We start from the raw sequence: 72,089 nt of genomic DNA, 5'->3' as shown, positions 1-72,089 counted from the left end.
TTCACATACTTTTTCAACCCTGCACTGTAAAATGTTTACACGTGTGTTCAATAAAGACATGAAAACGTATAATTGTTAGTGTGTTATTAGTTTAAGCAGACTGTGTTTGTCTATTGTTGTGACTTAGATGATGATCAGATCAAATTTGATGACCAATTTATGCAGAAATCCAGGTAATTCCAAAGGGTTCACATACTTTTTCTTGCCACTATAAATGTTTGTACACAAACACCAACAAGGAACCCCAGAATGATTTATCCCCCAAAAGACATTGGTTGCATCCCAAAAGAAACCCCACTCCCTACATAGTGCACTACTTTTGACCAGAGCCCATGTGAAGTACACCGAGGTAAAATGGATGCCATGCCACCAACCTGAAATGTAACAGCTCAACGTGAGACTTTCAACCAAGAGGCATTTGATCTTGAAAATGGGAAAGAATCCAGGCATGTGAAGGGTTCTGATGCTGTTCCATGTGTTCAATGTGTTCCATGTGTCAGGTCTATTGACTCTGCTGTCTGGCTGGCTACGTTAATGGCCATATGATTACCATCCAACATGTCAACACCCCACACAGGGGGGACCCGCTCTGATGCTGACACAGAGCACTCTCTGGCTCTTGACTGACAACCATGGTAATGATTGCTGGATCGTTCCTATTGAGAGGTGACTCTGTTTGCACACCAAGGTGGGGGGTCCTACTCCCACAACGCCATGTGATGAATCAGGGCTGACAGGAAATGTTGTGTAGACGTGAACCAACCTTGAGAATTATCCTTAGGTCTACTCCTACATAACCTGTGGTGGAAATGTAGTGTAGCTGTGAAGGAGTGAAATCATTTTGACATAGGTAAAATGGAGCTAAATTCAAGGATTTTACATAGGAGGGTTCCCAGAATTTATATTTTGTTCATTTCCACTCCTGTTAATAGCAAACTCTACTACTACTACTAACCCTAACCCCTCCTGTTAATAACAAACTCTACTATACTAACCTCTCATGTTAATAACAAACTCTACTACTACTACTAACCACTACTACTCCCCTCCTGTTAATAACAAACTCTACTATACTAACCCCTCCTGTTAATAACAAACTCTACTATACTAACCCCTCCTGTTAATAACAAACTCTACTATACTAACACCTCCTGTTAATAACAAACTCTACTATACTAACCCCTCCTGTTAATAACAAACTCTACTATACTAACCCCTCCTGTTAGTAACAAACTCTACTACTACTAACCCCTCCTGTTAATAACAAACTCTACTATACTAACCCCTCCTGTTAATAACAAACTCTACTACTACTAACCCCTCCTGTTAATAACAAACTCTACTATACTAACCCCTCCTGTTAGTAACAAACTCTACTACTACTAACCCCTCCTGTTAATAACAAACTCTACTATACTAACCCCTCCTGTTAATAACAAACTCTACTATACTAACCCCTCCTGTTAATAACAAACTCTACTACTACTACTAACCCCTCCTGTTAATAACAAACTCTACTATACTAACCCCTCCTGTTAATAACAAACTCTACTATACTAACCCCTCCTGTTAATAACAAACTCTACTACTACTAACCCCTCCTGTTAATAACAAACTCTACTACTACTACTAACCCCTCCTGTTAATAACAAACTCTACTACTACTAACCCCTCCTGTTAATAACAAACTCTACTACTACTAACCCCTCCTGTTAATAACAAACTCTACTACTACTAACCCCTCCTGTTAATAACAAACTCTATTTTTAATATTGAATATTTCATCATTCAAGACAAGATTTCAATATGTTCAATATATTTGATCTTAAGTAATACTATACTGCTGTCATGTCATTATATTTTACATCAGGACAAGTTTTCCATTTAAATGTGTTTTCAGGGAGATCCATTTTTCATAACATCTTATATACATGGATTATGTATGTGAGGATTAAAGCACAGGCTGAATGAATGGTGAAGTGCTGTTCTCTACGAGCAAACATCACATTCCTGATTGATGTTATGAACATGGGTTATGTCAAATATTCAGATGTTAAAGAATACTGTCACTGCTTTAAGTTGATGTTCACCACCATAGAATATAATACTGTCACTGCTTTAAATTGACGTTCACCACCATAGAATATAATACTGTCACTGCTTTAAATTGTCATTCACCACCATAGAATATAATACTGTCGCTGCTTTAAATTGACATTCACCACCATAGAATATAATACTGTCGCTGCTTTAAATTGACATTCACCACCATAGAATATAATACTGTCACTGCTTTAAATTGACATTCACCACCATAGAATATAATACTGTCGCTGCTTTAAATTGACATTCACCACCATAGAATATAATACAGTCACTGCTTTAAATTGCCATTCACCACCATAGAATAAGAGGAATTAGAATGTGTATGTTCACAGCAGTCGGTAAAACTGAGAGGTGCTGCTGGTCTAGACCTTCCACTGAACCGTGTTTGGTAACATGTTTGAAATCAGACGTTGGAGTTGCATCAGGCCAGATTTCACGGAGGAGTCAGTCGTCAGACAGACAGACCTAGATCTCCAGAGGAGACATTTCCATGTCAAAAGGAAGATCGCTGAGATTGAATGTAAAGCAGTTTTCCACCTCTTTTCAAATATGATTTATTTTGGTAGTACCACACAGGAATAGAGATGTCAAATTGCATTTCCCCACATAAGACATCCTGATATTTCACCCTCTCCTCATCTAAAGCTTTATAAAAGCCTGTTAACTGTCAATCCACACATCTCAAGACAACAGGTTAGGTTTCCCAAATGGCACCCTATTCCCTATATAGTGCACTACAATTGCACCCTATTCCCTGTATAGTGCATTACTATGGCACCCTATTCCCTATATAGCGCACTACTGTGGCACCCTATTCCCTATATAGTGCACTACTATGGCACCTTATTCCCTGTATATTGCACTACTGTGGCACTCTATTCCCTATATAACACACTACTGTGGCAGCCTATTCCCTATATAGTGCACTACTATGGCACCCTATTCCCTGTATTCCCTGTATTTCCTGTATGGCACCCTATTCCCTGTATAGTGCATTACTATGGCACCCTATTCCCTATATAACACACTACTGTGGCACCCTATTCCCTATATAGTGCACTACTATGGCACCCTATTCCCTGTATAGTGCATTACAATGGCACCCTATTCCCTATATTGTGCACTACTATGGCACCCTATTCCCTATATAGCGTACTACTTTTGACAAGGGCCCATTTTGCCAAAGCTAAGGTCATAGGAGCATCGTCAAATCTCAGAGTATATCATGTTCAATAAATTGATTGAGATCTATTTTGCTACTTGTAGGCTACTGTCTGTAATTTGTCTCAATATATTTCATGATTTGTAGCCTAGCATCTGCGCAATGATGTGACAAATCTGGGATTTAGTGCATTTGTGTTGGGTAAGCAAAACATTAGAATAAACCACCTCAACATTCACAGCCGTAGGGAGGCTCCCGAGTGGTGCAGTGGTCTAAGACACTGCATCTCAGTGCTAGAGGCATCACTACAGACCCTGGTTCCATTCCAGGCTGTATCACAGCAGTCTAAGGCACTGCATCTCAGTGCATTGAGGTGTCACTACAGACACCCTGGTTCAAATCCAGGCTGTATCACAACCGGCCATGATTAGGAGTCCATTTTACATTTACATTTTTAGTCATTTAGCAGACACTCTTATCCAGAGTGACTTACAGTAGTGAATGCATACATTTCATACATCTTTTTCTCCGTACTGGTCCCCCGTGGGAATCAAACCCACAACCCTGGTGTTGAAAACACCATGCTCTACCAACTGAGCCACACAGGACCATAGGGCAGAAGCGCACAATTGGCCCTGCGTCGTCCGGGTTTGGCCCGGGGTCGGCTGTCATTGTAAATAAGAATTTGTTCTTAACTGACTTGCCTAGTTAAATAAAGGATAAATGAAAAACAATGTATAATGTGGTAATGCTGTAACTACCTAGCAGCTGATCTGTTGTCATTATTGTGAAGTGATTCTAATGTTAAGGTAAGATTTGAGTTGAGAAAACTGTTCTGAGAACAGTACTACCTCTCTATCCTATCAGCATCAACACATGCTCCAACGACGTACTTAGCGACTGTTCCCTCTGCGTGGTGTTTAGGGAAACTCCATGTTACATCTTCAGGCCGTTATAGGAAAGACGAGTTGTTAAAACAATCATGAGCCTAATGTCCAGCGCTGTCGTGAAACAGGGCCCAGGGCCATGGTCAAAAGTAGTGTACTATATAGGGAATAGGGTGCTAATGGGGATGTATCCCAACAGGTATCAGTCATAAGAGCCCTCCTGATGCTCCATGAAATTGTCACACCCTGATGTGTTTCACCTGTCTTTGTGCTTGTCTCCACCCCCCTCCAGGTGTCAGCCATCTTCCCCATTATCCCCTGTGTATTTATACCTGTGTTCTCTGTTTGTCTGTTGCCAGTTTTTTTTTTTCGTGAAACCTACTTGCGTTTGTTCCCCTGCTTCTGCCTGTTGTTGCTCCTGTTTTCTAGTCCTTCCCAGTTTTGACCGTTCTGCCTGCCCTGACCCTGAGACTGCCTGCCGTTCTGGACTCTTTGCACCCTTTCTGGATTACTGACCTCTGCCTGCCTTTGACCTGTCATTTGCCTGCCCCTGTACTAGAAATACACTTTTGTTTCTTCATCTATGGTGTTATCTACCTCCCAGAACCTTTATATTAACCATGTTTATGTTATCTATGGTGTTATCTACCTCCCAGAACCTTTATATTAACCATGTTTATGTTATCTATGGTGTTATCTACCACCCAGAACCTTTATATTAACCATGTTTATGTTATCCATGGTGTTATCTACCTCCCAGAACCTTTATATTAACCATGTTTATGTTATGGTGTTATCTACCACCCAGAACCTTTATATTAACCATGTTTATGTTATCTATGGTGTTATCTACCACCCAGAACCTTTATATTAACCATGTTTATGTTATCTATGGTGTTATCTACCACCCAGAACCTTTATATTAACCATGTTTATGTTATCTATGGTGTTATCTACCTCCCAGAACCTTTATATTAACCATGTTTATGTTATGGTGTTATCTACCACCCAGAACCTTTATATTAACCATGTTTATGTTATCTATGGTGTTATCTACCACCCAGAACCTTTATATTAACCATGTTTATGTTATCTATGGTGTTATCTACCACCCAGAACCTTTATATTAACCATGTTTATGTTATCTATGGTGTTATCTACCACCCAGAACCTTTATATTAACCATGTTTATGTTATCTATGGTGTTATCTACCACCCAGAACCTTTATATTAACCATGTTTATGTTATCTATGGTGTTATCTACCACCCAGAACCTTTATATTAACCATGTTTATGTTATCTATGGTGTTATCTACCACCCAGAACCTTTATATTAACCATGTTTATGTTATCTATGGTGTTATCTACCACCCAGAACCTTTATATTAACCATGTTTATGTTATCTATGGTGTTATCTACCACCCAGAACCTTTATATTAACCATGTTTATGTTATGGTGTTATCTACCACCCAGAACCTTTATATTAACCATGTTTATGTTATCTATGGTGTTATCTACCACCCATAACCTTGGGAAAATACCAAAACACCTTGAAAGTCAAAAGGAAAGCTGAAGCCAGACTCAAGGTGTTTTAACATAAACATTGCCTACAAGGCTGTGGGGGGGGGTAACACTGCTTCCATTCCAGACTGTATCATAGCGGTCTGACTGAACATATTCAGTGATCCTGACTGAACATAAATCCTCTGAGGGTTTTTACTCTTTACTTGACTGTTTTCTAAAGCAGGAACCTTTCTCTGCCACGTCACCTCTCTCTGCCACCTCTTTTCTCTCTGCCACCTCTTTTCTCTCTGCCACCTCTTTTCTCTCTGCCACCTCACCTCTCTCTGCCACCCCACCTCTCTCTGCCACCCCACCTCTCTCTGCCACCCCACCTCTCTCTGCCACCTCACCTCTCTCTGCCACCCCACCTCTCTCTGCCACCCCACCTCTCTCTGCCACCCCACCTCTCTCTGCCACCTCACCTCTCTCTGCCACCCCACCTCTCTCTGCCACCCCACCTCTCTCTGCCACCTCTTTTCTCTCTGCCACCTCTTTTCTCTCTGCCACCCCACCTCTCTCTGCCACCTCACCTCTCTCTGCCACCCCACCTCTCTCTGCCACCCCACCTCTCTCTGCCACCTCTTTTCTCTCTGCCACCTCACCTCTCTCTGCCACCCCACCTCTCTCTGCCACCCCACCTCTCTCTGCCACCCCACCTCTCTCTGCCACCTCACCTCTCTCTGCCACCCCACCTCTCTCTGCCACCCCACCTCTCTCTGCCACCCCACCTCTCTCTGCCACCTCACCTCTCTCTGCCACCCCACCTCTCTCTGCCACCCCACCTCTCTCTGCCACCTCTTTTCTCTCTGCCACCTCTTTTCTCTCTGCCACCCCACCTCTCTCTGCCACCCCACCTCTCTCTGCCACCCCACCTCTCTCTGCCACCCCAACTCTCTCTGCCACTCCCAACTCTCTCTGCCACTCCCACCTCTCTCTGCCACCCCAACTCTCTCTGCCACTCCCACCTGTCTTTGCCTCCCTCCACTCTCTCTGCCACCCCCACCGTCACCTCTCTCTGCCACCCCCACCGTCACCTCTCTCTGCCTCCCCCACACCACCTCGATCTATAAAAAACCGCATTGGCTCCTGTGTGATGTATAGTGACCTTTCTATTCACTGTGTGAACACACATTGGACTCTGTCACACACACACACACACACATACACATACACATACACATACACACACACACACGCGTCTGTCTAGGGGACCTGACTCACAGACCCACAGTAACTCTCCTTGATGGCACTTGACTTCTCTCCATCTCAGCTTCCATAGCAATAAAAACGGAGCCAGACAGTATTTCAGATCACATAGGGCTGTTCAGGTTCACAGGTAAAGGTAGGGGTTGTCTCTACTTTTAACCAGGGCACATACAGCCCTTTGGAATAGGGGGAATATGGTGTCATATGAGACAGGCTAGCTAGGTCCTGCCTGTTTATTGGATCTGTCATTGAATAGAGAGTCTAGTTACTATAGCTGTAGAGACTGTAGGAGCTGGTCTCAGCAGTAAACCAACGGCTTGTAATGTGAATAGAGAGTCTAGTTACTATAGCTGTAGAGACTGTAGGAGCTGGTCTCAGCAGTAAACCAACAGCTTGTTATGTGAATAGAGAGTCTAGTTACAATAGCTGTAGAGACTGTAGGAGCTGGTCTCAGCAGTAAACCAACAGCTTGTTATGTGAATAGAGAGTCTAGTTACTATAGCTGTAGAGACTGTAGGAGCTGGTCTCAGCAGTAAACCTATAGCTTGTTATGTGAATAGAGTCTAGTTACTATAGCTGTAGAGACTGTAGGAGCTGGTCTCAGCAGTAAACCAACAGCTTGTTATGTGAATAGAGAGTCTAGTTACTATAGCTGTAGAGACTGTAGGAGCTGGTCTCAGCACTAAACCAACAGCTTGTTATGTGAATAGAGAGTCTAGTTACTATAGCTGTAGAGACTGTAGGAGCTGGTCTCAGCAGTAAACCAACAGCTTGTTATGTGAATAGAGAGTCTAGTTACTATAGCTGTAGAGACTGTAGGAGCTGGTCTCAGCAGTAAACCTATAGCTTGTTATGTGAATAGAGTCTAGTTACTATAGCTGTAGAGACTGTAGGAGCTGGTCTCAGCAGTAAACCAACAGCTTGTTATGTGAATAGAGAGTCTAGTTACTATAGCTGTAGAGACTGTAGGAGGTGGTCTCAGCACTAAACCAACAGCTTGTTATGTGAATAGAGAGTCTAGTTACTATAGCTGTAGAGACTGTAGGAGCTGGTCTCAGCACTAAACCAACAGCTTGTTATGTGAATAGAGAGTAGGAGCTGGTCTCAGCAGTAAACCAACAGCTTGTTATGTGAATAGAGAGTCTAGTTACTATAGCTGTAGAGACTGTAGGAGCTGGTCTCAGCAGTAAACCAACAGCTTGTTATGTGAATAGAGAGTAGGAGCTGGTCTCACTGTCAGCGTCAACCTGTTTGTCTTTGATTGTATAATAATGTATAGTCATACTCATGCCGTGCCCTTAAGCTGCAGCGGCATTGAGACACCTTCGGTTGTATTCTTATCATTCTGAGATAATGTATCCAGTCCTTTGGGATTCCATGTATAGCATCTGAGTCGAGACGTTGATCTCGGATCAGTTTTGCCTTTTAGATCATAATGAATGAGAGTATTATGGAAAAGGAGGGCCTGATCCTAGATCATCACTTCTACTACTCCTACTACTAGGAACTAGTAATCAAATCAAATCAAATCAAATTTATTTATATAGCCCTTCGTACATCAGCTGAAATCTCAAAGTGCTGTACAGAAACCCAGCCTAAAACCCCAAACAGCAAGCAATGCATGTGAAAGAAGCACGGTGGCTGGGAAAAACTCCCTAGGAAAAACTCCTGAGAAAGGCCAAAAACCTAGGAAGAAACCTAGAGAGGAACCAGGCTATGAGGGGTGGCCAGTCCTCTTCTGGCTGTGCCGGGTGGATATTATAACAGAACATAGTCAAGATGTTAAAATGTTCGTAAATGACCAGCATGGTCAAATAATAATAATCATAGTAATTGTCGAGGGTGCAACAAGCACGTCCGGTGAACAGGTCAGGGTTCCGTAGCCGCAGGCAGAACAGTTGAAACTGGAGCAGCAGCATGGCCAGGTGGACTGGGGACAGCAAGGAGTCATCATGCCAGGTAGTCCTAGGGCTCAGGTCCTCCGAGAGAAAGAAAGAAAGAAAGAAAGAGAGAATTAGAGAGAGCATATTTACATTCACACAGGACACCGGATAAGACAAGAGAATACTCCAGATGTAACAGACTGACCCTAGCCCCCCGACACATAAACTACTGCAGCATAAATACTGGAGGCTGAGACAGGAGGGATCAGAAGACACTGTGGCCCCATCCGATGATACCCCCGGACAGGGCCAAACAGGCAGGATATAACCCCACCCACTTTGCCAAAGCACAGCCCCCCACACCACTAGAGGGATATCTACAACCACCAACTTACCGTCCGAAGACAAGGCCGAGTATAGCCCACAAAGATGTCCGCCACGGCACAACCCAAGGGGGGGGCGCCAACCCAGACAGGAAGACCACGTCAGTGGCTCAACCTACTCAAGTGACGCACCCCTCCCATGGACGGCATGGAAGAACACCAGTAAGTCAGTGACTCAGCCCCTGTAAAAGGGTTAGAGGCAGAGAATCCCAGTGGGAAGAGGGGAACCGACAAGGCAGAGACAGCAAGGGCGGTTCGTTGCTCCAGCCTTTCCGTTCACCTTCACACTCCTGGGCCAGACTATACTTAATCATAGGACCTACTGAAGAGATAAGTCTTCAGTAAAGACTTAAAGGTTGAGACTGAGTCTGCGTCTCTCACATGGGTAGGCAGACCATTCCATAAAAATGGAGCTCTATAGGAGAAAGCCCTACCTCCAGCCGTTTGCTTAGAAATTCTAGGGACAATTAGGAGGCCTGCGTCTTGTGACCGTAGCGTACGTGTAGGTATGTACGGCAGGACCAAATCGGAAAGATAGGTAGGAGCAAGCCCATGTAATGCTTTGTAGGTTAGCAGTAAAACCTTGAAATCAGCCCTTGCCTTAACAGGAAGCCAGTGTAGGGAAGCTAGCACTGGAGTAATATGATCAAATTTTTTGGTTCTAGTCAGGATTCTAGCAGCCGTATTTAGCACTAACTGAAGTTTGTTTAGTGCTTTATCCGGGTAGCCGGAAAGTAGAGCATTGCAGTAGTCGAGCCTAGAAGTAACAAAAGCATGGATTAATTTTTCTGCGTCATTTTTGGACAGAAAGTTTCTGATTTTTGCAATGTTACGTAGATGGAAAAAAGCTGTCCTTGAAGCAGTCTTGATATGTTTCAAGGACAGCTTTTTTCCATCTAGTACTTCATACATACAGGCCCAGGACATCATGCATCTGAAGACGTGGATTTAAAGTTTCACTTTAGGTGTGTTACCTTGTATAATGTTCATTTTAAAGGAGGTGGTTAATTTGTATTATTTTTTAACAAATCTCTATTTTTGTTGTCATTCTGAACTTTATCCGCAATGTTATATTCCATTTTGTTGGACTCAAGCGATATATTTCTGTGTGCGAGCATGAATAAATACAAATACACTTCCTTGACAACAGCTCTGCAGAGGCCATATCACCATAAATGCTGTACGCCCAATGCAGACGTCGGATTGACCACTCAGCGCCTTTTAAGAAGAAAAAACGAGATTCCTGAAGAGACCACGGGAACCAAACGGAAGCAATCAGGATGAAACGGGGAGAGATCTACCTAAATGTGTCCAATAAAAACTCTTGTTTTTCGTAGCAAAACATTTTTACTTCCGTGTGCGCTAATGAATACACCCGATGTTGAGGCCACTGCTCCGTGTTGTGGTTGGGGAGCATTCACACCTCCATATATCTCTCCTGACATTCAATCTATAAAGATAAATCATTTTAAGAGCTGCTGCTTTCCCAGCCCAGGGGAACCTGTATTGTTTCAAACTCTGATCATGTATTATAGCCAAAGTAAGTCTGGTGGGTAGAAAACAAATTTCCAGGAAACTTTCTTATGTAGGTCTACAACAATGTCTGTTATAGATATGCCAGACCTTGTCTGCATCCCAAATCAAAGCCTATTCCCTATATTTTACATTTCAGTCATTTAGCAGACACTCTTATCCAGCGCAACTTACAGTAGTGAATACATACATTTCATACATGTTTTTCTTCCATACTGGTCCCCCGTGGGGATTGAACCCACCACCCTGGCATTGCAAACACCATGCTCTACCAACTGAGCCACACGGGACCCTAATGGCCCTGGTTAAAAGTAGTGCACTACATAGGGAATAGGCTGCCATTTGATACACATCCTTGTTAGATCCTGAAGTCTCAGAAAGTGCTGAGTAATACTTCATGTTGTCGGAGAAGAGGAACAGAATATAAATGGCAGTAGGTCCATCAGGGCTTCATTTGACCAAAACATGTCTAATATTGGAAGAATGAGCACTGAAGCTGTAGACTACTGTGTTCTTACAAAAAACACTCTAAATAACAGCAGGCTATGTTCTTAACTCTTCCGCTTTTCCAGAGTAGTTTGTTTTTCAAAATAACAAGACCTGCTTCCAATGGGTAACAGGAAGGTTACCCAAAGGCTGCCTCTTTTATATCCCTGCTAGTCATTATATGGCATGTCACTACACCTGACTGAACATACGTCCCAAATGGCACCCTATTTCCTTTATAGTGCACTACTTTAGACTAGGGTCCTATGGGTCCTATGGGTCCTATTGTCCTGTTGGTCATATGGGTCCTATTGTCCTATGGGTCCTATGGGTCCTTTTGTCCTATGGGTCCTATTTTCCTATGGGTCCTATGGGTCCTATTGTCCTATGGGTCCTATTGTCCTATGGGTCCTATTGTCCTATGGGTCCTATGGGTCTTATTTGTCCTATGGATCCTATTGGTCCTATTGTCCTATGGGTGCTATGGGTCCTATTGGTCCTATGGTCCTTTGGGTCCTATTGGTCCTATTGTCCTATGGGTCATATGGGTCCTATGGGTCCTATTGTCCTATGGGTCCTATTGTCCTATTGGTCCTATGGGTCCTATGGGTCCTATTGGTCCTTTTGTCCTATGGGTCCTATGGGTCCTATTGTCCTATGGGTCCTATTGTCCTATGGGTCCTATGGGTCCTATTGGTCCTATTGTCCTATGGGTCCTATTGGTCCTTTTGTCCTATGGTGTCACAACTTCCGCCGAAGTTGGTCCCTCTCCTTGTTCGGGTGACGCTCGGCGGTCGACGTCACCGGCCTTCTAGCCATCGCCAATCCACTTTTCATTTTCCATTTGTTTTGTCTTTGTTTTACACACCGGGTTTCAATTCCCCAATTACTTGTTCATTATTTAACCCTCTGTTCCTCCATGTTTGTTTGTGAGTAATTGTTTGTATGTAATACAGTCCGTTATGTGGGCGAGCTTTATTGTATAGTATTTGTCTATTTTGAGTAAATTAAGTTTATTTACTCATATCAGCTGTCCTGCGCCTGACTCTTCACAAGCTACACACAGACCACATGACATATGGGTCCTATGGGTCCTATGGGTCCTATGGGCTCTGGTCAAAAGTAGTGCCATTTAAAGGGAATAGGGTGCCATTTGGAACTTAACATGAGTGAGTGATAATTAAACAATACACCGGACAGCTGTAATGATCAGAGTGATAATTAAACTATACACCGGACAGCTGGAATGATCAGAGTGAGTGATAATTAAACTATACACCGGACAGCTGTAATGATCAGAGTGAGTGATAATTAAACTATACACCGGACAGCTGTAATGATCAGAGTGAGTGATAATTAAACTATACACCGGACAGCTGTAATGATCAGAGTGAGTGATAATTAAACTATACACCGGACAGCTGTAATGATCAGAGTGAGTGATAATTAAACTATACACCGGACAGCTGTAATGATCAGAGTGATAATTAAACTATACATCGGACAGCTGGAATGATCAGAGTGAGTGATAATTAAACTATACATCGGACAGCTGGAATGATCAGAGTGAGTGATAATTAAACTATACATCGGACAGCTGGAATGATCAGAGTGAGTGATAATTAAACTATACACCGGACAGCTGTAATGATCAGAGTGATAATTAAACTATACATCGGACAGCTGTAATGATCAGAGTGAGTGATAATTAAACTATACACCGGACAGCTGTAATGATCAGAGTGATAATTAAACTATACATCGGACAGCTGTAATGATCAGAGTGAGTGATAATTAAACTATACATCGGACAGCTGGAATGATCAGAGTGAGTGATAATTAAACTATACATCGGACAGCTGGAATGATCAGAGTGAGTGATAATTAAACTATACATCGGACAGCTGGAATGATCAGAGTAAGTGATAATTAAACTATACACCGGACAGCTGGAATGATCAGAGTGAGTGATATTACACTATACATCGGACAGCTGTAATGATCAGAGTGAGTGATAATTAAACTATACATCGGACAGCTGGAATGATCAGAGTGAGTGATAATTAAACTATACACCGGACAGCTGGAATGATCAGAGTGAGTGATAATTAAACTATACACCGGACAGCTGTATTGATGTGTGTGTGTGTGTGTGTGTGTGTGTGTGTGTGTGTGTGTGTGTGTGTGTGTGTGTGTGTGTGTGTGTGTGTGTGTGTGTGTGCATGTATTTATATGTCCAGTGAGGAAAACATCCCATTATTGCCATCATAATTATACGAAAAGGGTACTTTACTTTTGGCAAGCCTGGATCTTTTAGGAAGGTTTTTTATGCAGGAGTGTTGTGTTGTGTTTAAACATTGGGAATCCAGGTGATGTTGTGTTTAAACAGTGGGACTCCAGGTGATGTTGTGTTTAAACAGTGAGACTCCAGGTGATGTTGTGTTTAAACAGTGGGACTCCAGGTGATGTTGTGTTTAAACAGTGAGACTCCAGGTGATGTTGTGTTGTGTTTAAACAGTGAGACTCCAGGTGATGTTGTGTTTAAACAGTGGGACTCCAGGTGATGTTGTGTTTAAACAGTGAGACTCCAGGTGATGTTGTGTTTAAACAGTGGGACTCCAGGTGTTGTTGTGTTTAAACAGTGGGACTCCAGGTGATGTTGTGTTTAAACAGTGGGACTCCAGGTGATGTTGTGTTGTGTTTAAACAGTGAGACTCCAGGTGATGTTGTGTTTAAACAGTGAGACTCCAGGTGATGTTGTGTTTAAACAGTGGGACTCCAGGTGATGTTGTGTTTAAACAGTGGGACTCCAGGTGATGTTGTGTTTAAACAGTGAGACTCCAGGTAATGTTGTGTTTAAACAGTGGGACTCCAGGTAATGTTGTGTTTAAACAGTGGGACTCCAGGTAATGTTGTGTTTAAACAGTGGGACTCCAGGTGATGTTGTGTTTAAACAGTGGGACTCCAGGTGATGTTGTGTTTAAACAGTGGGACTCCAGGTGATGTTGTGTTGTGTTTAAACAGTGAGACTCCAGGTGATGTTGTGTTTAAACAGTGGGACTCCAGGTGATGTTGTGTTTAAACAGTGAGACTCCAGGTAATGTTGTGTTTAAACAGTGAGACTCCAGGTAATGTTGTGTTTAAACAGTGGGACTCCAGGTAATGTTGTGTTTAAACAGTGGGACTCCAGGTGATGTTGTGTTTAAACAGTGGGACTCCAGGTGATGTTGTGTTTAAACAGTGGGGCTCCAGGTGATGTTGTGTTGTGTTTAAACAGTGAGACTCCAGGTGATGTTGTGTTTAAACAGTGGGACTCCAGGTGATGTTGTGTTTAAACAGTGGGGCATACAATGCCTCCTGCATGTTCTTGGGTTAGCTCTCTTTGGATCGCCCATCGGCGCATAGCTTGCAGGAGGCGTGTTCTTGGATTAGCTCTCGTTGGGTCACCCATCGGCGCGTAGCTTGCTGGAGTCGTGTTCTTGGGTTAGCTCTCGTTGGATCACCCATCGGAGAAAGTGTCATGTGTTATGTTGTACTCTGTTAAGTATGTACACCGCCAGTTCTGCAGTCTGAATGAGTCTGACGTAAGTCCATTAGCAGTCACTATAGTGCCATTGTTAAGACAGTAACCATTTTGTTACAATATCATTTGGCAAATTTTTTCATATATTAGATTAATTTTAATTTAAACATATTTCTAACAAATACATTAAAATACATTTCACAAAACATTTCCAAATATATTGATAAATACATGTGTAAATATGTTGTAAAATACATTCTTTAAAGGATTTCCGAATTTATTTTGAATTACATGAAATACATTTTCTGATGCGTTTAACATGTGATATACACTCAGTGTACAAAACATTAGGAATACCTTCCTAATATTGAGTTGCACTTCCCCCCTTTTGCCCTCAGAACAGCCTCAATTCGTCGGGCATGGACTCTACAAGGTGTCGAAAGCGTTCCACGGCCCATGTTGACTCCGATGCTTCCCACTGTTGTTTCGAGTTGGCTGGATGTCCTGTGGGTGGTGGACCATTCTTGATAAACATGGGAAACTGTTGAGTGTGAAAAACCCAGCAGCCCCACAGTTCTCGATACACTCAAACCGGTGCGCCCGGCACCTAGTACTATACCCCGTTCATTTAAAATAACTTTATTTGGCCATTTTTATATCGTTCACAAATGCATCATTCATGCATTTTTTCCCCCATATAGGTTGGCATTAATGAAGAGAGAAGCTACAACAAAGCACATAGAGGATCACTCGGTCAGGCCCAGGAGGAGTTCTAAGGCTTTTAAGTCTAACAAGCAAATTGAAAAAAAATTATAAAAAATGCATTGAGAAAACAAGCTTCCACTAGCAAGAACTTAGTCACACAGCCAACCATAATTAAGTTTTCATTGTTCATTTGTCACAAGAAATGGTGCAAACAAACAAGCAACTACATCTTATGCTTTGAGGTTTAATATGAATAAATGTAACTGCATTCAGCTTTACTGGCGACTATGTGTTGTGTTTACCCATTCAGCAGAACACTGGCGAGGAGAGGACGCCACCTCTTCATAATGAGCAGAGAAAGAGCTGAGGATCCTCATCATTTCTGACTAAACACTGCACTCTGCTGGCTGGATCTAGGTGTCTACAGTCTGCTCCAAAACAAGATTGTAAATTGTCCAGTCAGTGGTATGAGTAGCTTTGTTATTGTTGTAGTATTGACAAAGATTATTTATTATATTGACAAGATAGCCGACTTCCTGTAACTGCCATAGTTGTGATTTATCTCACACAATTGCATGGAGTAAATCACTTGTATGCTTAGGTCAATTTTTTTTATGATGATGATTTACTTAAAGTTTCAACTAGTTTCACTAGATCTAGAACCAGTTTTACACAAGCACATCAGGAACATAGAGGTTTACAGGATAATACATCAATACATCTTTTAAAAAAATGGATTACTTTTCAGTCCCTGAGCAATAGTAATGGCGTCGTTTTGTAGACATTAACTCCACCATGGTTCGTTTGGTAAATCCTATGGGTAAATGGAGTTTTGTTGGGTTTTCGGATAAACACCCACAATAAGCAGTGTGGTAAACACAGGTTTAGGAGATCTCATACGTTCTGTTCTGTGAGATAATCCTCATCAGTTAACGTCACTTTTTGTGAATTTTTAAGCATTTGTGTAATTTAAAAAAATTCATAAATGTCATGTTAACTGACTGACATTATCTCATAGAATAATACATATAAAATATCCTAAGCCTGTGTTAACCTCAGACCTTGTTTTCGCTGTTTATTCTAAAAAACGATTCTTTCCCGGTGAATTGTCCCATAGGACTACACACTGGCGATTTCTATTCCCTGGTATAAAAATGGTTGTAAAACACCAGCCAATAGCCTAGGATTATGCTCTGTATATCTCTTAGATGTCGATGCCTATGACAATGTCTCTGACATATATTGTGTCGAATGTCTTTATCTAAGTATGAAACAAAAACAAAAAAAATGATGTTTTGCAAAAACATTGAATGGTCATTATGGGGGAAAAACACACAGATAACAGTCCACTTTCCCACGCCTGTATCTGTCAGCTCGCCAAGGCCCTGCGAAGCTGCGCATAAACGGTGCACTTCTGAGGCGGTCGAGGGACTGAAATAGACTTCTGAAGCGTCTAGATGACGTCACCGTGTCATGTCGACTGTCAATGTGCGCCATTTTGGATTGAAAAAAAAAATAAAAAATCACGGGCATTTCTGTAAGCCCATATTCACGAGTCTAAATAACTGTTTCCTTGTAATAACCTGTACTGAAATACAATCCTTACAACTCAAATCACTATCGGAAGAGCCCCTAAAGAAGCCAGTTCTGTTGCAGAAAGTGGCAATGGCAGGTAAGGTTGACAACTTTGTAGGCGGGGGCCCTACACTGTTCTCACGCATCAGCGCGGCCTAAAAGCATTGCAAGTTTCTTGGCTAGCAAGCGACCGATAAGCTCTGAGAATGTGTGCCAAATTACACTCCATAGTTAGCTAGTTGCTATGTTGAAGTACACATTTAAAGGTGGGAATCATTTCTCTCTGTTTCTATAACATCTGCTAATATTTTCTGGCTATTTATTCACCTTATTCAATTTGTGATGTTTTGTAGGTGTCGGAGGAGGGAACGATTTCCAATGGTGCTTCTCTCAAGTGAAGGGAGCCATAGACGAAGATGTGGCTGAAGGTAAACTCGTTTCCATTTCAACAGATAGATGAACATTTTGAATGTTATTCATTGACCTAATCACGGGTGTTTTGTGCAAGCTAACGTTAGCAAGCTAGCAACGTCGCTAATACAGATGGTTGCTAGTTAACTCTCAAGCTAGCCTAGTGCCTAAGTTGGCAGCATTCAAACCTTGTTAACTCGCTAGCTAGATAACTAGCAAGGCTAGCCAGTTATAGCTATGGCTATTTAGGGGAGCTGTCTAGTTAGCTGCAAGTGCTATTGTTTTGGCTAGCTAGGTGTAGGTGGTTGACCTATGTAGTTATTGCAAGCATATGGTTAGTTAAGTTGTTATCTCTTCACCAGGCAGAACAAGGTCAGATATTTGCTAACTACATCTGTCACTAAACATAGGCTTTAACTATATAGTTATAGACCTATAGCTGTGAAAACGCTGCAAGATCTTGTAACACTGTCAGTGTTGGTGTGAAAGAGAATCATGGATACATTGCCCTGCACACCCCTGTTATCTAAGACGGCATCGATTAGGATGTAGCTACACATTGATCTGGCCTGTAAGGCCTGCTATTGGCTGGCAGTGTGAAGGCTGACAGATTTGGTGATGCTGGTCCCTCTGGTTTAAAATAAGGGTGTCTCAGACATATAGAGGTGCCTTCCTAACTGTATAGTACGATCCACAGGTTCCCACACAGTACAGTGTGTAACTAGCTAATCACCTTGGTCTCTCAAAGTGGAAAGATGTATGTTTATATCTGTACAGGACTAACTTTGCTGCACTACTGTGATACTGATTCTGAAGCTATTCGGTTGTGTCGTTTGGGACTAGGACTACTTGTCGTACTGACATTATATTTTGCACCACAATTAATCATCTGTTTTTGAAGAAAGGGATTGGTCTGTGTATCTGTTGTGGACTGGCAGGTGGCACACTGTGCTGGGGCATCCCAGGAGAAAGGGCAGGAGGGATACTGCTGTGCTGCTGTCAGCTGGTCGTTTCCGGCTCCTCTCCTCCTCACTGCTGCTTTGTTATAAATAATCCAGTGGCCTAGCTGTGAGATGTGGCGCTAAAAGAGACACAGAGAGAGAGAGAGCCCCCAGCATCACAGGGAGAGAGGGCCCCCTAGCATCACGGGGAGAGAGGGCCCCCTAGCATCACGGGGAGAGAGGGCCTCCTAGCATCACGGGGAGAGAGGGCGCCCTAGCATCACGGGGAGAGAGGGCCCCCGGCATCACGGGGAGAGAGGGCCCCCGGCATCACGGGGAGAGAGGGCCCCCGGCATCACGGGGAGAGAGGGCCCCCGGCATCACGGGGAGAGAGGGCCCCCGGCATCACGGGGAGAGAGGGCCCCCGGCATCACGGGGAGAGAGGGCCCCCAGCATCACGGGGAGAGAGGGCCCCCTAGCATCACGGGGAGAGAGGGCCCCCTAGCATCACGGGGAGAGAGGGCCCCCTAGCATCACGGGGAGAGAGGGCCCCCTAGCATCACGGGAAGGAGAGAGAGACCCCCCCCCCCCAGCATGACGGGGAGAGAGAGACCCCCCCCCAGCATGACGGGGGAGAGAGAGAGAGAGCGCGCCCCCAGCATGACGGGGAGAGAGAGAGGGAGAGAGAGAGAGAGCGCCCCCAGCATGACGGGGGAGAGAGAGAGAGAGCGCGCCCCCAGCATGACGGGGAGAGAGAGAGAGGGAGAGAGAGAGCGCCCCCAGCATGACGGGGGAGAGAGAGCGCGCCCCCAGCATGACGGGGAGAGAGAGAGCGCGCCCCCAGCATGACGGGGGAGAGAGAGCGCACCCCCAGCATGACGGGGGAGAGAGAGCGCGCCCCCAGCATGACGGGGGGAGAGTGAGAGAGCGTGCCCCCAGCATGACGGGGGGAGAGTGAGAGAGCGTGCCCCCAGCATGACGGGGAGAGAGAGAGAGCGCGCCCCAGCATGACGGGGGGAGAGTGAGAGAGCGCGCCCCCAGCATGACGGGGGGAGAGTGAGAGAGCGCCCCCAGCATGCCGGGGGGAGAGTGAGAGAGCGCCCCCAGCATGACGGGGGGAGAGTGAGAGAGCGCCCCCAGCATGACGGGGGGAGAGTGAGAGAGCGCCCCCAGCATGACGGGGGGAGAGTGAGAGAGCGCCCCCAGCATGACGGGGGGAGAGTGAGAGAGCGCCCCCAGCATGACGGGGGGAGAGTGAGAGAGCGCGCCCCCAGCATGACGGGGGGAGAGTGAGAGAGCGCGCCCCCAGCATGACGGGGGGAGAGAGAGAGCGCGCCCCCAGCATGACGGGGGAGAGAGAGTGCGCCCCCAGCATGACAGGGGAGAGAGAGCGCGCCCCCAGCATGACAGGGGGGGAGAGAGAGCGCGCCCCCAGCATGACAGGGGAGAGAGAGCGCGCCCCCAGCATGACGGGGGGAGAGTGAGAGAGTGCGCCCCCAGCATGACGGGGGGGAGAGAGAGAGAGCGCCCCCAGCATGACGGGGAGAGAGAGAGAGAGCGCCCCCAGCATGACGGGGAGAAAGAGAGAGAGCGCCCCCAGCATGACGGGGGAGAGAGAGAGAGCGCGCCCACAGCATGACAGGGGGAGAGAGAGAGCGCGCCCCCAGCATGACGGAGAGAGAGAGAGAGCGCCCCCAGCATGACGGGGAGAGAGAGAGAGCGCGCCCCCAGCATGACGGGGGAGAGAGAGAGAGAGAGAGCGCGCCCCCAGCATGACAGAGAGAGAGAGAGAGAGAGAGAGAGCGCGCCCCCAGCATGACAGAGAGAGAGAGAGCGCGCCCCCAGCATGACAGAGAGAGAGAGAGAGCGCGCCCCCAGCATGACAGAGAGAGAGAGAGCGCGCCCCCAGCAGCACAGAGGGGCCATCTGAATCTTTCCTGCCCAGTCATCCATACTGCAGCCTCTCTCTATTCTTCATGAACAAGCCATACATGTGCATGAAGACTGAAACAGAGAGAGACTACCTCAACTTGTTCAATAAAGAAACCCTCATTTTCATTCTCGGCAAAAGCTTTCGCTACGTTATGTCCTAATGAATACGACCCTTGGCTCTGCATCTTCATACAGTCTCAACCGGCACAGAGAATAAATAGATTTCCCTTGCTGCAGTCTTGTTGTACAGGCCGTGCTTAGATCTTCCATGGCTGAGTGCACTTCCCTGACGTCAGCTGCATCCTTTAACCAAGGTATAGAGTCCTAGTACCTCTTTATAATATGCTACAGGGGCGCTGCACTGCGCCTGACCCATTGGCTTCCAGCCAAACGGGGTGGGGGGTGGTTGTGTGTCTAAGGTGGTTGGGTTGTGAGCATAGAGACATATTCATTATCTGTAAGTTAATTTACAACAAAGTGCATCTTATCAAAGACTCCAGTCACCCAAGTCATAGACTGTTCTCTCTGCTACCGCACGGCAAGTGGTACCGGAGCGCCAAGTCTAGGACCAAAAGGCTCCTTAACAGCTTCTACCCCCAATCCATAAGACTGCTGAACAATTAATCAAATGGCCACCCAGACTATTTACATTGGACCCCCTCCACCCCCATTTGTTTTGTACACTGCTGCTACTCGCTGTTTATTATCTTTGCATAGTCACATTACCCCGACCTAGATGTACAAATTACCTCAATTAACCTGTAACCCTACACATTTTCTCTGTACCGGTACCCCCTGTATATATTGTTACTTTTTATTTGTATTTTACTATTTTTACTTTAGTTTATTTGGTAAATATTTTCTTAACTCTTTCTTGAACTGCACTGTTAGTTAAGGGCTTGTAAGTAAGCATTTCACGGTAATGTCTACACCTGTTGTATTCGGTGCACGCAAACCCGTAAGACGTGATGTCATGCGAACCCGAAAGACGTGATGTCACGCGAACCCGTAAGCCGTGATGTCACGCGAAGCCGTGATGTCACGCGAAGCCGTAATGTCACGCGAAGCCGTGATGTCACGCGAAGCCGCAAGACGTGATGTCACGCGAAGCCGCAAGACGTGATGTCACGCGAAGCCGTAAGACGTGATGTGATCATAATGGCTATCTAGACAGACATGACTGGAATAGACACTACTGTGTTCACTCACAGGATTTTATCCAATCAAGTAGGTTTTCAAATCAAATGTTATTTGTCCTCATGCTTGGTAAGCAACCGGTGTACAGTCGTGGCCAAAAGTTTTGAGAATGACACAAATATTAATTTCCACAAAGTTTGCTGCTTTAGTGTCTTTTAGATATTTTTGTCAGATGTTACTATGGAATACTGAAGTATAATTACAAGCATTTCATAAGTGTCAAAGGCTTTTATTGACAATTACATGAAGTTGATGCAAAGAGTCAATATTTGCAGTGTTGACCCTTCTTTTTCAAGACCTCCGCAATCCGCCCTGGCATGTCAATTAACTTCTGGGCCACGTCCTGATTGATGGCAGCCCATTCTTGCATAATCAATGCTTGGAGTTTGTCAGAATTTGTGGCTTTTTGTTTGTCTACCCGCCTCTTGAGGATTGACTACAAGTTCTCAATGGGATTAAGGTCTGGGGAGTTTCCTGGCCATGGACCCAAAATATTGATGTTTTGTTCCCTGAGCCACTTAGTTATCACTTTTGCCTTATGGCAAGGTGCTCCATCATGCTGGAAAAGGCATTGTTCATCACCAAACTGTTCCTGGATGGTTGGGAGAAGTTGCTCTCAGAGGATGTGTTGGTACCACACACACACAACATTGTGAGTGAGCCCACTCCCTTTGCTTAGAAGCAACCCCACACATGAATGGTCTCAGGATGCTTTACTGTTGGCATGACACAGGACTGATGATAGCGCTCTCCTTGTCTTCTCCGGACAAGCTTTTTTCCGGATGCCCCAAACAATCAGAAAGGAGATTCATCAGAGAAAATGACTTTACCCCAGTCCTCAGCAGTCCAATCCCTGTACCTTTTTGCAGAATATTAGTCTGTCCCTGATGTTTTTCCTGGAGAGAAGTGGCTTCTTTGCTGCCCTTCTTGACACCAGGCCATCCTCCAAAAGTCTTCGCCTCACTGTGCATGCAGATGCACTCACACCTGCCTGCTGCCATTCCTGAGCAAGCTCTGTACTGGTGGTGCCCCGATCCCACAGCTGAATAAACTTTAGGAAACGGTCCTGGCGCTTGCTGGACTTTCTTGGGCGCCCTGAAGCCTTCTTCACAACAATTGAACCGCTCTCCTTTAGGTGCAATCTTACTGGCAGCAATATCCTTGCCTGTGAAGCCCTTTTTGTGCAGAGCAATGATGACGGCATGTGTTTCCTTGCAGGTAACCATGGTTAACAGAGGAAGAACAATGATTCCAAGCACCACCCTCCTTTTGAAGCTTCCAGTCTGTTATTCGAACTCAATCAGCATGACAGAGTGATCTCCAGCCTTGTCCTCATCAACACTCACACCTGTGTTAATGAGAGAATCACTGACATGATGTCAGCTGGTCCTTTTGTGGCAGGGCTGAAATGCAGTGGAAATATTTTTGGCGGATTCAGTTCATTTGCATGGCAAAGAGGGACTTTGCAATTAATTGCAATTCATCTGATCACTCTTCATAACATTCTGGAGTATATGCAAATTGGTATCATACAAACTGAGGCAGCAGACTGTGAAAATTAATATTTGTGTCATTCTCAAAACTTTTGGCCACGACTGTAGACTAACGGTGAAATGCTTATTGACAGACCCTTCCCAACAACACAAGGAGAAAGATAAACAAATAATAGAAGGATAAAAACATGAGAAATCAATACAAGCTGAGTAGTGATAATTTGGCTGTATACACAGAGTACCAGTACCAAGTCAATGTGCAGGGGTAGAGGTAATAACATGGCTGTATACACAGGGTACCAGTACCAAGTCAATGTGCAGGTGTAGAGGTAATAACATGGCTATATACACAGGGTACCAGTACCAAGTCAATGTGCAGGGGTAATAACATGGCTATAAACACAGGGTACCAGTACCAAGTCAATGTGCAGGGGTAGAGGTAATAACATGGCTGTATACACAGAGTACCAGTACCAAGTCAATGTGCAGGGGTAGAGGTAATAACATGGCTATAAACACAAGTCAATGTGCAGGGGTAGAGGTAATAACATGGCTGTATACACAGAGTACCAGTACCAAGTCAATGTGCAGGTGTAGAGGTAATAACATGGCTATATACACAGGGTACCAGTACCAAGTCAATGTGCAGGGGTAATAACATGGCTATAAACACAGGGTACCAGTACCAAGTCAATGTGCAGGGGTAGAGGTAATAACATGGCTATATACACAGGGTACCAGTACCAAGTCAATGTGCAGGGGTAATAACATGGCTATAAACACAGGGTACCAGTACCAAGTCAATGTGCAGGGGTAGAGGTAATAACATGGCTGTATACACAGGGTACCAGTACCAAGTCAATGTGCAGGGGTAATAACATGGCTATATACACAGAGTACCAGTACCAAGTCAATGTGCAGGGGTAGAGGTAATAACATGGCTATATACACAGGGTACCAGTACCAAGTCAATGTGCAGGGGTAGAGGTAATAACATGGCTATATACACAGGGTACCAGTACCAAGTCAATGTGCAGGGGTAATAACATGGCTATAAACACAGGGTACCAGTACCAAGTCAATGTGCAGGGGTAGAGGTAATAACATGGCTATAAACACAGGGTACCAGTACCAAGTCAATGTGCAGGGGTAATAACATGGCTATAAACACAGGGTACCAGTACCAAGTCAATGTGCAGGGGTAATAACATGGCTATATACACAGGGTACCAGTACCAAGTCAATGTGCAGGGGTAGAGGTAATAACATGGCTGTATACACAGGGTACCAGTACCAAGTCAATGTGCAGGGGTAATAACATGGCTATAAACACAGGGTACCAGTACCAAGTCAATGTGCAGGGGTAGAGGTAATAACATGGCTATATACACAGGGTACCAGTACCAAGTCAATGTGCAGGGGTAATAACATGGCTATAAACACAGGGTACCAGTACCAAGTCAATGTGCAGGGGTAGAGGTAATAACATGGCTATATACACAGGGTACCAGTACCAAGTCAATGTGCAGGGGTAATAACATGGCTATAAACACAGGGTACCAGTACCAAGTCAATGTGCAGGGGTAGAGGTAATAACATGGCTATATACACAGGGTACCAGTACCAAGTCAATGTGCAGGGGTAGAGGTAATAACATGGCTATATACACAGGGTACCAGTACCAAGTCAATGTGCAGGGGTAATAACATGGCTATAAACACAGGGTACCAGTACCAAGTCAATGTGCAGGGGTAATAACATGGCTATAAACACAGGGTACCAGTACCAAGTCAATGTGCAGGGGTAATAACATGGCTGTATACACAGGGTACCAGTACCAAGTCAATGTGCAGGGGTAGAGGTAATAACATGGCTGTATACACAGGGTACCAGTACCAAGTCAATGTGCAGGGGTAATAACATGGCTATAAACACAGGGTACCAGTACCAAGTCAATGTGCAGGGGTAATAACATGGCTATATACACAGGGTACCAGTACCAAGTCAATGTGCAGGGGTAGAGGTAATAACATGGCTGTATACACAGGGTACCAGTACCAAGTCAATGTGCAGGGGTACGAGGTAAGGGAGGTAGCTCTGTACATGTAGGTAGGGGTAAAGTGACTAGGCATCAGGATAGATAATAGACAGTAGCAGCACCGTATGTGATGAGTCAAAAGAGTTAGTGCAAAATGGGACCAATGCAGATAGTCCAGGTAGCTATTTGGTTAACTATTTAGCAGTCTTGTGGCTTGGGGATAGAAGATGTTCAGGGTCCTGTTGGTTCCAGACTTGGTGCATCGGTACCGCTTGCTATGCGAAAGCAGAGAGAATAGTCTGACTTGAATGGCTGGAGACTTTAACAATTTTTAGGGCCTTCCTCTCACACCGCCTGGTATAGAGTGCTTGAATAACAGAGAGCTCGGCCCTAGTGATGTACTGGGTTGTACTCACTACCCTCTGTGGTTCCTTGCGATCAAATGCCAAGCAGTTACCATACCAAGCGGTGATGCAGCCGGTCAAGATTCTCTCAATGGTGAAGCTGTATAACTTTTTGATGATCTGAGGGCCCATGCCAAATATTTTTCGCCTCCTGAGGGGAAAGAGGTGTTGTTGTGCCTTCTTCAAGTCTGTGTTGGTGTGTGTGGACCATAATAATTCCTTAGTGATGTGGACACCGAGGATCTCAGAGCTGTCGACCTGCTCCACTACAGCCATGTGGATGTGGATGGGGGCGTGCTCAGCTCTCTGTTTCCTGTAGTCCACGATCACCTCCTTTTTGTCATTTTAGGGTGCCGTCCAATAGTGAGAGTTAATACTGTGTTTCAAGACTTCTAGTTATTACTTATTGTTTCTAGGCCTGGGCAATACCACCGAATATGGTATAAACGCTATATTTTGAAATATAGAAGGTATGATTTTTCAATACTGTTTGAAAAATAAATAGATATATTTTAAGTTGAGTATAATTATAAGAAATATAGGATGTTAATTAAATTAAATTATCCAGCTCAGGGCTCCAGCTATGCATTTGGTTTGCTAAGTGGCTAGATGTGAAGATGAAACTTCTTGGTTACAGTAGAGACATTCAACCCCCTCTTGGTAATACCATATACTCCGGTATGGTACAGAAACGGTATGAAAATCTGCATTCCACCCAACCCTAATTGTGCCATTTTGGAACAGTTTGAGTGTTTGTTTTTATTGACTGTAGGTCAGGTGTTTTGCTGCGCCACCCAATAGTTGTAGTAGGTCATCTTGGTTGGAACATCTGGCTGTTGGTTGTTTAAAGGCTGTTGGTACCTCTGGCTGTTGGTTGTTTAAAGGCTGTAGTAAATCATCTTGGTTGTTTAAAGGCTGTAGTAAATCATCTTGGTTGGTACCTCTGGCTGTTGGTTGTTTAAAGGCTGTAGTAAATCATCTTGGTTGTTTAAAGGCTGTAGTAAATCATCTTGGTTGTTTAAAGGCTGTAGTAGGTAATATTGGTTGTTTAAAGGCTGTAGTAGGTAATATTGGTTGTTTAAAGGCTGTAGTAAATCATCTTGGTTGGAACCTCTGGCTGTTTGAGATGGGAGAACCTTCCAGAAGTACAACCATCTTTGCAGCAATCCACCAATCAGGCCTTTATGGTAGAGTGGCCAGACTGAAGCCACTCCTCAATAAAAGGCACATGACAGCTTGCTTGGAGTTTGCCAGAAGGCACCTAAAGACTCTCAGACCATGAGAAACAAGATGCTGTGTTCTGATGAAACCAAGATTGAACTCTCTGGCCTGAATGCCAAGCGTCACGTCTGGAGGAAACCTGGCACCATCCCTATGGTGAAGTATGGTGGTGGCAGCATTATGCTGTGGGGATGATTTTCAGCAGCAGGGACTGGGAGAGTAGTCAGGATCAAGGGAAAGATGAACGGAACAAAGTACAGAGAGATACTTGATGAAAACCTGCTCAGGACCTCAGACTGGGATGAAGGTTCACCTTCCAACAGCACAAAGACCCTAAGCACTCAGCCAAGACAATGCAAGTGTGCCTTTGGGACAGGTTTCTGAATGTTTTTAAGTTGCCCAGCCAGAGCCCAGACTTGAACCCGATCGAACATCTTTGGAGAGACCTAAAAATAGCTGTACAGCGACGCTCCCCATCAAACCAGACAGATTGATAGGATCTGCAGAGAAGAATGGGAGAAACTCCCCAAATACAGGTGTGCCAAGCTTGTAGCGTCACCCCCCTGAAGACTTAAGGCTGTACTCGTTGCCAAAAGTGCTGCAACAAAGTACTGAGTAAAGGGTCTGAATATTTATGTAAATGTGATTTTTCTTTTTTGCATAAATGTCTAAACCTGTTTTCGCTTTGTGATTATGGAGTATTCTGTGTAGATTGAAAATGTTTTATTTAATACATTTTAGAATAAGGCAGTAACGTAATGAAATGTGTAAAAAGTTAAGGGGACTGGATACTTTTCAAAGGCGCTGTATATTTTAAGATCATCTTTGAGAACTAACAATCACAACAACAAAAACTACAGACACTCTGACAGCATAAGCCATGGCAAAATGTGTAGAATTACAGGAAATTAGCTTTAAAAGAGAGAAATGTTGCTACTGTGGCCAAGAGGAGGGCATCTTTGGCAGTGGACTTCAGATCATAATTTATAGCCTAGCTAGCCTACTACTTGTATCGAGCATATTACGTATTTTTCAGGAGACTAGCATGGCTCATGGTTGTTTTGTCTTGCTGTGATGCCAAGTCCCCCACTGAGCTGCTAGTGTTGCAGTGTGTTCTCCAACCGTCACAGCCAGAAGAGGACTGGCCACCCCTCATAGCCTGGTTCCTCTCTAGGTTTCTTCCTAGATTCTGGCCTTTCTAGAGAGTTTCTCCTAGCCACCGTGTTTCTACACCTGCATTACTTGCTGTTTGGGGTTTTAGGCTGGGTTTTTGTACAGCACTTTGAGATATCAGCTGATGTAAGAAGGGCTTTATAAATACATTTGATTTGGCTGTTTTGTGTTGTCATTATTCTCCAGTCAGCTGCTAGTGTTGTTGCAGTGGGTTGTGTTGTCATTATTCTCCAGTGAGCTGCTAGCGTTGTTGCAGTGGGTTGTGTTGTCATTATTCTCCAGTGAGCTGCTAGCGTTGTTGCAGTGGGTTGTGTTGTCATTATTCTCCAGTGAGCTGCTAGTGTTGTTGCAGTGGGTTGTGTTGTCATTATTCTCCAGTGAGCTGCTAGTGTTGTTGCAGTGGGTTGTGTTGTCATTATTCTCCAGTGAGCTCAAATCAAATCAAATGTATTTATATAGCCCTTTGTATATCAGCTGAAATCTCAAAGTGCTGTACAGAAACCCAGCCTAAAACCCCAAACAGCAAGCAATTCTTGTGAAAGAGGCACGGTGGCTAGGAAAAACTCCCTAGGAAAAACTCCCTAGGAAGGCCAAAAACCTAGGAAGAAACCTAGAGAGGAACCAGGCTATGAGGGGTGGCCAGTCCTCTTCTGGCTGTGCCGGGTGGATATTATAACAGAACATGGTCAAGATGTTAAAATGTTCATAAATGACCAGCATGGTCAAATAATAATAATCATTGTAGTTGTCGAGGGTGCAACAAGCACGTCCGGTGAACAGGTCAGGGTTCCGTAGCCGCAGGCAGAACAGTTGAAACTGGAGCAGCAGCATGGCCAGGTGGACTGGGGACAGCAAGGAGTCATCATGCCAGGTAGTCCCGAGGCATGGTCCTAGGGCTCAGGTCCTCCGAGAGAAAGAAAGAAAGAGAGAAAGAAAGAGAGAATTAGAGAGAGCATATTTAAATTCACACAGGACACCGGATAAGACAAGAGAATACTCCAGATGAAACAGACTGACCCTAGCCCCCCGGCACATAAACTACTGCAGCATAAATACTGGAGGCTGAGACCCGAGGGATCAGAAGACACTGTGGCCCCATCCGATGATACCCCCGGACAGGGCCAAACAGGCAGGATATAACCCCACCCACTTTGCCAAAGCACAGCCCCCACACCACTGGGGGGCTGTGCCCCCACACCCCCACACCACAGCTGCTAGTGTTGTTGCAGTGGGTTGTGTTGTCATTATTCTCCAGTGAGCTGCTAGTGTTGTTGCAGTGGGTTGTGTTGTGTTGTCATTATTCTCCAGTGAGCTGCTAGTGTTGTTGTGTTGTCATTATTCTCCAGTGAGCTGCTAGTGTTGTTGCAGTGGGTTGTGTTGTCATTATTCTCCAGTGAGCTGCTAGTGTTGTTGCAGTGGGTTGTGTTGTGTTGTCATTATTCTCCAGTGAGCTGCTAGTGTTGTTGCAGTGGGTTGTGTTGTCATTATTCCCCCAGTGAGCTACTAGTGTTGTTGCAGTGGGTTGTGTTGTCATTATTCCCCCAGTGAGCTACTAGTGTTGTTGCAGTGGGTTGTGTTGTCATTATTCCCCCAGTGAGCTGCTAGTGTTGTTGCAGTGGGTTGTGTTGTCATTATTCCCCCAGTGAGCTACTAGTGTTGTTGCAGTGGGTTGTGTTGTCATTATTCCCCCAGTGAGCTGCTAATGTTGTTGCAGTGGGTTGTGTTGTCATTATTCTCCAGTGAGCTGCTAGTGTTGTTGCAGTGGGTTGTGTTGTCATTATTCCCCCAGTGAGCTACTAGTGTTGTTGCAGTGGGTTGTGTTGTCATTATTCCCCCAGTGAGCTGCTAGTGTTGTTGCAGTGGGTTGTGTTGTCATTATTCCCCCAGTGAGCTGCTAATGTTGTTGCAGTGGGTTGTGTTGTCATTATTCTCCAGTGAGCTGCTAGTGTTGTTGCAGTGGGTTGTGTTGTCATTATTCCCCCAGTGAGCTACTAGTGTTGTTGCAGTGGGTTGTGTTGTCATTATTCCCCCAGTGAGCTGCTAGTGTTGTTGCAGTGGGTTGTGTTGTCATTATTCCCCCAGTGAGCTACTAGTGTTGTTGCAGTGGGTTCTGTTGTCATTATTCCCCCAGTGAGCTGCTAGTGTTGTTGCAGTGGGTTGTGTTCTCATTATTCCCCCAGTGAGCTACTAGTGTTGTTGCAGTGGGTGCTACAGTACAGGATGCCGTGTGCCTGATCGGGTTCAGGCCTATACTGAGAGGGGAATGTTCATTAGGCCCCGCTCTTTATAATATGATTGAAAAACCCACTGCTATGTCAGACTGGATATTGATCATGTTTTTGTTTTGTGACGTAGACCTAACCCGTGTTATTGTGTGTCTTAAGTTCAGGTTTATTTATCATTATTTTTTACATATGTAACAAAACAAAAAAAATGCCTACATGAAATGTTACGCGCTCATGACGTTTTTTTGTTGTTGTCTCTCAGCCGACATAATCTCAACGGTTGAGTTTAACTATTCTGGAGAACTACTAGCAACAGGAGACAAAGGAGGTCGGGTTGTCATATTCCAACGGGAACAAGAGGTCAGTTAACTATCAAACAGCCATAGATCAATAGAAAAAACAACGTTTAAGACTAAAACGAACACCTTGAAAACATTAGTCGGATTCACCTTTTTAATATAGCATATGATGTACAAAATCGTATTTAATTTATTTTTTGAAGTGCATTGTGGTGGTTGTGAAATATAGTCGTACTAATAATGAGCTGGTTTATTTCTTCCAGAGTAAAAACCGTCCTCATTCCAGAGGAGAGTACAATGTGTACAGCACTTTCCAGAGCCATGAACCCGAGTTTGACTATTTGAAAAGCTTAGAAATCGAGGAGAAAATCAACAAAATAAGATGGTTACCTCAACAAAACGCTGCACACTCTCTGCTCTCAACAAACGGTAAGTCACGGAGCTCTTCGTTCATATTTCTGATTCCGTTAGGTCGAGGTGACGACGCTTCAGCACCACAGACGTTCCAAGGAAACGCACTGAATGTTGAACTGTAAAGGTAGCTTAACCCCTTCCTCTAAAGTCTTTTTACAGACGGAAGGCCAAGGTGACTGTAAATCTGTGCTAACACTGACATTGCCTTTTTCACAACCCAGACAAAACCATCAAGCTATGGAAAATCAGCCAAAGGGACAAAAGAGCAGAAGGCTACAACTTGAAAGACGAGGATGGAAGACTGAGAGATCCTTTTAGAATCACGTCGTTACGGGTGTGTCTCATCTTGTTCATCACCGTTTACCTGATTACAGTTTTGAATGATCCCGTTCAGGGAAATTAAAAAATAAAACCACAAAGTATTTGGAGTGAAAATGTGAGGGAGAAAATACACGGCACCGAGTGACGATCTGATATTAACCTGCCGTTCGTTCTCCGTTCGATTGGCGCAGTGTGTTTTAGGAACCGTTCGTTAGGCGCAGTGTGTTTTAGGAACCGTTCGTTAGGCGCAGTGTGTTTTAGGAACCGTTCGTTAGGCGCAGTGTGTTTTGGGAACCGTTCGTTAGGCGCAGTGTGTTTTAGGGACCGTTCGTTAGGGGCAGTGTGTTTTGGGAACCGTTCGTTAGGCGCAGTGTGTTTTGGGAACCGTTCGTTAGGCGCAGTGTGTTTTGGGAACCGTTCGTTAGGCGCAGTGTGTTTTGGGAACCGTTCGTTAGGCGCAGTGTGTTTTAGGAACCGTTCGTTAGGCGCAGTGTGTTTTAGGAACCGTTCGTTAGGCGCAGTGTGTTTTAGGAACCGTTCGTTAGGCGCAGTGTGTTTTAGGAACCGTTCGTTAGGCGCAGTGTGTTTTAGGAACCGTTCGTTAGGCGCAGTGTGTTTTAGGAACCGTTCGTTAGGCGCAGTGTGTTTTGGGAACCGTTCGTTAGGCGCAGTGTGTTTTAGGAACCGTTCGTTAGGCGCAGTGTGTTTTAGGAACTGTTCGTTAGGCGCAGTGTGTTTAGGAACCGTTCGTTAGGCGCAGTGTGTTTTAGGGACCGTTCGTTAGGCGCAGTGTGTTTTGGGAACCGTTCGTTAGGCGCAGTGTGTTTTGGGAACCGTTCGTTAGGCGCAGTGTGTTTTGGGAACCGTTCGTTAGGCGCAGTGTGTTTTGGGAACTGTTCGTTAGGCGCAGTGTGTTTTGGGAACCGTTCGTTAGGCGCAGTGTGTTTTGGGAACCGTTCGTTAGGCGCAGTGTGTTTTGGGAACTGTTCGTTAGGCGCAGTGTGTTTTGGGAACCGTTCGTTAGGCGCAGTGTGTTTTAGGAACTGTTCGTTAGGCGCAGTGTGTTTTGGGAACCGTTCGTTAGGCGCAGTGTGTTTTAGGAACTGTTCGTTAGGCGCAGTGTGTTTTAGGAACCGTTCGTTAGGCGCAGTGTGTTTTGGGAACCGTTCGTTAGGCGCAGTGTGTTTTGGGAACCGTTCGTTAGGCGCAGTGTGTTTTAGGAACTGTTCGTTAGGCGCAGTGTGTTTTAGGAACCGTTCGTTAGGCGCAGTGTGTTTTGGGAACCGTTCGTTAGGCGCAGTGTGTTTTGGGAACCGTTCGTTAGGCGCAGTGTGTTTTAGGAACCGTTCGTTAGGCGCAGTGTGTTTTAGGAACCGTTCGTTAGGCGCAGTGTGTTTTGGGAACCGTTCGTTAGGCGCAGTGTGTTTTAGGAACCGTTCGTTAGGCGCAGTGTGTTTTGGGAACTGTTCGTTAGGCGCAGTGTGTTTTAGGAACCGCCCGCCGTTAGCCGTTCTGACTGCTGACATTTTCACAAGTTTGGACAAGTAGAATCAGTTCGTAAATTACATCCGGCACTCTGTTCAGATGTGCCAAGTACTCTTGGCCGGCAAACGCTACCAGTGTGCCCGTGCCTTTTTAAACAGTGATTATGTCATCCCTTCTGATCCATCTCACATATGATTGATTACCTGATATATGATTGACACATTATTGATATTATTTGTTAGTAAAAAAAATTACATTTAAAAGTATATAATATACAGTTCCTTCAGAAAGCACTCACACCGCCGTGACTCCTCCCGTACCCCGCCGTGACTCCTCCAGTACCCCGCCGTGACTCCTCCCGTACCCCGCGTGACTCCTCCCGTACCCCGCCGTGACTCCTTCCGTACCCCGCCGTGACTCCTTCAGCACCCCGCCGTGACTCCTCCCGTACCCCGCCGTGACTCCTCCCGTACCCCGCCGTGACTCCTCCCGTACCCCGCCGTGACTCCTCCCGTACCCCGCCGTGACTCCTCCCGTACCCCGCTGTGACTCCTTCAGCACCCCGCCGTGACTCCTCCCGTACCCCGCCGTGGCTCCTCCAGCACCCCGCCGTGACTCCTCCCGTACCCCGCCGTGACTCCTTCCGTACCCCGCCGTGACTCCTTCCGTACCCCGCCGTGACTCCTTCCGTACCCCGCCGTGACTCCTTCCGTACCCCGCCGTGACTCCTACAGCACCCCGCCGTGACTCCTCCCGTACCCCGCCGTGACTCCTCCCGTACCCCGCCGTGACTCCTCCCGTACCCCGCCGTGACTCCTCCCGTACCCCGCCGTGACTCCTCCAGTACCCCGCCGTGACTCCTCCCGTACCCCGCCGTGACTCCTCCCGTACCCCGCCGTGACTCCTCCCGTACCCCGCCGTGACTCCTCCCGTACCCCGCCGTGACTCCTCCCGTACCCCGCCGTGACTCCTCCCGTACCCCGCCGTGACTCCTCCCGTACCCCGCCGTGACTCCTCCCGTACCCCGCCGTGGCTCCTTCAGCACCCCGCCGTGACTCCTCCCGTACCCCGCTGTGGCTCCTCCCGTACCCCGCCGTGACTCCTCCCGTACCCCGCCGTGACTCCTCCCGTACCCCGCCGTGACTCCTTCCGTACCCCGCCGTGACTCCTCCCGTACCCCGCCGTGACTCCTCCCGTACCCCGCCGTGACTCCTCCAGCACCCCGCCGTGACTCCTCCCGTACCCCGCCGTGACTCCTTCAGCACCCCGCCGTGGCTCCTTCAGCACCCCGCCGTGGCTCCTTCAGCACCCCGCCGTGGCTCTTCCCGTACCCCGCCGTGACTCCTTCCTCACCCCGCCGTGACTCCTTCCTCACCCCGCCGTGACTCCTCCCGTACCCCGCCGTGACTCCTTCCACACCCCGCCTTGCCACAGCCCGAACCCAACACAGACCTGTGATCCCTTTGTGATCTCTTAGTTTAATTCATCTTTTAAATACATATTTTAATAAATCTCCACTGTTGCTAAATTGTTGACGCCCCAATAATATGGAACATTAAATCATATTTCTGCCCGCTTTGAAGAGGCTAGAACTGTCCACATTTACTTTTCCTCTGCCAACAAGACTAGTAACGAACAGCAAATCAGACAACCCCATAGTAACACGGGAAACTGTTGAGCGTGAAAAACCCAGCAGCGTTGCAGTTCTTGACTCAAACCGGTGTTCCTGGCACCTACTACCAAACCCCGTTCAAAGGCACTTAAATCTTTTGTCTTGCCCATTCACCCTCTGAATTACACACACACACTATCCATGTCTCAAGGCTTAAAAATCCTTCTTTAACCTGTCTCCTCCTCTTCATCTACACTGATTGAAGTGGATTTAACAAGTGACATCAGTAAGGGATCGTAGCTTTCACCTGGATTCACCTGGTCAGTCTGTCATGGAAAGAGCAGGTGTTCTTAATGTTTTGTCCACTCAGCTGCAGCGGGAAAGGAGAGAGCATGAGAAAATCAGTTTTGATCAGTCATGGAAATAAAAGTTCTGAAAACATGTTTGCTCACTATTTTATAATAGAAGAGGGAGAACAAGCAATAGCATGAAAATCCAGTATTTTTGGCGCGTGTACAACCAACTAGCACCCGCTAACGTTATCCAGCAAAAAATATATATATTTTAAGTCAAAGTATCGATATAATATTGCGATATGTAACTAACTCCCCCCTACTTCACTACTACATGTATTTGTCATCTTCAGAAAATGAGCGAACTGCACGGTTTTTTAAACGTGGTATATCTTTATAATAAAGGATGCTTTGTTCCAGGTGCCTGTGCTGCTGCCCATGGATCTGATGGTGGAGGCTAGCCCAAGGAGGATATTCGCTAACGCACACACATATCACATCAATTCCATCTCTGTAAATAGTGATCATGAAACATACCTTTCAGCTGATGATCTCAGGGTTAACCTCTGGCACTTAGAAATCACAGATAGAAGTTTTAGTATCCTTTTTAATCACAAAAAAGTACACAACATGTATTTCATTTAAATGTGAAGATTTGTGTGTGTTTCTACCTGTGAGTGTGTCTACCTGTGAGTGTGTCTACCTGTGAGTGTGTCTACCTGTGAGTGTGTGTACCTGTGAGTGTGTCTACCTGTGAGTGTGTCTACCTATGTCTACCTGTGAGTGTGTATGTACCTGTGAGTGTGTCTACCTGTGAGTGTGTCTACCTGTGAGTGTGTCTACCTGTGTCTACCTGTGAGTGTGTCTACCTGTGTCTACCTATGAGTGTGTCTACCTGTGTCTACCTATGAGTGTGTCTACCTGTGTCTACCTGTGAGTGTGTCTACCTATGAGTGTGTCTACCTGTGTCTACCTATGAGTGTGTCTACCTGTGTCTACCTGTGAGTGTGTCTACCTGTGTCTACCTGTGAGTGTGTCTACCTGTGTCTACCTGTGAGTGTGTCTACCAATGTCTACCTGTGTCTACCTGTGAGTGTGTCTACCTGTGTCTACCTGTGAGTGTGTCTACCAATGTCTACCTGTGTCTACCTGTGAGTGTGTCTACCTGTGAGTGTGTACCTGTGAGTGTGTCTACCTGAGAGTGTTTGTACCTGTTTGTGTCAATGCCCTTGCCATGTCCTGGTGGTGTTGATCCTTGATCGTGCCCCCCTCCCCCAGACATTGTAGATATAAAGCCTGCCAATATGGAGGAGCTGACAGAAGTCATCACAGCTGCAGAGTGCCATCCACACCAGTGTAATGTATTTGTATACAGTAGCAGCAAGGGGACCATCCGCCTCTGTGACATGCGAGCTGCTGCCCTCTGTGATAGGCAAAGCAAATGTAAGTCAAAAATATCATTGGGTAAAACTTTACATAAATGTCATTGCTTTAGATAGAATAATATACTGAACAAAAAAAATATAAACGCAACTTCTTCAAACTGAGTTACAGTTTATATAAAGAAAATCAGTCAATAGAAATACATTCATTAGGTCCTAATCTATGGATTTCACATGACTGGGAATACAGATATGCGTCTGTTGGTGACAGATACCGTGTGGATCAGAAAACCAGTCAGTATCTGGTGTGACCACCATTTGCCTCATGCAGCGCGACACATCTCCTTCACATAGAGTTGATCAGGATGTTGATTTGTGGCCTTGGAATGTTGTCCCACTCCTCTTCAATGGCTGTGCGAAGTTGCTGGATATTGGCGGGAACTTGAACACGCTGTTGTACACCTGGATCCAGAGCATCCCAAACATGCTCAATGGGTGACATGTCAGGTGAGTATGCAGGCCAGAGAAGAACTGGGACATTTTCAGCTTCCAGGAATTGTGTACAGATCCTTGCGACATGGGGCTGTGCATTATCATGCTGAAACATGAGGTGATGGTGGTGGATGAATGGCACGACAATGGGCCTCAGGATCTCATCACGGTATCTCTGTGCATTCAAATTGCCATCCATATAATGCAATTGTGTTCGTTGTCCATAGCTTATGCCTGCCTCCACCATAACCCCAACGCCACCATGGGGCACTCTGTTTACAAAGTTGAAATCAGCAAACCGCTCGCCCACACGGCGCCATACACATCCTCTAAAATAACGTTGAAGGTGACTTATGGTGGAGATTTGAATGTTCATGTGGTGGACATTCCTACAGTCAGCATGCCAATTATGTGCTCCCTCAAAACTTGAGACATCTATGCTGTTGTTGTGTGAAAACAACTGCACATTTTAGTGGCCTTTTATTGTCCCCAGCACAAGGTGCACCTGTGTAAAGATGATGCCGTTTAATCAGCTTCTTGATATGCCACACCTGTCAGGTGGATGGATTATTTTGGTAAAGGAGAAATGCTCACTCTAACAGGGATGTAAATTTGAGATAAATAAGCTTTTTGTTGCGTATGGAACATTTTCTGGGATCTTCTATTTCCGACTCATGAAACATGTTGCGTTTTTATATTTTTGTTCAGTGTAAATGCGCCATTTAGGAGACGCTTTTATCCAAAGTGACATACGGTCATGCATGTACACGAAGTAGTGAACTTACATCCAGTTACTTACAGGGTTCAGAAAGGATGGATACCTGTACACTGAATGCACCTGTCGTTTTATTGAAATTGAAATAAATCTGGGGTCTCTACACAATGTATGGGTTTCTACAGTATCTTCAACATTATTACTATAGCCCTGATAGGAGAGGAGCACCAGAGGTGCGCTGGGTTTCTACAGTATCTTCAACATTATTACTATAGCCCTGATAGGAGAGGAGCACCAGAGGTGCGCTGGGTTTCTACAGTATCTACAACATTATTACTATAGCCCTGATAGGAGAGGAGGACCAGAGGTGCGCTGGGTTTCTACAGTATCTTCAACATTATTACTATAGCCCTGATAGGACAGGAGCACCAGAGGTGCACTGGGATGTGTTCTGGGTCACATATAGCTGAAGAACGCTCAACTCTGTTCTGTTCTATCGAGGCGGAGTTGAGTTTTGATAACTGGTCGTGGGATTTGCTAGCAACAACAATGAGCCACCATCAGTCGATTCTTGTAAAAATGGCAGTTCTGAAAACGTTTACCTGTACCTATGTTTGTCTTGTACAACTGCGGCCCTTCCGCAGGATGCTGAAATTCATACTTTGAATAAAAACTTTTAGCACATACAACCACCGACTGTTTCCTCATTACTACGTCAACTGAGATTCAATTGGGTCCCTGCTATCCGGGATCCTTTGGTTGTCCGTACCCCATTTTGAACTTGACATTTTAAATGTTAGGGTATGGAAATCCCATGGATAGCAGATAGCACGGACCCAATTGAATCTCACCTGACATAGTAAAAGCAACGAGGGAAAAGTCGGTGGTTGTATTCGCTAAAAGTATGAATTTCAGCACCCTGGGGAAGGGTACAGGAAAAGCATAGGTACCGGTGTTATGCCGAAAAATAAATTCTGGCAGTGGGGAGATTTTCCACAGAACAGCGTTTTCAGAATTACAATTTGTTTTTACAAGAGTCCACTGATGGGGGCTCAATGTTGTTGCTGGGAAATCCTGCGACCTGTTATCAAAACTCTTCTCCAAATAAGAGAACGGAGTTGAGCGTTCCTCAAACTAAGTCAGATGTGTTTTCACAGTAGTTTCCCTCTGATGTCAGCAGGTGATGACGTAACATGCAGAATGATGTAGTCCGTGTAGTACCCTCTCAGTTCTTTAGGGTAGCGCTACAACTGTCAAGGAATATAGGCTTTGTTTTCGGCTGATTAGAGAGCTTTCATTGTTTATTTATAGACTAGGATGTATAATGCATTATGATGCGGTTATAATGCGTTGTAAGACTTGTCATGAACATGAACGATTCCTCTATAACGTCTTGATTAATTATCATGTAATGATTCTTCAGTTGAATGACAGTAAGGCTCATACACCCTGGCTTGCAATGCCAGGATTGAGGCTTTGATTACCAGGGCCACCCATACAATAACATGTCTGCATGCATGACTAAGTCACTTCAGATAAAAGCATCTAACTGGCCTATACGTTGCTGTTTTAAATGAACTGGTTTGGAATGGTTTCTATTTATTTGTTTCTCAGTCTTCGAGGAGCCAGAGGACCCTAGCAGCCGGTCCTTCTTCTCAGAGATCATCTCCTCAATATCTGATGTGAAGTTCAGCCACAGCGGCCGTTACATGATGACCAGAGACTACCTGTCAGTCAAGGTGTGGGATCTGAACATGGAAAACCGGCCTGTGGAGACTTACCAGGTACTGACTGGAACTTTACCTGTAGAGACCTACCTGTAGAGACTTACCAGGTACTGACTGGAACTTTACCTGTAGAGACCTGCCAGGTACTGACTGGAACTTTACCTGTGGAGATCTGCCAGGTACTGACTGGAACTTTACCTGTAGAGACCTGCCAGGTACTGACTGGAACTTTACCTGTGGAGATCTGCCAGGTACTGACTGGAACTTTACCTGTAGAGACCTGCCAGGTACTGACTGGAACTTTACCTGTAGAGACCTGCCAGGTACTGACTGGAACTTTACCTGTAGAGACCTGCCAGGTACTGACTGGAACTTTACCTGTAGAGACCTGCCAGGTACTGACTGGAACTTTACCTGTAGAGACCTGCCAGGTACTGACTGGAACTTTACCTGTAGAGACCTGCCAGGTACTGACTGGAACTTTACCTGTAGAGACCTGCCAGGTACTGACTGGAACTTTACCTGTAGAGACCTGCCAGGTACTGACTGGAACTTTCCCTGTGGAGACCTGCCAGGTACTGACTGGAACTTTACCTGTGGAGACCTGCCAGGTACTGACTGGAACTTTACCTGTGGAGACCTGCCAGGTACTGACTGGAACTTTACCTGTGGAGACCTGCCAGGTACTGACTGGAACTTTCCCTGTGGAGACCTGCCAGGTACTGACTGGAACTTTACCTGTAGAGACCTGCCAGGTCCTGACTGGAACTTTACCTGTGGAGACCTGCCAGGTACTGACTGGAACTTTCCCTGTGGAGACCTGCCAGGTACTGACTGGAACTTTACCTGTAGAGACCTGCCTGGTCCTGACTGGAACTTTACCTGTAGAGACCTGCCAGGTACTGACTGGAACTTTACCTGTAGAGACCTGCCAGGTACTGACTGGAACTTTGCCTGTAGAGACCTGCCTGTAGAGACCTGCCAGGTACTAACTGGAACTTTACCTGTAGAGACCTGCCAGGTACTGACTGGAACTACATTCCTCTGGCTATAGAGCACTACGTTATAGTACGTTGTGTAGTAGTATGTTTTCATCACATTTTGAATGAATTTCAGTGGTATGAAAACAGCCAGAAACAATATGTATAGTGAGCAAAGATATAAACCCAACATGCAACAATTTCAACACTTTTACAGTTCATATAAGGAAATTAGTCAATTTAAATAAATCCAATAGGCCCTGATCTACATAAATACTCCTCAGTTTCATCAGCTGTCTGGGTAGCTGGTCTCAGACGATCCCACAGGTGAAGAAGCCGGATGTGGAGGTCCTGGGTTGGCATGGTTACATGTGGCCTGCTGTTGTGAGGCCGGTTGGACGTACTGCCAAATTCTCTAAAACGATGTTGGAACATTTGATTCTCTGGCAACAGCTCTAGTGTACATACCTGCAGTCAGCATGCCAATTGTACGCTCCCTCAAAACTTGAGATATCTGTGGCATTGTGTTGGGTGACACAACTGCACATTTTAGTGGCCTTTTATTGTCCCCAGCACAAGGTTCACCTGTGTAACAAGCCTGTTTAATTAGCTTCTTACTATATACCACACCTGTCAGGTGAATAGATTATCTTGGCAAAGGGCAAATGCTCACTAACAGGGATGTTAGTTCACAACATTTGAGAGAAATAAGCTTTTGGTGTGTATAGAACATTTCTGGGATATTTTATTTCAGCTCATGAAACATGGGACCAACACTTTACATGTTGCATTTTATATTTTTGTTCAGTGTAGATATGTTATTTTGTTAAACCTTTTAAATTCTTGTCTCAAGAATGAAAGACACATTCTTCCCAAAGGCCAAATAAATGAACTGATCTGAACTGTTTTAATGTGTTTATTTTGTATAGGTGCACGAGTACCTCCGTAGCAAGCTCTGCTCGCTGTATGAAAACGACTGCATCTTCGACAAGTTTGAGTGCTGCTGGAACGGTTCTGACAGGTACCGTACCGCAAGCCAATGGACACTGAACTTTAGAATCAGTTTGAAAGTTATGTATGATCTCATAAATGGACCCACAACACACAAATAACAAACACCTGCATTACAATCAATGGCTGTATATACAAAGGTCTGGATCACCTGACACCATTCATTCCTATGTGAAGACTCAACAGCGCATTGAAGATAAAATCAGCCTTGAATTTCCGTGGTTTCAATGAGAGGGCAGTCGTTCTCCCCTGATTACAATTCATACCTGCAATCGACTGCCAAGCAAAGACGACTCTACAACATTAATCTTCTAGAACCATGATGACGTTACAACATTACTCTTCTAGAACCACGATGACGTTACAACATTACTCTTCTAGAACCACGATGACGTTACAACATTACTCTTCTAGAACCACGATGACGTTACAACATTACTCTTCTAGAACCACGATGACGTTACAACATTACTCTTCTAGAACCACGATGACGTTACAACATTACTCTTCTAGAACCACGATGACGTTACAACATTACTCTTCTAGAACCACGATGACGTTACAACATTACTCTTCTAGAACCACGATGACGTTACAACATTACTCTTCTAGAACCACGATGACGTTACAACATTACTCTTCTAGAACCACGATGACGTTGCAACATTACTCTTCTAGAACCACGATGACGTTACAACGTTACTCTTCTAGAATCACGATGACGTTACAACGTTACTCTTCTAGAACCACGATGACGTTACAACGTTACTCTAACCGATACGTTACACATTACTCTTCTAGAACCACGATGACGTTACAACATTACTCTTCTAGAACCACGATGACGTTACAACGTTACTCTTCTAGAACCACGATGACGTTACAACGTTACTCTTCTAGAACCACGATGACGTTACAACGTTACTCTTCTAGAACCACGATGACGTTACAACGTTACTCTTCTAGAACCACGATGACGTTACAACATTACTCTTCTAGAACCACGATGACGTTACAACATTACTCTTCCAGAACCACGATGACGTTACAACGTTACTCTTCCAGAACCACGATGACGTTACAACGTTACTCTTCTAGAACCACGATGACGTTACAACGTTACTCTTCCAGAACCACGATGACGTTACAACGTTACTCTTCTAGAACCACGATGACGTTACAACGTTACTCTTCTAGAACCACGATGACGTTACAACATTACTCTTCCAGAACCACGATGACGTTACAACGTTACTCTTCTAGAACCACGATGACGTTACAACGTTACTCTTCTAGAACCACGATGACGTTACAACATTACTCTTCTAGAACCACGATGACGTTACAACATTACTCTTCTAGAACCACGATGACGTTACAACGTTACTCTTCTAGAACCACGATGACGTTACAACGTTACTCTTCTAGAACCACGATGACGTTACAACATTACTCTTCTAGAACCACGATGACGTTACAACATTACTCTTCTAGAACCACGATGACGTTACAACATTACTCTTCTAGAACCACGATGACGTTACAACGTTACTCTTCTAGAACCACGATGACGTTACAACATTACTCTTCTAGAACCACGATGACGTTACAACATTACTCTTCTAGAACCACGATGACGTTACAACATTACTCTTCTAGAACCACGATGACGTTACAACGTTACTCTTCTAGAACCACGATGACGTTACAACATTACTCTTCCAGAACCACGATGACGTTACAACATTACTCTTCCAGAACCACGATGACGTTACAACATTACTCTTCTAGAACCACGATGACGTTACAACATTACTCTTCTAGAACCACGATGACGTTACAACATTACTCTTCTAGAACCACGATGACGTTACAACATTACTCTTCTAGAACCACGATGACGTTACAACGTTACTCTTCTAGAACCACGATGACGTTACAACGTTACTCTTCTAGAACCACGATGACGTTACAACATTACTCTTCTAGAACCACGATGACGTTACAACATTACTCTTCTAGAACCACGATGACGTTACAACATTACTCTTCTAGAACCACGATGACGTTACAACGTTACTCTTCTAGAACCACGATGACGTTACAACATTACTCTTCTAGAACCACGATGACGTTACAACATTACTCTTCTAGAACCACGATGACGTTACAACATTACTCTTCTAGAACCACGATGACGTTACAACGTTACTCTTCTAGAACCACGATGACGTTACAACATTACTCTTCCAGAACCACGATGACGTTACAACATTACTCTTCCAGAACCACGATGACGTTACAACATTACTCTTCTAGAACCACGATGACGTTACAACATTACTCTTCTAGAACCACGATGACGTTACAACATTACTCTTCTAGAACCACGATGACGTTACAACATTACTCTTCTAGAACCACGATGACGTTACAACATTACTCTTCTAGAACCACGATGACGTTACAACATTACTCTTCTAGAACCACGATGACGTTACAACATTACTCTTCCAGAACCACGATGACGTTACAACATTACTCTTCTAGAACCACGATGACGTTACAACGTTACTCTTCTAGAACCACGATGACGTTACAACATTACTCTTCTAGAACCACGATGACGTTACAACGTTACTCTTCTAGAACCACGATGACGTTACAACGTTACTCTTCTAGAACCACGATGACGTTACAACATTACTCTTCTAGAACCACGATGACGTTACAACATTACTCTTCTAGAACCACGATGACGTTACAACATTACTCTTCTAGAACCACGATGACGTTACAACATTACTCTTCTAGAACCACGATGACGTTACAACATTACTCTTCTAGAACCACGATGACGTTGCAACATTACTCTTCTAGAACCACGATGACGTTACAACATTACTCTTCTAGAACCACGATGACGTTACAACGTTACTCTTCCAGAACCACGATGACGTTACAACATTACTCTTCTAGAACCACGATGACGTTACAACATTACTCTTCCAGAACCACGATGACGTTACAACATGATCTAACCCCTTTGATGGGTTGCTTTCTTTATACTAGATAAATAAATACAATGTCAATTCTTTATCTTGTATTTTTGTCCAGCACCGAATTTCTATTTAATAATAGGTCTTTATAATAATATATGGTATTTATATAGCGCTTTTCAAGGACCCAAAATCACTTTACAATTGTAGACATTTTTGGGATGTGCAATTCACCTTGTTTTGCTGTTCCTCCTCCCCAGCGCCATCATGACGGGCTCATACAACAACTTCTTCCGGATGTTTGACCGGAACACGCGGAGGGACATCACGCTGGAGGCCTCTAGAGAGAACAGTAAACCTCGGGCCATCCTGAAAGCCCGCAAGGTGTCCACCGGGGGGAAGAGGAAGAAGGATGAGATCAGCGTAGACAGTCTGGACTTCAACAAGAAGATCCTGCACACCGCCTGGCACCCAAAGGAGAACGTCATCGCTGTCGCCGCCACCAACAACCTCTACATATTCCAGGACAAGATCAACTAAACTTAACAATCCCCCCCCCCCGAAACTGTTCCGACCCTCCCGAACCCAGCCATCATACCTACCTACCGCGAATGGACAGAAATCTTGTACGTTGCATAGTTAAGAATAGTCGTTAAATCTGTTTAAAGAAACAACAGCAGCCTTGTCTGTCCTCCTAATGAAGAAGAAATGTGATGCACTTGTTTCGTTGTGTAGCCAGCCAGCCAGACGCCTGGTCGCCTGCTGGAGTCAGACGGCCTGTTTCTTTAGAGTCTGAGGTGTTGGTTGGTTGGTTTGCGTCCTGTCTCGTTGTGAGGGCAGACAGAGGCAGGCAGGTGCCCCAAGTCTGACTCTGGACAGACTAGCCCCGGGCCTGACTGCAGCAGAAATATCCATGGACAGCACTCAACAAAGAGGCCAAAAAATGTCCGTTTAAAGTTAGTGTATTTATTTAAAAGTCTGAGCCTTGTTTTACTTCCTATGATTTGACGACACATTATGGAATAAGGAGGAAAGATGTTGTTGAAGTCAGAATGAGATATTAGTCTCTTAACTGTAAATCTGGGCCTTGGAGAAACTGAAATAAAATTAGCTTAATAAGTAGGGTTGCAAATTCCCAGGTAACTTTCCTAAAATTCCCAGGTAACTTTCCTAAAATTCCCAGGTTTTCCAGAAATCCCATTTGGAAGATTCCCAGAATCGGAAAGGAATGAGCAGGAAATTATCCAGGAATCCTGCAACTAGGATGTTGGGAAAGTTAGGGGAAATGTAGCAGCCTTACTGGTAACATTCCTCCTCCCTGGCCGACTCTCAGGCCTCCGTGTTGGACCTTGCTAAGCTCTTAAACACAGGTCTCCATGTTTGGTCAGTGGACAATTGTTTTTGGTTATTTTTAGTTTTTGGTTATTTTTAGTTTTTATCCTATTTTTTTTTTCTTCTCATGTATAATAACATTTTACTCATTGACTGTATCTATATAACCACACCGTCTGGTGTCAACCACTTAATAAAAGTAACGAAACCCACAACGACGAGACGCGTTTTTACATTCTGAAATGAATCTGAGTTTGTTATGTTCTACTTTGCGTGTCATTTGGTAGATGTGGACAGTCAACCTACTGGCCACACAATGCCTTTTCTAAGGCACCTGATTGACCATTCTCCGTTATTAGGCAGCTCACTACTGGAGCTTGTGAGAATCCTGTTATTGACTCTGTCAGTATTTTTATTTAACTAGGCAAGTCAGTTAAGAACAAATTCTTATTTACAATGACGGCCTAGGAACAGTGGGTTAAACTGCCTTGTTCAGGGGCAGAACGACAGATTTTTACCTTGTCAGCTCGGGGATTCAATCCAGCAACCTTTCGGTTACTTTACCAAACACTCTAACCACTAGGCTACCTGCTCTAACCACTAGGCTACCTGTCTCTAACCACTAGGCTACCTGCCTCTAACCACTAGGCTACCTGGCTCTAACCACTAGGCTACCTGCCTCTAACCACTAGGCTACCTGCCTCTAACCACTAGGCTACCTGCCTCTAACCACTAGGCTACCTGTCTCTAACCACTAGGCTACCACTAGGCTACCTGCTCTAACCACTAGGCTACCACTAGGCTACCTGCTCTAACCACTAGGCAACCTGCCTCTAACCACTAGGCTACCTGGCTCTAACCACTAGGCTACCTGCCTCTAACCACTAGGCTACCTGCCTCTAACCACTAGGCTACCTGCCTCTAACCACTAGGCTACCTGGCTCTAACCACTGGGCTACCTGTCTCTAACCACTAGAGTACCACTAGGCTACCTGCTCTAACCACTAGGCTACCTGTCTCTAACCACTAGGCTACCTGGCTCTAACCACTAGGCTACCTGGCTCTAACCACTAGGCTACCTGCTCTAACCACTAGGCTACCTGCTCTAACCACTAGGCTACCTGGCTCTAACCACTAGGCTACCTGGCTCTAACCACTAGGCTACCTGGCTCTAACCACTAGGCTACGCTGCTCTAACCACTAGGCTACGCTGCTCTAACCACTAGGCTACCTGCTCTAACCACTAGGCTACCTGGCTCTAACCACTAGGCTACCTGCTCTAACCACTAGGCTACCTGGCTCTAACCACTAGGCTACCTGGATCTAACCACTAGGCTACCTGCTCTAACCACTAGGCTACCTGGCTCTAACCACTAGGCTACCTGCTCTAACCACTAGGCTACCTGCTCTAACCACTAGGCTACCTGCTCTAACCACTAGGCTACCTGCTCTAACCACTAGGCTACCTGCTCTAACCACTAGGCTACCTGGCTCTAACCACTAGGCTACCTGCTCTAACCACTAGGCTACCTGGCTCTAACCACTAGGCTACCTGGCTCTAACCACTAGGCTACCTGGCTCTAACCACTAGGCTACCTGGCTCTAACCACTAGGCTACCTGGCTCTAACCACTAGGCTACCGGCTCTAACCACTAGGCTACCTGCTCTAACCACTAGGCTACCGGCTCTAACCACTAGGCTACCTGCTCTAACCACTAGGCTACCTGCTCTAACCACTAGGCTACCTGCTCTAACCACTAGGCTACCTGCTCTAACCACTAGGCTACCTGGCTCTAACCACTAGGCTACCTGGCTCTAAACACTAGGCTACCTGGCTCTAACCACTAGGCTACCTGGCTCTAACACTAGGCTACCTGGCTCTACCCTAGGTACCTGGCTCTAACCACTGGGCTACCTGGCTCTAACCACTGGGCTACCTGGCTCTAACCACTAGGCTACCTGGCTCTAACCACTAGGCTACCTGCTCTAACAACTAGGCTACCTGCTCTAACCACTAGGCTACCTGGCTCTAACCACTAGGCTACCTGGCTCTAACCACTAGGCTACCTGGCTCTAACAACTAGGCTACCTGCTCTAACCACTAGGCTACCTGCTCTAACCACTAGGCTACCTGCTCTAACCACTAGGCTACCTGCTCTAACCACTAGGCTACCTGCTCTAACCACTAGGCTACCTGGATCTAACCACTAGGCTACCTGGATCTAACCACTAGGCTACCTGCTCTAACCACTAGGCTACCTGGATCTAACCACTAGGCTACCTGCTCTAACCACTAGGCTACCTGGCTCTAACCACTAGGCTACCTGGCTCTAACCACTAACCACTAGGCTACCTGGCTCTAACCACTAGGCTACGCTGCTCTAACCACTAGGCTACCTGGCTCTAACCACTAGGCTACCTGGCTCTAACCACTAGGCTACCTGGCTCTAACCACTAGGCTACCTGGTCTAACCACTAGGCTACCTGGCTCTAACCACTAGGCTACCTGGCTCTAACCACTAGGTTACCTGGATCTAACCACTAGGCTACCTGCTCTAACCACTAGGCTACCTGCTCTAACCACTAGGCTACCTGCTCTAACCACTAGGCTACCTGGCTCTAACCACTAGGCTACCTGCTCTAACCACTAGGCTACCTGGCTCTAACCACTAGGCTACCTGGCTCTAACCACTAGGCTACCTGGCTCTAACCACTAGGCTACCTGGCTCTAACCACTAGGCTACCTGGCTCTAACCACTAGGCTACCTGCTCTAACCACTAGGCTACCTGGATCTAACCACTAGGCTACCTGCTCTAACCACTAGGCTACCTGGATCTAACCACTAGGCTACCTGGCTCTAACCACTAGGCTACCTGGCTCTAACCACTAGGCTACCTGGATCTAACCACTAGGCTACCCGGATATAACCACTAGGCTACCTGCTCTAACCACTAGGCTACCTGCCGTATTGTTATCTTAGATCCTGATACATTGTATTCCAGTAAGACAGGGTGGTTTTAAGAAGGATTCTACAGCCTTAATCTCTTGAGGGGGAAACCCTCAGTGATGCCCCCTGCCAGTTTCAACTGTACCAACCATGTTTTAAGTTGTGTAATAGCATCCGATATGTTCTACAGAAGACTACTGTCCTTTTTTTAGTTTTTGCTTGAATGGGTTTGTTGGCCTGTCTGAACTCTGGTACAGTCAGGATCCTGCGGTCGGTCTGCAGAAGAGGAAGATGTTTTACTGTCGTGTCTCTACTATCCAGACATCATCCTCTCCTTCAGCTGTACTGATCTGGAAGAACTGACCAGATGAAAGCCAGCTTCATGGTGAGACCTGTCTAGTATTTTCCAATCAGTGTAGATAAGAGGAGACTAGGAGAGGAGCGATTTTTAAGACGATTGGGAGAGCCATAGGTCGTTCCTGCCCAACTAGATGTGCAGGCATTGCGTTTCATCAACCAATGGTTGCTTGCCACGTCATCGACTGTGCAGTAGAGCAACAAATTGCTATATATGATGTGGTTATCCGATATGTTAAATACCTATCCAGGCGTTGTAAAATCTGGCATGTGTCTGCAATGTTGTCGGGCAGGAACTCGACCAGACCAGACACACCTGCTGAGTGCCTGCCTTCCTCCAGACAAAGCTGGCCAGCAGTCGTTCAGTCAACTCCAGAGGAACCACGACCTCCATGAAGGAACAAGGGTACTTGTTATTGTACACCCAGTATACAATATCACCCGGCAATATACAATGGTCTGAAATCACTGAAAGAATAATCTAAGGTTTAAAAGTACAAAATGGTGTCGTTGTGATGCTCTTTAAATCAGGAACTAGTCGGGGTGAATTACAGCCTTCTGTTGAATGACCATGTTCCTTGTTTTATAATGCTAACACTGTGGAAATGTATTCATCTGTTTGGTTATTTATGATAGGAGTTTACTTGTTGGCATGGGAAGGGTACACGTTTGAAATATCCATTTGGTATGAAAGGCCCATTGTTGTACAAATCGTTGGTGAGAATACACTGCTGGAAAAAGGCAATTTTAGGAAAATGTATTGACATTTTGGATAATTGCGTTTTCCTTGTATTGTTTACAGAAACGAGCACAGAGATGGATATTTTTATAATTGAACCATTTTATTTTTCAGATACAGTTCCAACTGTTCATACAAAACAGTTTTCAAATTCACATATACACTTGACATGGTGACCAGCTCTACAAGACATGCAGAAACAGATTGGTAATGCCTTTTCAAGGCATAACTCGGAAGCCTCTGTTACTCTCTTCATTCTTAGAACAAAAATACTGAAGCATTCTGGATACTGAGATTTCGTACTTAATTCGAGTGAAGTAAATCAAAATAAAGATTTCTAAATTCCCTCATAATTACAAGTGTGAAAGTCTATATTTTCCCCTAAAATATTTGATATGGAGATGTGTGGTCTGATGCAGTAGTGGTAGAAAAGCTGTTTAGTGTATTTCAAATGGTTATGTAGACAATTAACATGCCACCAACCATAAAACACGTTTGGTTTACATAGTGCCACATCTAATGTACACAATGTACAATTCTAACCATACACATGCATACTCAGTGAATGTGACACATTGTTGTCACTGAAAACAACCCTGAGTGAAAAATAATACCAATCAAACTGAAAGGTGCCGACAGAACCAAAAACCTTACGCTGCTTCCTGTTTGACCTAATCTGGGATCTAATGGAAGATACTCCATACATTGATTCTCCAATACTTCCTCAAATACTTTCAAGGTTTATCTATTTCAAACCTTTTTAATTTTGGCTGAAACCTCGTTTTATTATTAAGGCCTCATGATCCATGAGAAGAATCAGGGTCAGAAATAACGTTTTGGTTGAATGGCTTGATCCCTTTTTCACCAACCAAGGACATTCTGATAAAACAATCAAGCAACAGCCCCCTCAAATACAACTTCCAGCTTACCTTGTCTAACCCATTCCCTTTTCTTCCCCATACATATCTCAATGCTGAGAAATTCACAGTGCTTTTCTGTATCATCACCTTTTTAACTGTAATATCATTATCTCAAAAGTCTTCTACTACAAAAAATGTCTCAACTCAGAGCAAGATAAAATGGCTTGAAAATGACTGACAGTGAACGCTAGCTAGCTAGCTGATAACGATGGCTCTTAAACGTTGATCATAAGATGGCCCCCTACCCAGTGAGATGGAGGAGGGACACTGGGCTCTACTTTCCAGTGGAACAGCTCTGGGAACTAAGGGAAAAGCCAACAGTATTCACAGGGGTACAATACAGATACAGGCAGGGTGGACCGCTCACCGCCAGGGGGAAAACAAAAAGGATGTGTGTCCCAAATGGAACCCTATTCTCTATATAGTGCACCACTTTAGATCAGAGTCCTATGGGAACTGGTCAAAAGTAGTGCACTATGTAGGGAATAGGGTGCCATTTTGAGCCATCTATTCAGTGGAGTTGGGGTACACATGACAGATGTTGCCTATCTGTATCTAATAAGCGCCACTTCAACCCTAGCAGCAGTGGAAGATAATAACGGTGTTGATGCCAAAAACCATGTTGTTCCAGTCCAGCGGAGTGTCCCTTTAGAAGGTACTGGTCACTGAGGTAGTTAGCCGTCTCCCAATGTACACCCTGAGGACAGAGGGGAAAGAACATCAAAATACTACTATAGTTTTCTACATACGTTGTCAGCTTTATTTTGTGCAATTTGGTAAACATGCTAAAGTAGTTTTTTTGGTTTTTATTTTCAATTTATTTTTGTCGGTTAAGAGTTTCTTCAAAATCAGCAAGGCATTCTTCAGATGTCTCACTCTACAGTCCCCAGTGTATTTTATTTTATTTACTAGGATCGCCCAATGAGCTGCTGCTGAGGCAGGGTCTACTCTTCTTGGGGTCCAAACAGGAAACAACACATAAAACACACAGCACTCATTACAATGTAGTCATTTAGCAGACGTTCCCATCCAGAGAGACCCACAGCTAGCGCATTTATCTCAAGATAGCCAGGTGACAACCAGGCATCACAGTCGTATCCCAACCACATACAGTTGAAGTCGGAAGTTTACATACACCTTAGCCAAATACATTTAAACTCCGTTTTTCTCAATTCCTGACATTTGTTCCTAGTAAAAATGTCCTGTTTTAGGTCAGTTAGGATCACCACTTTATATTAAGAATGTGAAATGCCAGAATAATAGTAGAGAATTATTTATTTCAGCTTTTATTTCTTTCATCACATTCTCAGTGGGTCAGAAGTTCACATACACTCAATTAGAATTTGGTAGTGTCATGACATTGCCCTCTTTGGGTACAGCGAGCAACATCCCCCTCTCCCTCTCTATACTCCTTACACCAGGCTCTGTTAGACAGGTCATAAATTCCTGGAGGAGATCCTCTCCTCATGGCCAGAGTATAAGAGATGGTGAGTTTTCATTGAGAGAACAAAGGAATTTCTTCCACCTCACAGAACTTGACAACCGAACAATATTCATGTTCTGGAGAATGTATAAAAGATCGGTGAAGAATCCAGCTACGAACTGGTCCGTTTGGTACAATTTTGGGAAACTCATGAGAGACAATACAGCCACATTACCATAACCCTGTTTATACAAGAGTCTCAGTTATGAGGCTTACATCTAATTGTTATATAAAATGAATGAGTAAAGATGAAACTATTTGTGAAATTATGTAATGTGATTTTAGACTGTTTAATGAAGGAAACTCCAATTCCCTTTGGAGTTTAACTAATTCAGAGGCCCGCCCATGAGCACAGACATTGAGCTGGCATCATGGGACCAGCCCTTTCTGCTCCTCCAAATAAAACCCCCACCTTGGGAATTTATCTTCAGACCAGCTTACCTCGATAACCACAAGAGGGCTAAGGTTGCAGACCATGCATTTCCCTTGCTGAATTCTTAACCATACCACGTGGATAAACTCTTAGACTATCGATACCAACAGAATAAGAACAAATCTTTGATACTAATTACTAGTCTGCAGCTAGGAATAATGTACCCGTGAGGACCAACAACTGCCGAAAGATCTATTCTATAACGACATTAATGAATGTTACTCTGAACTACCCATTCTAACCACGGCAGAGAGAGAGAGCGGTCGGACAAACTCCAACAGAAACAAACTTTTCAACAGAGATCAGGATGACACACTGAGCTTAAATATATATATTGATTGCAATTATTCCAGAATGAGTGAGTGTTCATGTGCAAAGGATTAGCATTTCAATTATTATAATTATCAACTTTGTGGTGTCTTATCTCAGTCGACCCCCACTTCCCTATTGTCCACCAAGCCGCAATGTCGGTTTAGCCCACTAGGGCACATTCCCCTATCATTTCCTTGTAACCGTATCTTCTGTTTGTTATTTACTTAGTAAATAAATGAATTAAGACAATTGATGTATGGATGACTCATAGTGAAGCCTGGGTTCGTGCCAATATCCAACAATTTATGACGTTTGGAATGAGACTAACGTGAGGTAAAGAATAATTCATTAATTCAAAGACTAATTGATCAGATATTAAAATATCAGAAACTTATATTAGGAAAATTATAACTTCGTAATCTGAATATTTTCCCTGGTGCCCCGACTTCCTAGTTAATTACAGTTACATGATTAATTAGTTTAATCGCATAATAATAGTTAGTTATTTGATAAAAATAAGTCTTCAGTTTTAATGATGCCAAAGACACGACAGTAGCATTGTCTTTAAATTGTTTAACTTGGGTCAAACATTTTGGGTAGCCTTCCACAAGCTTCCCACAATACACCAGAGCTGGTGTAACAGTCAGGTTTGTAGGCCTCCTTTCTCACACACGCTTTTTCAGTTCTGCCCACAAATTTTATATAGGATTGAGGTCAGGGCTTTCTGATGGCCACTCCAATACCTTGACTTTGTTGTCTGATAAAGGAATTTATATGTTTAAAGTAATGATTAAAGTATTCCACCCTGAAATCATATAATTGTATGAAATGTGTTGGTGTCATAATTTAATAATGTGTGTGACTAGACCATTGTGTTACTATTTCGCAATATGAGCTGGGTAGAGTTGAAACATTCAAGGCCAACGGAACTGTCGACTTGTGATAACTCTGAAACAAAACAACAGGAAAGAGGGCCCTTCCAAGGCCCCTCTAATCTAGGGAGAAGAGGAACAGCGAGAAACTGCCCAGGCTGGTAGAAAAGGGATAAAACTGTGTGTGTGTGTGTAAGTAGGTGGGGGTGGGAGTTATAAAATGACTGAGTTGGCATTGTTGACTTCAGTACGTTCTCTGAATAAAGAACCAACCTTTTGCAGAAATCTGGGACTTTGCCTAATTCTTATTAACCCTAGCTTTACAGCCTAGGGGGAATTGGTCAAAGCTATAGTGATTGTTATCATCATTGGGATTGAAAATTCTCATGACATTGTCCTTAAGCCGTTTTGCCACAACTTTGGAAGTATGCTTGGGGTCATTGTCCATTTGGAAGACCCATTTGCAACCAAGCTTTACTTCCTGACTGATGTCTTGAGATGTTGCTTCAATATATCCACATAATTGTCCATCCTCATGATGCCATCTATCTTGTGAAGTGCACCAGTCCCTCCTGCAGCAAAGCACCCCCACAACATGATGCTGTCATCCCCATGCTTCATGGTTGGGATGGTGTTCTTCAGCTTGCAAGCCTCCCCCTTTTTCCTCCATACATAACGATGGTCATTATGGCCAAACAGTTCTATTTTTGTTTCATCAGACCAGAGGACATTTCTCCAAAAAGTACAATCTTTGTCCCCATGTGCAGTTGCAAACCGTAGTCTGGCTTTTTTATGGTGGTTTTGGAGTAGTGGCTTCTTCCTTGCTGAGCGGCCTTTCAGGTTATGTCGATATAGGACTCGTTTTATTGTGGAGATAGATACTTTTGTACCTGTTTACTCCAGCATCTTCACAAGGTCCTTTGCTGTTGTTCTGGGATTGATTTGCACTTTTCGCACCAAAGTACATTCATCTCTAGGAGACAGAACACATCTCCATCCTGAGCGGTATGTCGGCTGCGTGGTCCCATGGTATTTATACTTGCGTACTATTGTTTGTACAGATGAACGTGGTACCTTTAGGCGTTTGGAAATTGCTCCCAAGGATGAACCAGACTTGTGTAGGTCTACAATTGGCTGATGTCTTTTGATTTTCCCATGATGTCAAGCAAAGAGGCACTGAGTTTGAAGGTAGGCCTTGAAATACGTCCACAGGTACACCTCCAATTGACTCAAATTATGTCAATTAGCCTATCAGAAGCTTCTAAAGCCATGATGACATTTTCTGTAATTTTCCAAGCTGTTTAAAGGCACAGTCAACTTAGTGTATGTAAACTTCTGACCCACTGGAATTGTGATACAGTGAATTATAATTGAAATAATCTGTTTGTCAACAATTGTTGGAAAAATGACTTGTGTCATGCACAAGGTAGATGTCCTAACCGACTTGCCAAAACTATAGTTTGTTAACAAGAAATGTGTGGAGTGGTTGAAAAACAAGTTTTAATGACTCCAACCTAAGTGTATGTAAACTTCTGACTTCAACTGTATCACAGTCATATCCCCAACCACGTATCACATACATAATACAATGCAAAATGCATTAAAATGCCTGTCTCTTCACAGCAAGGTGTTACTTCATCTGGTTTATGAATCTGGTTTTATTGCTAACTTGAGTTACCTGCGGCAGGTAGCCTAGTGGTTAAGAGCATTGGGCCAGTAACCGAAAGGTTGCTAGATTGAATCCCTCAGCTGACAAAAAAAAATCTGACTTAAATAAAGGTTAAATAAATCTTGGGTGACAGAGTTCCATGTAGTCATGGTTCTATCTAATACTGTGTGTTTCCCAGCCTCTGATCTGGACCTGGAGACTGTTGAAGAGATCTCTGGTTGCATGTCTTATGTTGTACTGATGAGTGTCTGAACTGTGTACCAACTGCTTGAACAGACAGGTCTGTACCTTCAACACCTCGCACAAAGACCAATAGTGACGCAGTCAATCTCTCCTCAACTTTGAGCCAGGAGAGATTGACATTCTCCCTACATATACACAGTGCGTTAAAGGCTCACAGCTCAAACTCTGGTGAATGAAGTGGATCAACCACTCCATTCTTCCCACAGTGAGCTGCAACCAGAAAACGTAATACATCTGATCTGGGGCTTTAGCAGCACAGCTAAAACACACATCTGCTAGAATGCAGCTCTAGTCAACTCTGTGTGTGTGTGTGTGTGTGTGTGTGTGTGTGTGTGTGTGTGTGTGTGTGTGTGTGTGTGTGCTCTCCAGCACGTAGATATAGTTCATGCTAAAAAATACTGTAGTATAAAATACTGTAGTATAGCCTTCTAATTGTACTTAGATTAAGATCACATTATTGCTCAAGGACTCAATGACAGGCAATGGCATCTAGGATCTGATACTAGCAACCCCCCACCGGTTACCAGCTCACTTCCCAACAGATTCTTCCTGTCAGACCCGGGATTCAAACTGGCCACCGGTTACCAGCTCACTTCCCAACAGATTCTTCCTGTCAGACCCGGGATTCAAACTGGCCACCGGTTACCAGCTCACTTCCCAACAGATTCTTCCTGTCAGACCCGGGATTCGAACTGGCCACCAGCTCACTTCCCAACAGATTCTTCCTGTCAGACCCAGGATTCGAACTGGCCACCGGTTACCAGCTCACTTCCCAACAGATTCTTCCTGTCAGACCCGGGATTCGAACTGGCCACCGGTTACCAGCTCACTTCCCAACAGATTCTTCCTGTCAGACCCGGGATTCGAACTGGCCGCCGGTTACCAGCTCACTTCCCAACAGATTCTTCCTGTCAGACCCGGGATTCAAACTGGCCACCGGTTACCAGCTCACTTCCCAACAGATTCTTCCTGTCAGACCCGGGATTCAAACTGGCCACCGGTTACCAGCTCACTTCCCAACAGATTCTTCCTGTCAGACCCGGGATTCAAACTGGCCACCGGTTACCAGCTCACTTCCCAACAGATTCTTCCTGTCAGACCCGGGATTCAAACTGGCCACCAGCTCACTTCCCAACAGATTCTTCCTGTCAGACCCGGGATTCAAACTGGCCACCGGTTACCAGCTCACTTCCCAACAGATTCTTCCTGTCAGACCCGGGATTCAAACTGGCCACCGGTTACCAGCTCACTTCCCAACAGATTCTTCCTGTCAGACCCGGGATTCAAACTGGCCACCGGTTGCTGGCTCGCCTCTCTAACCACTAGGCTACCTGCTGCCCCTGGTATCTATGGTGGAGATGAGACAAATAGTATACTGATCATCAAACTATATTTGTGTTACTATAATCTCTCTACAGAGTGCAGATTATATCCCATACAAACGCACAAGAGAATATAAAACTCTTAACTATTTCATGTTCTGCTCTTTTACCCTTACAAATAATACATTCTTCATAATTAGCTTTATTTTCTAAATGTTTTTCGAATCATAACTCACCCCAGGCCGATGGCCAGTACGTGGGATATGAGCAGAGAAGGAAGGAACAGTTTGAGGAACTCTGCAGAGAAGATCCCTCCGTTCTTCATGACGCTGGTGTTTCTGATGCTGAGAGGGTTGGTACGTTTAGGATGCTTCAGAACAAACTCCCTGCATCCAAAAGACGAGAGCACATTACAATGTCCCTGGAAGTGGTTTAGGTAGAAAGGAATATCAAATTCTGTTCTATTCTATTTAAGTCTATAATAGCGTAGAATTGAATAGAATTTGTATTCAATTCAGCGATATTCTATTGTTTTCTATTCCAAACTGGGCTGAGTAGAACTTAATTGAAAACACATGTAATAGATATGAGCGGTCTGTCTGGGACACTGAGGGGAATATATCGAGGGGGTACTAACTTGCGTTGAATGTTCTCAGGTCTACTGGACCAGTCCCAGATCCAGTCTGCGTTCTTCTTCATCAGGTTCTCCACTTCACGTCTCCGTTCTAGATAGTCTTCTTCAGACTGGAACAGAATATTTAAAAAATATATACTTTATTTGTTCATTTGTTACAACGAGGAAACTGGTCTTCTGCTCTGCTCTCAACCTCTGAGTGGAAAAACTACGAATGTAAAACAATATATTACAGAATTTGAAATATTAGGTTAGAACTTTTTTGGTTTGTTTTATTACCCTTGAAACCACCGTGCTGTGCCTCACCAACTACTTTGAGATTAGTGCCCCACACAGAGTTTAATAGAATGATATTATATTGAATCTCTATGGTGTCCCTGGATAAGGGCTCCAAACCTGTGAGCTGTTCTTCTCTCCTGAGCTGTGCACTTCTGAACCCCGACGGAGCAAAGGAGTCTGGGGCCTCGGAGGACTGAGTCGGGGGGGGGGGGGGGGTGAGACACACAGCGGAAGAGAGAGACTACATAAGTATTGGGGAAGAGCCCTCTTGACAGATCTCTTGTGTTTTCATCATGACAAGCTTCATCTATTAAATCTGATCTGGAATGTAAAGAGGCACTCGTACAGATGACGGATAGGAGGTCAGAGGTCACTATAGTACCTACTGTATTACAACTCCAGTGCATGACAGTGTCTCTTATCTCTTAGTCCTTTGTGTTCAGATAGCTAATCTTATAAAACTAATCCAAAATTATTTTGTCCTGATCGGTCATGTGATGGTCTATATGGTATGTGATTGGTGAATAGAGAGAGACACCTGTCACAGGGCACACTGCCCCTGGAGCTGCTTCTTCCTGACTCGTGCTGGGCGTCTAACAACATCTTCTCCAAGTCCACCCCTCCCTGGACTGAGGCAGACGCAGACCCTGACCCAGGAATCAGGTCACCTCCCTGGGTAGAGGCAGAGAGAGACCCAGGCAGGACCGACACAGAGGTAGACACAGCCATCAGGTCTCCACCATGGACTGAGGCAGAGGCACCTGGCCCAGAGCCAGGTAGCTCAGTGGCAGAGCCTGGTAGCTCAGTGGCAGAGCCTGGTAGCTCATTGGCAGAGCCTGGTAGCTCAGTGGCAGAGCCTGGTAGCTCAGTGGCAGAGCCTGGTAGCTCAGTGGCAGAGCCTGGTAGCTCAGTGGCAGAACCTGACACCTGCTCTTCCTCCACACCAGCAGCCCCATGTGCTGGTGAGCCACCACTGTTGCCATTGTTAAAGTGCAGCTCCAACCAGGAACCTTAAAGAAGAAAAATAAACATGACAAAATGGCGCAGAACATTGAGACCTGATTCATAATAGGCCAGTCATAAAGCATGTATTAACATCCTTCGTGTACAGTGGGAGTGGTTGAGGAGGTGTGTTTAGCCTAGATAGCATGGCACAGTCATTGCTAAATGTGTTGTTCTTTAAATAGCACCTGCCCAGTGCCCACGTCAGTCTGTGCCCCCCTTATTGCTCAATGGTCCCTGTCCTCTGCCCACATTTTCCTTCATGTGTGTATCCAATAGGAAAGCGACTTGTTCAGGCCCCCCCTCCACTTTATAGGCTGGCTATCCAATAGGAAAGCGACGTGTTCAGCCCCCCCTCCACTTTATAGGCTGGCTATCCAATAGGAAAGCGACGTGTTCAGCCCCTCCCTTTTATTACATAACGGAGAAGCACACAACAGGTGGATGGGCAGAAGAATCTGGTTTGTTGTGTTCCTTATCATAGCCGCATTGAACAACGCCAAAAATAGCATCATTACAGCATTGAGAATACGCAATTCAGAACACTGCGCTAAGATCAATATCGAGTTTACATCATCCATTAGCTAGCTGACAATGTTATTATAGGCATGTCCTATAGCCTAACGATACCTATCCAACTGTGGTCTGTCTGATGTAGGACAGCCAGGCAACACCAGGAATGTTTACATGGTCGCGGAATACGGACTTTCGTCACCACTGCTGAAGAAACACTGTTGTGATACAATGTAGCAAACAAATCATATGTGTTGAATTGTGTCTCCGCGGCGCAACACTGTTTCACCATAATAATATGATGTAGAATGACGTAGGCTACATATCTCAGGAAGAGACACAGCATGGCATCCTGAATATACTGAGATCATACTGTTCGTTGTATTCACATTATGCAACATGTCATTATACACTATGAGACAGCAATTAACTTACCCTGCAAATTTTCCTCGATGACACTTCCTTTGTCTTCCGTCATGTTGGTAAATAAGGGACGCAATGCGTATTTGATTGACTCCCCTTTGCGTCGCGATCGTTCGAATCAAACGCCCTAAATATTTGGAATAATCCTGTAATTACAAATCCGAAGATGGACAATATTATTCTGATGCCTCTGAATTGGGAGAAAGGTGTAGATCGAGTGCAGACCATTCAGAAAAGCTCTAGACTACCAGAACAACAACAACACGCATGTGACTAAACTTGGCCGGCTATGTGGCCTACACGGGTTGGCTCCATGAATATCAAATCCGGTTCCTTATAACTGGTGTATTCATTCATCGAATTCCGTTGCAAAACGTTTCGTCTGTTGCGAAACGTTTTGTAAAGGAAACCGTTTCAAAGAAAACGAGAGTTTCTATTGGACAAATTCAGGTAGATCCCTCCCCGTTCGTTCCGTTTGCTCTGTGCATTTGCTTCCGTTTGGTTCCTAGAGTAAACGGTAAACGGTTTCTATTGCAAAACGTTGCCAGACGAAACGTTTTACTGTGTGAAGCAACTCTCTGGGCTGTTGACCTAAATGAACGCTTCATGTGATTGGTCCAGAAAGTACTAGAGGCAGTAGAGCTACATGTATACAAACAAGAGCGTGTTTATTTAGGCCTAAATAGCCTGATGTGATTCCTGTTATTATATCATAATACCGGTATGCATGACCTTTCTAGCAAACATGGGTATGTCTGGCAACACTCCATCCATAAAGTTAGCCTGCAATACATGTAAAAACAGCCTTCACCTGTTGACCTTTTCCAGACCATCCAAGACTATTGGAGTGATGAATGCATTGACAGTGTTTTTGATAATGTACGTGTCTAAAACTCATTTCCTGTACTTTGTCCTCAGGGTAGCCTATGGCTTCTAGATATACCATGACAGCTCTTACAGACTCCACAACAGCTCTCACAAGCTAACGTCTACTTAAAGTTTACTACTTCTGGTGTCCATATAGAGTTGTGAATTCAGTCATGCATTTGTGAGAAATATCACATCCAGCTAATCAGACTGATCTGAGAATGTGTTCTCTGACGCATTCTGCAGGGTCAGTTTGTCCTGCTGAGGACTGAGTATTCCATCACAATGGCACCCTCCCTCCGCTGTATCCTCCATCAGTATTCCATCACAATGACACCCTCCCTCCCCTGTATCCTCCATCAGTATTCCATCACAATGGCACCCTCCCTCCGCTGTATCCTCCATCAGTATTCCATCACAATGGCACCCTCCCTCCGCTGTATCCTCCATCAGTATTCCATCACAATGACACCCTCCCTCCCCTGTATCCTCCATCAGTATTCCATCACAATGGCACCCTCCCTCCCCTGTATCCTCCATCAGTATTCCATCACAATGGCACCCTCCCTCCGCTGTATCCTCCATCAGTATTCCATCACAATGGCACCCTCCCTCCCCTGTATCCTCCATCAGTATTCCATCACAATGGCACCCTCCCTCCCCTGTATCCTCCATCAGTATTCCATCACAATGACACCCTCCCTCCGCTGTATCCTCCATCAGTATTCCATCACAATGGCACCCTCCCTCCCCTGTATCCTCCATCAGTATTCCATCACAATGGCTCCCTCCCCTGTATCCTCCATCAGTATTCCATCACAATGACACCCTCCCTCCCCTGTATCCTCCATCAGTATTCCATCACAATGACACCCTCCCTCCCCTGTATCCTCCATCAGTATTCCATCACAATGACACCCTCCCTCCCCTGTATCCTCCATCAGTATTCCATTACAATGACAACCCTCCCTCCGCTGTATCCTCCATCAGTATTCCATCACAATGGCACCCTCCCTCCCCTGTATCCTCCATCAGTATTCCATCACAATGGCACCCTCCCTCCCCTGTATCCTCCATCAGTATTCCATCACAATGGACACCCTCCCTCCCCTGTATCCTCCATCAGTATTCCATCACAATGACACCCTCCCTCCGCTGTATCCTCCATCAGTATTCCATCACAATGACACCCTCCCTCCCCTGTATCCTCCATCAGTATTCCATCACAATGGCACCCTCCCTCCCCTGTATCCTCCATCAGTATTCCATCACAATGACACCCTCCCTCCCCTGTATCCTCCATCAGTATTCCATCACAATGGCACCCTCCCTCCCCTGTATCCTCCATCAGTATTCCATCACAATGACACCCTCCCTCCCCTGTATCCTCCATCAGTATTCCATCACAATGGCACCTTCCCTCCCCTGTATCCTCCATCAGTATTCCATCACAATGACACCCTCCCTCCGCTGTATCCTCCATCAGTATTCCATCACAATGGCACCCTCCCTCTGCTGTATCCTCCATCAGTATTCCATCACAATGGCACCCTCCCTCCTCTGTATCCTCCATCAGTATTCCATCACAATGGCACCCTCCCTCCGCTGTATCCTCCATCAGTATTCCATCACAATGGCACCCTCCCTCCCCTGTATCCTCCATCATTATTCCATCACAATGACACCCTCCCTCTGCTGTATCCTCCATCAGATAAGAGCTGTAGACAGATAATAACCCAGCCCTGGATTAATACACCTTGGCTACTTATGAAATCAGTGACATCTCTGGTCAAATTAGCTCGTCATGGTGAGATACAAAAACCGATTCCTCCCTCAACATTCCACATTATTGTGATACTATAAATAAATAAACATCCATATTGCTCAAGGTGGGTCCCCCTGTCTCTCTCTGTAGTGACGTGTCTGTGTGCTGTGGAGGAGTGGAGCTGCCCTGACCCGGCAGTGGCCAGGGGGTGTGTGGAGCTGGACTAGAGCCTGATGGAGGCTGCATGGAGGCAGGCAGAGACTGGCAACCAACACATCCCCCAGAAGGAGAGCCAAGCTCACAGCTCACAGCACACAGCTCACAGCACACAGCTCACAGCTCACAGCTCACAGCTCACAGCACACAGCACACAGCTCACAGCTCACAGCACACAGCTCACAGCTCACAGCTCACAGCACACAGCTCACAGCACACAGCACACAGGTCACAGCACACAGCACACAGCTCACAGCACACAGCTCACAGCTCACAGCTCACAGCTCACAGCTCACAGCTCACAGCACACAGCTCACAGCTCACAGCTCACAGCTCACAGCTCACAGCTCACAGCACACAGCACACAGCACACAGCACACAGCACACAGCATACAACACAGAGCATCACTGGCTAGGCACGTAGCACACACACACACACCCACGCATGTGCGTGTGTGTGGTGTGCGCACGCACCTGCAGCGACAGCCTCCTGCACCAGCACCTCCTCCTCCTCCTCCTCTGCTTCCTGTCTCCTACCGGCTGCATGGTTCCCTCTCTCCACCAGGGAGGGCTGTGTGTTCACGGTAAGCATCACAATCCTGCTCTGTCTCTTCCTTCATCTCAACTGGATTTTCCCTCTCTCCTCTTTTCTGCCTCCTCCCTTTTTGTGATGAATCATTATCCTCTCTCTGCCTGCATTATTTCAGGGATTGTGGGTGCTGATGGATGTGGAGGCTAGTTAGCTAGGGATTGTGGGTGCTGCTGGATGCGGAGGCTAGTTAGTCAGGGATTGCATGCAGGCAGCCTCCCATCATTATACTCCATTAGCAGAGAGAGCGAGAGAGAGATGAGGGCTGTGACTCAGGGAAGCAGATCTGGCTGTACGGTAGCGAGACTAGAGAGATAGACATGCAGAAGACGGTTCTGTGTTCATTTTAGGAGCATGTGCCACAGCTCATAGCAGAAAATGGCGATTCTAGCACAGTTCCCCAGCTAAGGCAGGCAAGGGAGCAGACAGACAGACACCGTTCACGTCACAAACTGGATCATGGTTTTAAGGTTGGTCTAACTCTAATCATACGCTTGTTTGATGTCCTGTTGGAGAGAGGTAGAGAGAGAGAGGTAGAGAGAGATAGAGGTAGAGGTATGTCAGAGAATGCTGCAGGGTGGAGCTGTTGTATACCTTCTGCTATCTGTATGTGTGGTGTGTATCTGTGACTGTGGTGTATCTGTGACTGTGATATGTATCTGTGACTGTGGTGTATCTGTGACTGTGGTGTATCTGTGACTGTGGTGTATCTGTGACTGTGATGTGTATCTGTGACTGTGGTGTATCTGTGACTGTGGTGTGTATCTGTGACTGTGATGTGTATCTGTGACTGTGGTGTGTATCTGTGACTGTGATGTGTATCTGTGACTGTGGTGTGTATCTGTGACTGTGATGTGTATCTGTGACTGTGGTGTATCTGTGACTGTGATGTGTATCTGTGACTGTGATGTGTGACTGTAATTGTGGTGTGTATCTGTGACTGTGGTGTATCTGTGACTGTGGTGTGTATCTGTGACTGTGATGTGTATCTGTGAATGTCGTGTGTATCTGTGACTGTGGTGTGTATCTGTGACTGTGATGTGTATCTGTGACTGTGATGTGTATCTGTGACTTTGATGTATATCTGTGACTGTGATCTGTGACTGTGATGTGTATCTGTGACTGTGATGTGTATATGTGACTGTGATGTGTATCTGTGACTGTGATGTGTGTCTGTGACTGTGACTGTGATGTGTATCTGTGACTCTGATGTGTGACTGTGACTGTGACTGTGATGTGTATCTGTGACTGTGATGTGTATCTGTGACTGTGATCTGTGACTGTGACTGTGATGTGTATCTGTGACTCTGATGTGTGACTGTGACTGTGATGTGTATCTGTGACTGTGATGTGGGTCTGTGACTGTGATGTGTATCTGTGACTGTGATGTGTATCTGTGACTGTGACTGTGATGTGTATCTGTGACTCTGATGTGTGACTGTGACTGTGACTGTGATGTGTATCTGTGACTGTGATGTGTATCTGTGACTGTGATGTGTGTCTGTGACTGTGATGTGTGTCTGTCAGATAGCTTGCTGTTCTTCAGTGTAATGGTAATGAGGATGTATGTGGACCTTGTTTTGTGGTAAACCTCTCTGTTAGTAGAAGCTGCCGCAGCATCTCTCTCTATGTAAAACAATATGGGCCCAGCCAGCCAGAGATGTTGGTCAGGTCGCTCCAGTCTCTGCCAGCCAGAGCATGATGTAATTGTTTTGACAGGTGCGAGATCCAAAACTGCCTGCAATTTGTATGTTCAAATCAAATCAAACGTTATTTGTCACATGCGCCGAATACAACAAGTGTAGACTTTACCGTGAAATGCTTAGTTACAAGCCCTTAACTAACAGTTCAGTTCAATAAGAGTTTTACCAAATAAACTAAAGTTAAACATAATAAAAATTAACACAATAAAATAACAATAACGAGGCTGTATACAGGGGGTACCAGTACCGAGTCAGTGTGTGGGGGTACAGGTTAGTTGAGGTAATTTGTACATGTAGGTGGGGGTGAAGTGACTATGCATAGATAATAAACAGCAAGTAGCAGCAGTGTACAAAACAAATGGGGGGCCATTTGATTCATTGTTCAGCAGTCTTATGGCTTGGGGGTAGAAGCTGTTAAGGAGCCTTTTGGACCTAGACTTGGCGCTCCGGTACCACTTGCCATGCGGTAGCAGAGAGAACAGTCTATGACTTGAGTGACTGGAGTCTCTGACAATTTGATGGTCTTTCCAGAGTTGAATAGAATGACACTGCATATTATATAGGTCCTGGATGGTGGCTTATAGTATGTTAAGGATGTACTTTGAGCCATTGCACGTTTCCTATGTTGTGTTTTAGGAAAACATACTGTAGTTGTTCTGGGTATGTTCATGTGTGTAGAGACAGTTGAAACATACTGCAGTTGTTCATGTGTGCAGAGACAGTTAAAGCTGCTGTTTTACTGCAGGTCCTACAACGCTCCAGGGAGTTCCATGTCTATTAGCTTGCTCAGATCACTCTTCTGGAATCCTTCTTTTGGGGAACGTGGGGGAGGTACCTTTCTCAGTGTCACATCCATCATCTTAATACATTGATCTTGTTGTTGTTGTCATGTGTTCAGATACGTAAGGCCGGGGTTCATCTAGACAGCGCTATTACAATAGGAGAGGACACTGACACAGACCAAATAAGTGTGTTTGGTCACAGAACAACTCTGTGGTCTCTGTGGTGAGGTAGTTAGTCACCCTTATTCCAGAACAACTCTGTGGTGAGGTAGTTAGTCACCCTTATTCCAGAACAACTCTGTGGTGAGGTAGTTAGTCACCCTTATTACTGAACAACTCTGTGGTCTCTGTGGTGAGGTAGTTAGTCACCCTTATTCCAGAACAACTCTGTGGTCACTGTGGTGGGGTAGTTAGTCCCCCTTATTCCAGAACAACTCTGTGGTCACTGTGGTGGGGTAGTTACATGTGTTGTCATGAAACTATCAATGCATTTGGGGAGTTTAATCACCTGCACTCATTCAGAACAGAGGAAATATTTTGGTTGATTCAACAGTTAAACTCATTACATTTAGATGGCTAGTTAAATTCATTCATACGTTAGTTTGGCAATGTGTTTATGTTTCTCTCTGGGTCTTTCCAATATAGTGTCACGTTCTGACCAGTAAAAGGGGTTATTTTGTTATTGTAGTTTGGTCAGGGCGTGGCAGGGGGTGTTTGTTTTGTGTGTTTCAGGGTTTTTGGTGTATGTTCTATGTTTTCTATTTCTATGTGGTTTTCTAGTTGTTCTATTTCTATGTTAGTTTTGGGAACGACCTCCAATTAGAAGCAGCTGGTTGTCGTTGCTTCTAAGTGGAGGCCATATTTAAGTGGGTTTATTTTCTCTTGTGTTTGTGGGTGGTTGTTTCTTTGTATAGCTGTGTAGCCTTACAGGACTGTCGGTCGGTTTCTTGTTTTGTTTAGTGTTCACGTTTAAAAAATATAAGTATAAGTATGGACACTTACCTCGCTGCGTATTGGTCCGATATTTCTTACTCCTCAGAAGACGAAGATTATGACAGAACTACCCACCAAACCAGGACCAAGCAGCGGGGATTGGAGCACCGGAAAAAAGGATGGATGTGGGAAGATGAACGACGATTCTGGGAGGACAAACTAAGGGAGCTAGAGGAGACCGAGAGGCATTTGGGGGGGGGGCACACGGGGAGTTGGGCAGAGTCAGGATGGAGACCTGAGCCAGCTCCCAGTGCTTATTACGGGAAGCGACGGATCAAGAAAGCACTGAGCTATGCGGAAATGCGCACTGTATTGCCCAGACGCATTCAAAGGCCGGTGCGATCGGTGAAAGCTCCTCAGTATGGCCAGGCTATGTTGAGCACTCAGCCAGGAAGGGTTGTGCAGGCTGTATGCTCCAGACCTCCAGTGCGTCTCCAGGGTCCAGTTTACCCTGTTCCTGCTCCTCGCACTACCCCTGAGGTGCATGTTACTAGGCAGGCGCCTCCAAAGCCAACCCCACGCATCAGGCCTCTAGTGCGCCTGCCCAGTCCAGTACATCCTGTTCCTGCTCCCCGCACTAGCCCTGAGGTGCGTGTCACTAGTCTGGCGCCTCCAAAGCCAGCCCCACGCATCAGGCCTCTAGTGCGCCAGCCCAGTACTTCCTGCTCCCCGCACTCACCCTCCAGTGGGCCTACATAACCCGGTACAGCCAGTGCCTGCTGTGAGCACTTGGCCTCCAGAGTCGCCCGCCAGCCCGGCGCAGCCAGAGTCGCCCGCCAGCCCGGCGCAGCCAGAGTCGCCCGCCAGCCCGGCGCCTTCAGTGGTGGGCTACAGGTTTGAATGGGGACTAAGAATGGAGCCAAAGCCACCTCCGTAGTTGGAGGATTGGGGAGGGGGGGGTGTAGCACGTTAGCCGACGGTGACGGTAGCCACCCTCCCTTCCCACCCTTTAATTTTGTGGTTATTGTTTTGTTTTTTGTTTCAGGTGCAGTTTTGGGAATGACCTCCAATTAGAAGCAGCTGGTTGTCGTTGCTTCTAATTGGAGGCCATATTTAAGTGGGTTTATTTTCTCTTGTGTTTATGGGTAGTTGTTTTTCGTATAGTCCTTACGGAACTGTTGGTTTACGTCTATTGTCTAAGTGTTCACTTCTATAAATAAAAGAAGATGAGCACGATACCCACTGCGCCTTGGTCCACTTTCTACGACGCACCTGACATATCGTTTTATTTAACCTCAAGGTGTCATGTTACTTTGGGTATTAACCGAGGGTTGTACCATTTGAAGGGTTATTTTATTTGCCTAAATCTGCATTATTTGAATAATTCCCATCCCAAATCCATGTCAGTCCAGGATTAGCTACTGCTAATCATTATTTAAAGAGTATACTGGGACTCAGAAATGCTGAGTGCAGGGAAACAGAAGAGAAGAAATAAAACATGCTTTTTTTTGTGTTGAATATCTGAATTAACCTGGGACCTGCAGCTTGACAATTTCAGTTTAGTCCCAGGTGATATCTAAAAATAATGGAGGAAATTCTAGTCCCGAGGTGCGTAGTTATTCTGTGTACATAATGTGTTGCTGGTGACACGTTTCCATTTTATTCAGTTGTACACAGTTTCAGTGTACCTGGTAGTCATCTAAAATAGTTTCACCTGAACTGTAGACTGATGACTTCATAAGCCAGGGATATCACTTTACCTTAGCCAATGGTCTGACAAATACTGTACATTCAGGGCAAATCGGTGAATCTAATAGGTGCCCTGCGTCATTTCTCTAACAAATACAGTGCCTTCAAAACGTTGTTACGTTACAGCCTTATTCTAAAATTGATTAAATTTAAAATAATCCTCAGCCATATAAACACAATGTCCCATAATGACAAAGCAAAAACAGGGTTTTAGAAACAGAAATTCTGTCACGGCTGTCTAAGGAAGAAGTGGACCAAAATGCGGCGGAATTAGGGTTCGTCATATTTAATTCACGAACACTATGCATTTACACAAAACAACAAACTGACAGCCAACACAGTCCTGTCAGGTACAAGCACACTGACATGAACAATTACCCACAACCCCACAAGGCAAAGTAGGCAACTTAAGTGTGACTCCCAATCAGCCACAACCCTCTACAGCTGTGCCTGATTGGAAGTCACACGGCCAAAATTAATGAAACAAAAACACACAGACTCAACTGCCACGTCCTGACCCAACTACACCCTCTACTGGTCAGGACGTGACAGTACCCCCCCCTCAAAGGTGCATACCCGAAATGCACCTACACAAAACACAAAAAAATCCCCAACAAAAATAAACACCTAAACAATAAGGGAGGGAAGGGAGGGTGGCTGCCGTCACCGACAGCACTGTGCTACACCCCCCCTCCCCAACCCACCTATATCAGGAGGTGGCTCCGGTTCTGGCCGTTCCGGGCAGTCGGGCCACTCTGGCAGTTCGGGGCAGTCTGGGCAGTCTGGCAGCTCGGGGCAGTCTGGCAGCTCGGGACAGTCTGGCAGCTCGGGACAGTCTGGGCAGTCTGGCAGCTCTGGGCAGTCTGGCAGCTCGGGACAGTCTGGGCAGTCTGGCAGCTCGGGACAGTCTGGGCAGTCTGGCAGCTCGGGACAGTCTGGGCAGTCTGGCCGCTCGGGACAGTCTGGGCAGTCTGGCAGCTCGGGACAGTCTGGGCAGTCTGGCAGCTCGGGACAGTCTGGGCAGTCTGGCAGCTCGGGACAGTCTGGGCAGTCTGGCAGCTCGGGACAGTCTGGGCAGTCTGGCAGCTCGGGACAGTCTGGGCAGTCTGGCCACTCCGGCAGTTCAGGGCAGTCTGGCCACTCCGGCAGTTCAGGGCAGTCTGGCCACTCCGGCAGTTCAAGGCAGTCTGGCCACTCCGGCAGTTCAGGGCAGTCTGGCCACTCCGGCAGTTCAGCGCAGTCTGGCCACTCCGGCAGTTCAGCGCAGTCTGACCTCTCTGGCGACTGTTGACTGGCGGGCAGCTCTGACGACTGTTGACTGGCGGGCAGCTCTGACGACTGTTGACTGGCGGGCAGCTCTGGTGATGGTTGACTGGCGGGCAGCTCTGACGAATGTTGATTGGCGGGCAGCTCTGACGACTGTTGACTGGCGGGCAGCTCTGTCGACTGTTGACTGGCGGGCCGCACTGACGACTGTTGACTGACGAGGCTGGGTTCACGCACTTGAAGCCTGGTGCGTGGTGCTGGTACTGGGCGTACCCGATTGTGACCACGCACCTCCATGCTAGTGCGGGGAGCTGGCCTGGGGCTCCATTCTTGCCCCGCAACACTCCCCTTGTGCCCCCCCCTAAAAAATTATTGGGGGTGCCTCTCGGTCTCCCTTACCTCGCCAGCCTTCTTCCGCTGCTTGGTCGTGTGTTGGTGGGAAATTCTGTCACGGCTGTCTAAGGAAGAAGTGGACCAAAATGCGGCGGAATTAGGGTTCGTCATATTTAATTCACGAACACTATGCATTTACACAAAACAACAAACTGACAGCCAACACAGTCCTGTCAGGTACAAGCACACTGACATGAACAATTACCCACAACCCCACAAGGCAAAGTAGGCAACTTAAGTGTGACTCCCAATCAGCCACAACCCTCTACAGCTGTGCCTGATTGGGGGTCACACGGCCAAAATTAATGAAACAATAAAAACACACAGACTCAACTGCCACGTCCTGACCCAACTACACCCTCTACTGGTCAGGACGTGACAAATACCTTATTGTCACGGGATACTAGGAGTGGTGGTAGAGTCAGGCACAGAGGTGAAGTATAACGACCTTTATTCTTCCCGGCACAAAACGGTCAACGCCAAAACCAACGGGCGCGTAAAACAAATGACCAACCCAGTACAACGGGCAAAACAGTCCGGAGAGAGAATACAAGGCGTAAGCCAGCACATCCAAAATAAACACAACAGTAAACGTAATCCCGTACAAACCTGGGCGGGCTAAGCAGGCTTAAATAAACACAAATCAAGAACACAATAGGGAACAGGTGCAACCAATAAGACATTACAAACAGAAAAGGAAAAAGGGATCAGCGGTGGCTAGTAAGCCGGCGACGCCGAGCGCCGCTCGAACAGGCAGGGGAGCCACCTTCGGTGGGATTCGTGACAATTATTTACATAAGTATTCAGACCCTTTGCTATGAGACTTGAAATTGAGCTCAGGTGCATCCTGTTTCCATTGATCATCCTTGAGATGTTTCTACAACTTGATTGGAGTCCATCTGTGGTAAATTCAATTGATTGGACATGATTTGGAAAGGCACACACCTGTCTATATAAGGTCCCACAGTTGACAGTGCATGACAGAGCAAAAACCAAGCCATGAGGTAGAACCCTTTTCTACCTGGAACCCAAAAGTGTTCTACCTGGAACCCAAAAGGGTTCTCATACGGGGACAGCCAAACAAAAAACTTTTTTTTCTAAGAGTGTAGACCAGGGTTATGGCTTTGAAAATAAGTCAAGCTGAGATTAAGGTTTGTATTCATAGTTCAACTATAATGACAAACAAAAACACACCTCTCTCTCTCTTCTCACCTAACCAAGAGAAGCATGCTGGTGCCTGGGACGTTTAGGTTGTGACAGATGATTTTCTCTTCTCCTCTGCTGTCAGGGTAATATGCTTGTATTTCTGTCTGTAGTTTAGATGTGTAGTTTTAGTTGGTGTAGTACAGCAATATTAAATGCTTGCATAGCTGGCAGTATGAATAAATATAAAATGAGGAACCTTCCTCCTACGACAGGATCCCAGGGAGACATGCTCATTAAACAAACGCTGTATCAGCTAGCCTGACACACACACACACACACGCACACGCACACGCACGCACGCATCTCTCTCTCTACTGCACCTGCTGTCTCAACCTCTGAATGCTCGGCTATGAAAAACCAACTGACAACTGTTACACTAGCTAACAGTGTGTTCAGAGGTGTTAGACTAGCTAGCAGTGTGTTCAGGGGTGTTAGACTAGCTAACAGTGTGTTCAGAGGTGTTAGACTAGCTGGCAGTGTGTTCAGGGGTGTTAGACTAGCTAACAGTGTGTTCAGGGGTGTTAGACTAGCTAGCAGTGTGTTCAGGGGTGTTAGACTAGCTAGCAGTATGTTCAGAGGTGTTAGACTAGCTAGCAGTGTGTTCAGGGGTGTTAGACTAGCTAGCAGTATGTTCAGAGGTGTTAGACTAGCTAGCAGTGTGTTCAGAGGTGTTAGACTAGCTAACAGTGTTTTCAGGGGGTGTTAGACTAGCTAACAGTGTGTTCAGGGGTGTTAGACTAGTATCAGGGTGTTAGACTAGGTATCAGGTGTGTTAGACTAGGTATCAGGTGTTAGACTAGGAATCAGGTGTTAGACTAGGTATCAGGTGTTAGACTAGGTATCATGTGTTAGACTAGGTATCAGGTGTTAACTAGGTATCAGGTGTTAGACTAGGTATCAGGTGTTAGAATAGGTATCAGGTGTTAGACTAGGTATATGGTGTTAGACTAGGTATCAGGTGTTAGACTAGGTATCAGGTGTTAGACTAGGTATATGGTGTTAGACTAGGTATCAGGTGTTAGACTAGGTATCAGGTGTTAGACTAGGTATCAGGTGTTAGACTAGGTATCAGGTGTTAGACTAGGTATCAGGTGTTAGACTAGGTATCAGGTGTTAGACTAGGTATCAGGTGTTAGACTAGGTACCTGTGTGATCAGAGGTGTTAGTGTGTTAGACTACGTATCCAGGTGGTTGTGTCCCAAATGGCACCCTATTCCCTATAGTGCACTACTTTAGACCAGGACCCTATTCCCTATAGCACTACTAGCTCCATAGGGCTCTGGCCAAAAGTAGCACACAAGATAGTGTGCCAATTCCCAATCTTGTCCTCAAACCATCACCTAATCATTTTATTTATTT

General features: G+C 45.4%; 3 protein-coding genes and 1 long non-coding RNA gene across 7 annotated transcripts; 3 read left to right on the top strand and 1 right to left on the bottom strand.

Moving 5' to 3' along the window:
- The first annotated feature begins 16,927 nt into the window (after positions 1–16,927).
- On the top strand, positions 16,928–45,327 carry LOC115190209 (serine/threonine-protein phosphatase 2A 55 kDa regulatory subunit B delta isoform). 3 transcript variants are annotated; one of them, XM_029748709.1, is made up of 10 exons: positions 16,928–17,112; positions 17,369–17,443; positions 30,313–30,410; positions 30,613–30,778; positions 30,985–31,097; positions 34,895–35,072; positions 35,753–35,917; positions 38,678–38,847; positions 40,700–40,791; positions 40,959–41,520. In XM_029748709.1, exons 1-10 carry the CDS (start codon positions 17,106–17,108, stop codon positions 41,032–41,034), a joined length of 1,140 nt encoding a protein of 379 aa, XP_029604569.1. In that variant the 5' UTR covers positions 16,928–17,105; the 3' UTR covers positions 41,035–41,520. The 3 variants fall into 3 exon arrangements, with proteins under 3 accessions (XP_029604569.1, XP_029604567.1, XP_029604568.1); XM_029748707.1 differs by lacking the exon at positions 40,959–41,520 and adding an exon at positions 44,041–45,327 and having other exon boundaries at positions 16,929–17,112; XM_029748708.1 differs by lacking the exons at positions 16,928–17,112; positions 40,959–41,520 and adding exons at positions 17,176–17,281; positions 44,041–45,327.
- Positions 41,083–43,877, top strand: LOC115190208 (uncharacterized). Its single transcript, XM_029748706.1, has 2 exons — positions 41,083–41,182; positions 41,570–43,877. Exons 1-2 carry the CDS (start codon positions 41,101–41,103, stop codon positions 43,855–43,857), a joined length of 2,370 nt encoding a protein of 789 aa, XP_029604566.1. The 5' UTR covers positions 41,083–41,100; the 3' UTR covers positions 43,858–43,877.
- A 2,680-nt stretch (positions 45,328–48,007) lies between the features above and the next one.
- Positions 48,008–49,509, top strand: LOC115190206 (uncharacterized). Its single transcript, XR_003877131.1, has 2 exons — positions 48,008–48,445; positions 48,711–49,509. It is a non-coding gene; the product is annotated as an uncharacterized LOC115190206 (long non-coding RNA).
- On the bottom strand, positions 49,241–59,716 carry LOC115190205 (BCL2/adenovirus E1B 19 kDa protein-interacting protein 3). 2 transcript variants are annotated; one of them, XM_029748703.1, is made up of 6 exons: positions 59,274–59,716; positions 57,862–58,333; positions 57,441–57,516; positions 57,048–57,154; positions 56,647–56,754; positions 49,241–50,773 (listed from the first exon to the last, which is right to left on the bottom strand). In XM_029748703.1, the coding sequence occupies exons 1-6, from the start codon at positions 59,314–59,316 to the stop codon at positions 50,725–50,727; spliced, it is 855 nt and encodes a 284-aa protein (XP_029604563.1). In that variant the 5' UTR covers positions 59,317–59,716; the 3' UTR covers positions 49,241–50,724. The 2 variants fall into 2 exon arrangements, with proteins under 2 accessions (XP_029604563.1, XP_029604562.1); XM_029748702.1 differs by having other exon boundaries at positions 56,647–56,796; positions 59,274–59,703.
- Between the last annotated feature and the right edge of the window lie 12,373 nt (positions 59,717–72,089).

This window comes from Salmo trutta, unplaced genomic scaffold, assembly GCF_901001165.1.
Source record: "Salmo trutta unplaced genomic scaffold, fSalTru1.1, whole genome shotgun sequence".
Classification (NCBI taxonomy): Eukaryota; Metazoa; Chordata; class Actinopteri; order Salmoniformes; family Salmonidae; genus Salmo; species Salmo trutta.
This window is presented reverse-complemented; position numbering and strand designations above follow the sequence as displayed.

Excerpts from the sequence above, each read along its gene's own strand:
- LOC115190209 (XM_029748708.1), top strand. The coding sequence starts at position 17,260 with ATGTTGAAGTACACATTTAAAG. Across the intron at positions 35,073-35,752 it reads AATCACAGATAGAAGTTTTA|ACATTGTAGATATAAAGCCT; the intron begins GTATCCTTTTTA and ends CCCCTCCCCCAG. Across the intron at positions 38,848-40,699 it reads GGCCTGTGGAGACTTACCAG|GTGCACGAGTACCTCCGTAG; the intron begins GTACTGACTGGA and ends TATTTTGTATAG.
- LOC115190208 (XM_029748706.1), top strand. The coding sequence starts at position 41,101 with ATGATGACGTTACAACATTACTCTTCTAGAACCACGATGACGTTACAA. Across the intron at positions 41,183-41,569 it reads AACCACGATGACGTTACAAC|ATTACTCTTCTAGAACCACG; the intron begins ATTACTCTTCTA and ends GATACGTTACAC.
- LOC115190205 (XM_029748702.1), bottom strand. The coding sequence starts at position 59,316 with ATGACGGAAGACAAAGGAAGTGTCATCGAGGAAAATTTGCAGG. Across the intron at positions 57,155-57,440 it reads GAGAGAAGAACAGCTCACAG|TCTGAAGAAGACTATCTAGA; the intron begins GTTTGGAGCCCT and ends ATTCTGTTCCAG. Across the intron at positions 50,774-56,646 it reads GTACTGGCCATCGGCCTGGG|GGTGTACATTGGGAGACGGC; the intron begins GTGAGTTATGAT and ends CTCTGTCCTCAG.